This window comes from Zingiber officinale, chromosome 2B (assembly GCF_018446385.1).
Source record: "Zingiber officinale cultivar Zhangliang chromosome 2B, Zo_v1.1, whole genome shotgun sequence".
NCBI lineage: Eukaryota > Viridiplantae > Streptophyta > Magnoliopsida > Zingiberales > Zingiberaceae > Zingiber > Zingiber officinale.
This window is the reverse complement of record NC_055989.1, coordinates 21,752,730-21,824,818: the sequence shown is the minus strand read 5'-3', so window position 1 is coordinate 21,824,818 and position 72,089 is coordinate 21,752,730. Positions and strand designations below refer to the sequence as shown.

Sequence of the window (72,089 nt, the reverse complement as noted above, 5' to 3'; positions counted from 1 at the left end):
ACCAGATGCTTGCGGGAAGGCTTGGAGCAGGTCAAGGTGATCGGATGCTCGCAGGGAGACCCGAAGCGAGTTAAGGTGACAGAATGCTCGCGGGGATGACCCAGAGTGAGTCAGGGTGATCGGATGCTCGCGGGGAGGGTCCAGAGCATGTCAGGGTGACCAGATGCTCGTGAGGAGGCCCAGAACGGGTCAGGGTAACCGGATGCTCGCTGGGAGACCCGAAGTAGGTTAGGGTAACCAGATGCTCGTGGGGAGGCCTAAAGCAGGTCAAGAGTGTCTGGATGCTCACGGGGAGGTCTAGACCATGAGAGTAATGGTGGTCCTTCGTTTGAGGGAATCATTGTTGAGATTCAATCAAAGTACCACTAGAAATATTTGGAAAAGATCATGAGGTTAAAAGGATGTAGGATATTTCCATTGGCATGAAGTCTTTTGGGGAGAATCTAAAAGCAAATCCATGAGGACCTAGACCTAAAGTGGATAATATCATATCATTGTAGAAATATATGAACATTCTTTGGACACAACAAATATCTTTAAGGAAAACTTTAAGTGCTCACTAGGATTTTAAAAAGCTTGCTGGCATATACCCCCACTCCAAGCTACTCGATGTCACCAAACTCAAACCAACAAAAGAACCCCAACTCGCGTGAGGGCTCACATAGAACCCAAGGAGACCTCTTCATCTCCCCTCCTTATTATGGTAAGCTTACAATTTGATTAACATTGCTACAAGGTTAGTTGAAACTACTTCAATTCTCACTATTACATCAATTTTGATCAAAATTATTATAATGTTGTAGTAAAAATAGAACCCGTCATCCAATAGTCCCACACGATAACTTATGAGGAGGTAAATCATATATTTTTATCGACTTTACCAAGATTTAATCCTTTGATCATTATAACAATCTCTATCCCATCATAACCAACTCAATCATGTCCTAGGGCAAAATTACTATAATGTTGATACATTTTAGAATAGTTTTGATTAAAATTTCTTCCATATTATCAAAATTAAAAACAAAAATTGTTCTATCCAGATAATGAATAAGTTATTAAATAGTTTTATAAAATAAACTATTAAAATAATTCTATAGTTATCATATTATATTTTCATAAATAATTTTTAAATACTAAAAAAAATCATCTGAGCTCAATAAAGAATTCAAGTGTTGGTTGATATCAAAAGGGAATATATATAGCATTCAACTCAATTATCTAAAAGTTTCATATTTTCTACGAAAGGAATCGTCCTCTTAATCTCTTCTCTAGCCCCCTTAAAATTTACATTTTTATAGCCTTTTAACCTAAAAAGATATGATTAAGTTAGAAACAAAGCATTTATGCAATACAAAAGAGAGTGAAACAAAGACTAACTAGACTAATAAAGGAGATGCCAAGAAGATATGTTTGAAAGCCAAAAAAAAAAATTCCACTTTTTTTTATATTTAATATTTTTTCTTAAGTCTAGTTTTGAAGTGATGTATAAGTTATTGGAGTGAGAAGAAGAGATAAGAATAGATGTAGATGAATCAATGCAAAGTCGTTCATGTTGGAAAAAAAAAGAGGAAAAGAATCCACTCAAATGCTTTATTTTGGGCAGAAAGTGCATATTCTCTTTAAAAATGATTCTTCGCTTGTGGCACAAATGTATTGGAATAAAATTGCCAAATAATACAGTAAGTTTATTATTATTATTATTGTTGTTTTTTTTAAATCTCATTTGAAGGCAAATAATAATAATAATGTGACTCTCGGAGTAAAATGGGCATGAGTTTTAGTTGCATCAAGTTCTTTCAGATGAGCTAAGAAGAAAGTTGTCATTTTTTTCCTTTTTTGCCTTATCCCAATTCCTATGCCTTTTTGATTTGATCTAGCCTGACTCAATATTTAAAAGAGGTTTGCGTTTCCTCCTCTGTTTGAAATGGCATTGAGAAGTGGTTTGTTGAGTTCGAGCACTTCATTAATTACTAGCCAACTCTATATAGTTTAGGCTCTGTTAAGATTTATTATGTTGTGCCAAACTCCTTCAATAATTCTTATGCTCAATTACTTGTTGCATATTTTCCTTTCTAGCAAGGGCATTCACAAGCATGATTAATTCCAGAAAGTCTCACCATGATTGTCGGGCCACTTGACGTTTTCCGAATTTACCCTCATAGCTTATGAGAAACTTTCATAGATCAGATCAAATAACTGAATACTTGAATTATATAAAAAAAGAATAGCCATGTTATAGCCCCCGAAGCTATGGTGCGATGGTAAAAAATGAGATGAGTTTCTTAGGCAACAAGAGTTTAAATCTTACTCAGGATACATTATACTTGGGAAGTTTAAAAAACTTATGACGTGGGCCATCCGCCAAGATCTATCTGCGCTTTCTGAATTACTTTGGTAGTCGGTGAGAAACTTTTATAGAGTCGAGTCAGTCACCTCCAAAATTAGTGGGAGCACGAGAGTTGGATACTTGAATTATATATATATATATAATCCATATTATAATTTTATTTTCATTTTATGGAGAGTATTTCGATTTTGATTCTCAAGTTGAATATACCCTATGAACCATGTACCACCTTTGTTAGGACATTTTGGGAGATAGAGGGGGGGTGATTAGCTCCAATCACTTTATTGATGATTTATAACAGAAAACTTGAAGCAATATCTAATACTAGGATTTACTTGGTATTCACCTCTTGAGGTGACTAATTCAAAGATCCACACAGTATATACACTTCATTATGAAAAACACCCCTTCTCGGAGATAATCCTGAGGTAGAGAAACTTTGTACAAGTTCACATACAAGAATACAATGAAAAAAGATGTAAATACACAATACATATGAGAACCTTGCTTTCTTGATCTCCTGTTGCTTGAAATGCCTCTTGTAGACTCAAAAATGCAACAACACTTCTATTGGAATCTTCCAAAAACTGGTGGTGAAGAGTGGAGAAGAAAAAGTTTGAATCCTTCGAAGAAATGCCTTTTATCTCGTAGATCTGGACTTCTAATTGATTGGCCTTACTCCAAATCGATTACCATGTCATATTTGAACAAATCTAGCCGTTCAAATCTTACAACGACTCTTTTCTGATTCTTCTAATCGATTACCTAATCAATTATCTGACTTCAATCAATCACCTGATCAATTACGAAACCCACTATGCATTTGTGAACTCCTACTAGTCAATTATCTAATTGATTAAACTCCTCGTGAGGAAGCTACTGTGCTTTGTGAAAAAATTCTTCTTGATCGATCAGTTGATCGATCAAGCGTGCTCCTAATCGATTACCTAATCGATTAAGACACTTACTATTTCACAAAGAAAAGCTCCCAATTGATCACCTGATCAATTGCCCAATCGATCTAGAACCTTTCTATTTCATGAAGAAAGGTTTCCAATCGATCATTTGAGTGATTGTCTTTGGCCCAATCGATTGCTCAATCCTAACATGCTTAACCCAAGTCTAGGGTTTTCTTGCCCAACTTTTGGTCAACCGTGACTTATTGAGACTTCCCCACCGAGTGTCCGGTCAACCTTTGACCCACTTGGATTTGTCAACTTCTTGTTGGACTTCCAATCACCAAGTGTATTCCTCCTTGGTCCACTTGAATATTCCTCTTGCCTAATTGCAGTAAAGACTTTCCTCTTGCCAATGTGCAGTCTCCTTGACCCACTAGAACTTTCTTCGCCTAACCGTAGTTAGGACTTTCCTTTGCCCACATGTGGTCTTCCTTGATGCACTTGGACTTTTCTTTGCTTAACCCTCATGTTAGGACTTGCCTTGCCAACGTGCAATCCTCCTTGTTCCACTTGGACTTTCCTTTACCTAACCATAATTAGGACTTCCCTTTGCCAATATACAGTCCTTCTTTACCCACTTAGACTTTCGTTTTCCTAACCCTCAAATTAGGACTTGTCTTGCCAACATGCGGTCCTCTTTGATCCACTTGGACTTTCCTTTACCTAACCACAGTTAGGACCTCCCTTTACCAACTGCAGTCACAATATGCTCAAATTTCACCCACATGACCATGACTTGATAAGCCATGGGGAGTTTCATGGAAAAATCACACGACCAAAAAGGCACGACCTTGCCTTCAAGCACGGGAGTGCCATATTGCAGACTACTACGCGAATATAAAGAAAATGACCATAACTTTTCGCTCAGTTGGAGTTATGGGTCGTTCCAAGTATCAAAGTGAAGATAATTCAAGCTCTACAACTTTGCTTCAGACTTGAATGTGATTTTTCAGATGGGTGTGCCCCCCTAACCGTTCCTCAATGGCACGACCGTGTCCCAAGGTGTGTATCCAAGCAACAGCAAACAAGGGGTGGCCATGCCTAGAGTCACAACCGTGCCTCTTGTTCCAGCCAATTTTTGAAGAGGTCATGCCAAATGGCATGGCCAGGAGGCAACCCATGTAGATTTCCATAGCATAATTGAACTTAAGCCATGCCTTGAGGCATGACCATGCCTCCAAAAGTCAGAAAAGTACAGGTTTGAAGATCAGGTCGTGCCAAATAGCATAGCCCATAAGGCCTAAATAGAGCAAGCTCTACTTTGGCCATGCCAATTGGCACGACCATGAAGCCAGAGACAACTTTGGCCATGCCAAATGGCACAACCATGCTGTTTAGCCATGCTAAGAGGCACAACCACCCCGTACCCTTACCTCTGTAAAAGGGTCACTTCATCCCCTTGCTATGGGAGAAAGAACTAAGGCGAGAAGGGACGATCTAGTTCAAATCCTTACACCCAGAGGTGTCATCTGGGCGATCCGAGGTCGTCCTACTACTCCATTCTCATCGACACTCCAAGATCTTCATCCGAGGGCTTCACTCGACATCAAGGATAACTTTTTATTTCCCTACTTTAGGGTTCTTGAAATTCTTATAAATTTGAGTCGTTGGATTGTAGTTCTTTCAATTATGGAGTATATTTTTATTATTCTAGGATGTAGGAAGTAATTGTATTATGTGGATGTTGTAAACTCTATTGAATTACTAATTTCCTTTTTTGATGAAGCTTATATGGTACTTGTTCTATTTGATGAAATGCTAGCAAGTAGGTTTTCTTTGTGAACATGAATTTATCTATCTAGATTATATTTTTGTATGCGTAGATCTAATTTTTGACCTAGATACATTGCTATGTGTCTATATCTGGGCATAAATATGAATTTTCATTGAATAGATGCATGAATTGTTGCTTCTTTTGAGTGTACATTCTGATATAGCTCAGCATGGCCTTAGGATACTTGTTTAACGTTGAGTATCTAAGATAACTATCCTTCTATATGGAATGTAACCTCCTAAGGGAAAATAATTCTATGTATGAATAAGTCCATCACTTGACTTAATGGGCTTTTCCTAATTATATGCTACTCAAGTGACCTACGTAATCTAGAGATGTAAACCCAAGGGAGGCCTTGTGACAGGAGGTACTCTATTGAAAGTTCGGACTCTCTAAGTTACTTTTTCACTTGATGACATACTTGGTTATTGGCAGGGGAAGTACTCCGATACACCATCGCGGGATGGTATTCGGGAGTAATTAGACTGTCCTACGAACATACAAGTGGAGAACTAGGAATAAGCGAATTCATAGCACAACATTCACCATTCAATAAAACCAACGCCCTAGAACATCTTCTGAATTAAGGACTTCCTCTGTTATCTTTCTTTACTTTTATTTTCACATCTTAGTTGAAAATCTAAAACAAATAATTATCAATGCTGTCTAGCTAAATTCAACGTGTAAAACCAATTAGCATTTAATCCTCAGTCCTCATGGGATCGACTTATAAATTTTATTACTTGAAGGCGACCATGCCATCTCCTCCTCTGGTATGTGACACAACTATGTAGGATCCACACGACCAAGTCCTTATTCTTCGTTTGTTCTCCCAGTTATCTATAAGTGCCGTGTTTACTCTAGAAGTGCATCCTGTCAATGGAAAAAATACACAAAGAGTAGATCTCTGACAAAGAAGAGTAATAATGCTGAAAATATGATAAGAGGTGTAAAAAGCATAAATCAAGTGTAAATAAAGTACGTGAATGTGCATCAAAACATGCATAAAGGTGTATATAATCTAAACACATCACTTCTATTGAATTTCTAAAGCCATCAATTGACTGATCAAACACATCAGTCAATTGATACGATAGTAAATTAATGTTCATGAGTATTGTAGCAAAATATTGTAGCATAGTTTAGGGTTTACTATAACAACACTATTTTTGGCTTTTTACCTTCATTAGTCGATTGATACACTATATCAATCAACTAATACTCTTATTTCAGTCTTACCAAAGTCAAATTCTTTCCTTGTTTAGTATTCAGTTGATCTCTGTCTACTAGAACTTCCTTTGCTTGACATTCAATCAACCTTGACCTGCCAAAACTTTCTATTGCCTAGCATCCGATCAATCTTGATTTGTTGGGACTTCCGTGTTACTTAAGATTTGGTCAACTTTGATTTATTGGGACTTCCTTTTTACCTAGCATCTGGTCAACCATGATCTATTTGGACTTTCCTCTTATTAATTACCTGTTGAACTTCTGATCACAAAGTATCCAATCAATTGTGACCCACTTGGACTTTCCATCGAGTGCCAACTCCATGTTGAATTTCCAACCATCAAATGTCAGGTCAACAATGATTCACTTGGACTTTTCATATCTTGTCAAGTATCTGGTCAACCTTAACCTACTTCACTTTTCTCTCAACCAACTTAATATATTAATCGATTGTCAAGTATTTGGTCAACCTCAACCTATTTGATGTCTCACTCGACCGACTAACATATTGATCAAATATCAAAATCCTAACTCGAGCTTGGTCAACCTAGTCAATCTTGACCAGAAGGTCGATTGCACCAACAATCTCTCCATCTTTTAATGTTGGACAATATGTTTAAACTAGGCTAAATAATTAGCCCAATATCTTACTTCTCATGCCAATGATGGTTTCCTAACTTGAACCCTTCATTCTCTTCCTTTGGTATACATCAAAAACATCTTCTAAAAACCATTTTCTTCTTCCATTCCTGACTTCCAACATCACAATGGAGATTCTCTACCTTCCATTATCTTCAATGCTCAATCATGAGCATACAATCCTTAATTCATTCACTCACCCTCAAATTCTTATATTCTTCCCATTTATATCGAAATCATGCTTTTAAGGAGTACCTCTGCCTCAAAATATGCTCCATCTTCAATCATTACACCAACAATAATTTGAAGTTCCTAAACCTTTAGAAAATTTTTAACTCTAAGTCATGAGGTTAAAAATTAACATTGAAACTAAGCCTCCTCCTCAATTCCTTATTCTTCTCCTTTTAATTTCTCTTTCTCATTTTCACTAAGAAAATAACTTTTGAATGCTTACCCAATCATATCAGAGGATTATTAATAGTTAAAATGCATAGGAGTGAGTTTAAATGACTTAAACAAACATATTTTTAGTAAAATTATATAAATCAGTCGATTGATACTCAAAAGGCAGTATTTTTAATTTTTAGATTGAATTTTAGAAATGTATAAGTAATTCTATGATTTTAAAAAAATGACAAAAAATTATATAGACATTATTTATGTCAAATACTATTAGGAAAATAATTTTTTATAAAAATACATTTTATTTTTATAGAATGACATAAATTTTAAAACTATTGAAAACTTTAATATTTCATTCTAATTTTATATCAACCTAATCAATGGTGATTTCTATCAATAAATAAACTTCACTAAGGTTTTCTAAAATTATTTTGAAATGGTTTTCAAAGCCAATTTGGCAATTTCCAACCTTGATTTATGGACTAAATGCGCATGACTTGCATATTAGATTTTTCAATAATTGGTCAACACAAAATCCATTTGTTTGATGAAATTAAAGCTTATTTTGATACATCAAATTGCACTTTGAACTTAGTTTATCATCCTAATATCTCACTTGTGTTCAATGTATCTCAATACATACACAAGTCATCATATGGTCTTTGTTTGATGTGAAATTTTTTTTTTTTTCTAAAACTAAGGGATCATGTATCTCTATGTAAGCATTATACATTTGATTATCCTATCTAGGATGTCAACTAATATCATTGTCCTTAATTATAAGTAATTCAGATTTATGCATGTACATGAGTATGACATACATCAAATGCATACTTTCAAAAGAAAAATTATCATAACCTAATTATGCATGTATGACATGACATGTATCAAATATCATGACAAGATGTAATATTTATGTATATCATGATGTCATGACATGTGATACGACACAACTCATGTCAATTATGGCACACAAAAAATACCTAGATTTTCCATCGAAGTGTTATCAACTAATTATTAAGCCAAATACATGATTAGGTGGCCTATCTCCCTCAAATGTGTGAAAAACCCCAACTTGACATATTTTTGAATACTATCCTATCATGTAAATTTTGATCAATTTAAGAACTCAATTTTTAATGGCACACTATAGAAATCTTCCAAGATAAGATTTAAATTTTCATTCTCAAGATATCACAATACATTGAAAATGTTCTAAAATATCATCTTTACTATGGTTGAATTAACTATTCTTCCAATTTACGTTGACACACCCTATACCTATTTAGTGTGAAGAGATCACACTCTTAGGAATCTAATATCTATTTAAGCTCCTTGGGTGTACTAGGTATTCACTAGGGATAACTTTCCTAGATACCCTCCTAATGACTTTTTTTATACTTTTTAGAAGTCTTAGTCATTGTACTCTCAACAAGGGCAACTTTAGGGATGACCTCTCTTGTAACCTTGAATTTACTCTTAGACCTAGCATTAATTTCATAGTTATATGCTACTCTATAGTATGAAGCCATGCTTTCCTTGGACTTAGGTTTGTATCCCAAACCCTTAGTGTCCTTAGATGATTCTTGTTTACCTAAACCTAATTTTTCGTTCTTGGACCCTTTAACCTCATTTGTCATTTTTCTTAAGGGTATTTTCTAATTTCTCAAGTTTTGTCCTCAAAACATGATTTCGTTTCTTCAAATCCTCAAATTTTGATTTTTCATGATTGACTTGATCATTTCTTTTTCTAGGCATATATCTAGTTTTCTTGGGGTTCTTGCCTAGACTATTTCCCACCTTCCTATTGTTAGGTAGGGTAGGTCTATCATGAATAAATCTACAATTATCATTACATTTATCATTTTCTTATTCTCATGATAATTGGCACTAAAGTCATAAAATTTATTTCTAACATACTTGTTATCATGATATAATGAGATTGCATTATGAAATAAATATCTTAGATTTGCTTTTAGGAACTCCCTCTTGATTTGAGCTTCCTCCTTCATTTTATGCGACGACCTCTTCCTTGGACATTAATTTTAGAAGTGTCTATTTTGATTGCATAGGAAGCATAAAATACATTCTTTGCCTTTACGTATCAAAACTCTAATCTCCTTGGGGTTCTCCTTTATCCTTGGTGCCACTTGAGCCTTTTTTTATCATCAATTTGGAAACCTTGCTCTTATAGTGTCCTCTTTCTCTACACTCAAACACAAGATGCGATCTTTATTTTTAATAAATAATTTGTTATACATTCTTGAGTTGAGTTATCTCCACTCATAAAAGTGACTGATGTATGCATTTTATATCATTTTTTTATCATAGTTTGACACATATCTTATTCCATTTCATATACATATATCTTATATTTTCATCTATTCATGCATCATTTTGCTACTTTTCTAGTTTAGAGAACTACTTGTGTTTATTTTCTTTAATAGGGCATGAAAGGGAGTGAAAATGGAGCTAAATGAAGTATTTAAGGCATTTAGAATTTGCCACGGCCGTGGCCATGACAGTGGCCACCATTTGATAGCTCGCGCCTAACTCTAGCTTCTCACAGATTCTTCTATGGGCAAATTTCAACTGCCATGATTGTGGCCACGCGCGTGACGAATTCCAGCTCAGCTACAGAGGCCGCTAAGGGCTTCACCATGCTTTTGGCCATGCTTGTGGCAAGTTCCAACTCATCCATAGAGGCCTCCACAGGCTCCTCCACACCCGTGGCCATGCTGTTGGTACGGGAAGCATCCGACGATTGAACCTGAGTTTTGGTAATAACAAAAGATTCAAAGTTAAGGTTATCTGTGATCTAATGTGTTTGAATGAGTTTGCAAGAAAAGTCCTAAGGTATCTTAGGCAAAAGTCTAGCTGCGGTTAGGCAGGCAAAAAATCCTAGGGGGTGGTAACCCTAGGTCCTAGGGGTGGTAACCCTAGGCGGAAAGCCTTGGCGGGTCGAGATCTTTGGGCAAAAGTCCTAGAGTCGGAAACTCTAGGTGAAAATCTTGATGTCGCGGATCGGGTGGAAAGTCTGGGCGGGTCGTGGAGCGGACGTCCAGTAGAAAGACCTGAAGATTCGGGCGCTGAGCAAAAGTTCATTCGATCTAGAGGATCGAACTGACAATAGGTATACTCTCTTGAGTGGAGTAGGTGAGGACGCGTTCCCCGCTGAGGGAACAGTAGGTGTCAGTTCGACCTAGGATTTTCGGTCGAAAATTCGAAGTCAGAATCGGACAGTCTGATGACTGTCAGACATTTACATTTATGTTATTATTATGTGCTAACTTTGTGTTGCAGGGTATGCTTGGTAGTTTGGGACTAACATATCTTGTAGGGACAAAATAGCAAGTTTTGCCTCGGATGAACAGTACCCGAGGCACCCTCCATGGAGCTTGGAGGCGCCTCGGGTGCAAAGGCTGAGGAGTCTTCACGGGGGAGCTGGAGGCGCCCTCATGGAGTGTTGAGGCGCCTCGGACGGCCTTGGAGGCACCTTCAAGGGCATCGAAGGCGCCTTCAGGTGGATAGACTACGAAGGAGTCAAAGCTCATCCATGCTACGAATCCGACGGTGATGGAGGCACCCTCAAGGGCATTGAAGGCGCCCTCAATGACTTATATAAGCCTGTCTCAAGCAGAGGCTTAGTATAACACAATTTTGGCAATCCTTCTTCAGCGCACTGCTAACGAGACGATCCGGCTGAGCTACAACAAGACACCGACGACCAGAAGCTTCGAATTTACAATTCCTTTGTAGTCAGTATAATTTCTTTACAGTATTCTAAATTGTAATACTCATTTGTAAGATTTCCAAACTGATAGTAAATTGCCCAAAGTAAACACTCAATGAGTGTGGGCTTGGAGTAGGAATCGCTACAGGCTCCAAACCAAGTAAAACCAACCTGCGTACTTGGTGTGTTTTTCTTGTGTAGTTTTCTTTTATTCCACTGCGTTTATTCGATAAAGTTTTAAAACGAAAAGTGAAAGTGACGAGCCCTATTCACCCCCCCTCTAGCGCTTTTCGACACATGCTCGTGGCAAACTTCGATAGTAGCAGTTTGTTATGAACCGCAAGTGTACAATTTTGTCGTCAATAATAAAAGAATATTGAATCCATAGGGACTGGTTATAACCACTAAAGATGTCTCAAAATAAATTAGCTAAACAATCAACAAGAAATTTACACGTACTAAGAAGCAACTAGAAAATAGAAATAGAAAGATAAATGAAGAAACTAGGTTTTATGAAAGTTCTAGGAGATTTGGTTTCTTTGTGATACTTATCAATGTAATATGATCTTCCAATCCTATCCTCAATTGTCATGCATTTGTATGAAGTCGCCGGTTATCTCCTGCAGAAGACACCGACAAGAGATTTATATCTACACCTTAAACAATTAAATAGTCATGATCCCTATGAAGTCGGTTAGTTGGGCAGCCCTATCATGACGCCCCTCAGTCATACAACATAGAAACACATCACTAATCAATTCACATCAAGATATAGGGAACAATACATCTATCTATCCCACTTCTTTATAGATGATTGCTTCACCTTTCAAGGTGATCCCCAAGACATCCGTTATGGGGACAGCCCTGTCACGATGCCCCTCAGTCATACAATCTAGAGAATACCTCTATAAGATTCACAAGACATACAAATATCCAATCAAGAATGGTAATTAGATCCAAACACAACAATCCACTCAAGATTGAATAGGTATAAAACATAACAACATCATTGAAATAGGAAGTTGGAAAATCCTTGAGATCTTACATCAATTCACGTCACAAATACTTGCTCCATCCTAGAACAAGAAGATCTACCTCATGAAACAAAGGAAGAGATCTGAAGATAAGAAGATCGTAAATATTTTGATCCAAATCAAGAAGATATAAAAGAAATGCTTATCTAGAGACAATGAGTGATCTTCAGAACCAATCCTTTCTACCAGAGTCGAATCGTGGATGGAAACGTCTTTAGGTCGCCGGATCAAAACCCAAAAGATGGAGAAGAGCCTCAAGATTGGATCCACCCAAAGGGAGAGCCTCCTCCTCCTCAAAGGAGAAGAACTCTTTATATAGAGCAGGAGTTTGGGCGCCACACGGCTCGTGTCACGGCTGTTGATGTGCGTAGATTGTATACACTTGTTTAGCATATTTTGACGCACATTCACGTATTTCGAGCTAGCTTTATCTATGCATTTTCATACTTTCAGCTTTTTTTTCAACATATTTATTCTTTTTGTTTAGAGATTTACTTTTTGGGCATTTTCTGTGTGCATGAGTCGACTTTGGAGAAAATTTGACGCTTGAACGAAGAAGGAAGGCATAATCCTTGTGTGCCACAGGGCCATGACATGGGGTGTTGCCCAGGCCGTGTGGTGATCACCGCCCGTGTGGCTGCAGCAGAGAAGGAAGAAGCCATGGTCGTGTGAGCATCACACGACCGTGCCAGGTTTGAAGCCAAGAAGGTTCGTGGTCGTGTGCACCACACGACCCTACAAGCCATCTAGAACTGAAGCTGTACATGGCCATGTAGATCTACATGACCGTGCAGCATTTCCAGAGCCCAAGAATGCCTTGGCCATGTGCACCACACGGTCGTGCAAGAACTCCAGAGCTGGAGGCAGTATGGGCCATGTAGATCTAGATAGCCGTGCAAGGGGAGCAGTGGCAGATGCATGCTCGGCCGTGTACACCACACGGCCGTGTGAGATAGGCAGTGAGGGGAGTGAGCCAGGTCGTTTGAGCTTGACACAGCCGTGTCTCGGGGCCGTGTGGCGCCCAAACCCCCCTTCTATATAAGGTCTTCTTCAAGATTTGAAAGGAGATCTTCTCCCCTTTGGGAGAGAGCAAAATTTGGGTGATTCTTCTCCATCTTGGAAGGATTTTGCAGCGATTCGAGGGGATATCTTTAAGGCATCGACTCCAGGAATCGAGGATTGGATCCGAAGATGTTCTTCATCGTAGATAAGCTTTCTTTCTCTCTTTTCTTGGATTTGGGATCAAGAATGTTTGTAATCTTCTTCCCTTTGGATTTTTTACCTCATTTTATAGAGTAGATCTCTTGTTCTAGGATGGAGGGAGTATTTGTAATGGAGATTTGATGTAAAACTCTTATGGATTTGTCAAATTCCTATTTCTATTATTTTACCCTGTTTGTATCCATTTGATCTTGTGTGGATTGTTGTGTTTGGACCTAATTATCATGCTTGGTTGAATATTTGAATATCTTGTGGATCTTGTAGAGATTGTTTCTCATTCGATTTTTCGAGGAACGTTCGTGACAGGAACAAGCCCGTGTAAGGACGTTTGAGGGGTAATCTTGAAGGGGAAATTAGGTTATTCAAGAGGGTAGAATAGATTGTATGCATTAATCTTTATATCTAGATGAGGTTGAGAAGTGATGAATTCTTATGTTGATTATCTGAGGGATGCATGTGACAGGCAAGCCCGTGTAAGGACAACATAGGGTTCATTCCTAATTGATAAAATTATGATATATTTCAGTCCTAGGCCGGTTGTCTATTGCAAGAGAGAACCGGCAACCTTCTACAAATGACGGACAATTAAGAAATAAGATTTGGTAGATCATTTACATTGAATATCCTTACAAAGAAACCAAAGCTCCTAGAACATCCCTTTATCATTGCCCTTATTCTTGTTTTTTATTCTTTTGTTTCTATGTTTTACTTTTCATAGTTACACTTTGCCTTTGTGAATCAATTGATTAGTTGTTTGGTTAACTCATGTTGAGATATCTTTAGTGGTTATTCCAGTCCCTGTGGATACGATAATCTTTAAAATTCTATTTTTCTTGTATATCCTTTTATCTCTTGTCAATTCTTTTTGTTGCAATTCTAATTCTGCATTTTTTATTTCTAACATCCTAGTCTAACTTTTCTCTATTTTCTTTTGATCTAACTTTTCTCTTTCTTTCCTCTTTTCTTTTAAACATATCTTGCAAACTTGTTCTTGTGTATACGAAGATCTAACTTTGCAAGAGGGCTTCTTCCTCTAGATCTCGAGATAGATAGAACATTTCATAGAAGAAAAATTCTGCAAAGACAACAAATAGAACAAGAACATTTTAACATGGCGAATAGACCACTAAAGGATTATGCAGCACCTTATGCTAGAGGGATTAGATCTAGCATTTCAAGATCTTCAGTGGAAGCAAATAATTTTGAAATCAAACCAGCTATCATTTCTATGGTGCAGCAAAATCAGTTTGGTGGAGGACCGCATGAAGACCCGAATCAACACTTGGAGGTCTTCTATGAGATATGCGACACAATGAAGATGAATGGTGTTCCTTCTGAAGCGGTGCACTTATTATTATTTGGGTTTTCTTTGAGAAATAGAGCTAAGCAATGGTTAAATTCTTCAGCTCCAAATAGCATTACCACATGGGAACAATGTGAGCAATAATTTCTTGATAAATTCTATCCTCCCAGTAAAACAACTCATATGAGAAATCTTATTGCAAGTTTCAAACAAGCTGACTCAGAATCTCTATTTGAAGCTTGGGATAGATATAACAGTATGCTCAGACAATGCCCACACCATGGTTTGGAGAAATGGCTTGTGTTACACACATTCTATAATGACATCAATTATCACACTAAGGTGTCCCTTGAATAAGAGCTTGGATGAAGCAGAGGAAATCATTGAAAGTGTAGCATAAAACCATCATCAATGGGCGAATGAAAGAAGTGGTGGTTATTCCTGTGCAAACCTAACAAAAGCATCAGGGAAGTTTGATGTTGATGCAGTTACTCTATTGGCTGCAAAACTGGATGCTCTTACAAAGAAATTTGAAAACATGGGAGCTCCTTTAAATACGGTCAATGCCATGGTTTTATCTTGTGAAGTATGTGGAAGCTCTGAACATTCTAATGACTCATGTCCTTCGGGAGCTATTTCTGCACAAATCAATCAATTAGAGCAATGTGATGTCATCATGGGTTTTAATCAAAGGCAGAACAACTCATACTCAAATACATACAACCTTAGGTGGAAAAGTCATCCTAATTTTTCCTATAGAAATAATCAAGATCAAGGACCATCTATGGGGGCAAGACCTAATTTTCAGTCTGGGCAGCAGAATTTTCAGCAACAATCTTCTCAAGGCTTTCCTATGTCTAAAATCAAGAAGATGTTTGAAGAAATTATCTTTAATCAGAATGAAATGAAGAAGGGCATTTTGAAGCTTACTCAGAGAATGGATAATTCTGAAATACATCAAAAGATCAAGGATAGCCAGATTGCCCAATTAGCTTCCTTATATTCTAGAGCACCAGGACAACTACCTGGTAAACCTGATGTTAATCCTATGGAACATTGTAATAGAATTGAACTTAGGAGCGGACGGACCTTGGGAGATCCCCAAGTGATTGCTCCAAAAGGGATGCAAACTGAAGAAGAGCTCTCTCCTCCAACACCAAATCAGATTCAAGATGATGAGGAGAGTACCACTAAGGTTGAAGAGACTCTTCCTCTTAACCAACAAAGTAGAGTAGTCCCTTTTCCTCAAAGACTTGTAATGCTCAAGAAGGATGAAGAGTTTGGCAAATTCTTGGAGAAAGTTAAAGAGATATGTGTTGAAGTGCATCTTATTGATGCTATCTTACAAATGTCCAAGTTTACCAAATTCTTGAAGGACATCATGTTAAGCAGGAGAAGAAGAGGAGATATAGAGACCATAGCACTTACAGAGGAATGCAGTGCTCTTTTTGAAAAGAATACTTCCCCAAAGTTGAAGGATCCAAGAAGCTTCTATATTCCTTGCAATATAGGAACTGAATTTATTGAGAGAGCTTTTTTGTGATTTGGGGGCAAGTGTTAGCCTCATTCCTTATTCTATTTGTAATAAATTAGGTTTCAAAAACTTTAAACTTACTACTATGGTACTGTAACTTGCTGATCATTCCTGCAGGTATCCTATGGGTATCGTAGAAGATGTGCCAGTAGAAGTAGATGGGAGTATAATTCCCACAGACTTTATTGTGCTAGACATGGAGGAGGATCCAAAAATACCTATCATATTGGGAAGAGCATTCCTTGCTACAGCAGGAGCTATTATAGATGTTAAAAATCATAAATTTTCTTTGGTAATTGGTAAGGAACGGTTGGAATATGATTTATCTAATGCCTCTAACTATGTTTCTTCTCTTTTGAATGCTTGTAGCAGGGCAAGCATTTATAAACTTGAGGAATGGAACTTCCATCCTCATGGGAGGCCACCAAATGGAGAGAATATTGTGGTGGAAGATGTTGGGAGAAGGCCCCCCAACAAAAATGAAAAATATGTCTGCCCTCCAAGGGCAAAAAAAAAAAGAGAAGAGTGATCAAGATTGGTCGAGCTAAAGACCTTAAACAAGCGCTTCTTGGGAGGCAACCCAAGGGTTCTTTTAGTTAGTTCCATTTCATGTTTCTATTTTTCATTGTAGTGTTTTTAGTTGATTTTTTCTTTGTTTTCAGGTTAAATTTCACTTCCATGAGCTGGCCATGATTTCTTCATGGGCATGGAAGTGTTGGAGAAGTAAGAAAGGAGTTGAAGAATCATTTGGACTAAAACAGAGCCTGGCTATGTGCCATACACAGCCAGAAATATGTTGCAGATAGGGGGAGTGCTAGGGCCATGTCCACCAGACACGGCCGTGTAGGACATCCCGAGAGGAACGCATGCATGGTCGTGTCTCAAACACGGCCGTACGTTGATACCAGAGGAAGAAGAGTACTCGGCCGTGTCTTGGACACGACCGTGTGAAGGAACCGGTGAAGAAGAGTGCACTGATTGGGTTATTTAACACGACCGTATATAATTTCCAGAGGAGAAAGGTGTTTAGGCCATGACTTGGACACGACCGTGCAAACTCATCTGAGAGGGATAAGGGAGCGGCCGTGCCAATTGGCATGGCCGTGTGACTTCACCAGACAAGGAGAAGGATGGGGCTGTGTGGATCTGCACGGCTCGTGCCAGTTGACTTACCTAGGCCGTGTCCCATATACACGATCATGTTCAGGCCGTGTCCCCCACACACCCAAACCTTCTCAACACCCTCTTCTCTCCCAAACTCCCTTCCCATTCAACTTTTCTCTCAAATCTTCTCAGATCTAGATCTCAAATACTTTCTTCTTCACAAATTCTATCAAGATCTAGATTCTTCTCCTCTCTTGCATTCAAGATCCACAACTCCTTAGCCTTAAGACCTTGTTCTTCAAGATCTATTCTTTCAAGATCCACTTTCTCCAACCCTAAACAGTACCCTTCCCCACTCAAGCTTGAAAATATGTCCAATATTTTGAAGAGATTACGCAAGGGAAGTGGTGGATCTAGTGGAGGAAAGGAGCCATCCAAGGATAAAGGGAAACAATCGGAAAAGGGCAAAGGAAAGAGGATATCACACAACGAAGGTAATGCCAACGAATTCAATATTATTTTTAGAAATGAAGAGCATAAGACTATATTTGCAATTCTTGTCAATAGAAAGATGGTGTGTACAAGATATATGGACCCAACTGTTCTTGACATGCTAGGAATTAGAGATGATGTCGATTGGATGATAGGGTTCCTAGATTGGAGTGATATATTATACTCACATCTACCTACATATCCTCGTATCATATTGGAGTTTCTAAGCTCATTAGATGTCCACTTTGCCAATGAAGATGATTATGTTGGAAAAATAACATTTAGGTTAATGAACCAAGAATTTCAATGGACATTTAATGATTTCAATAGTTATTTTGGATTATCTACCGGTCATTCTTGTAGGTTTGATTCTAGGTTTAATTGGAATCATTTTTGGAATTCTATAACTGGATTAGATCAACCTTATGAGCCCTCTAGAGCTAAGGCTTCTCATATGCAAAACCCAATCTTTAGATACCTACATCGAGTAATGAGTAAGACTATTTTTGGTAGGGGGGAGTGATGGAGTTGTTAAGAAAGTAGAGCTTTATTCTTTATGGGCTATGTTATATAAAGTTGATTTTGATTCGGGTTTTCATTTTCTTCAAACCTTGGTGAGAGCTGGGAGGCATCTTCGGGATCAATTGTTTTTGGTGGTATGATTACTCAAATAGCTTGTAACTTGGAGCTTGATTTAGATGGGTTGGATGTCATTCATGGTAATGACATGATAGATATTGATGCATGTCTTTCCATGAAAATGCTTGTTCGGGATGAGAATGGTTTTGTATTTCCTAGGAGGAATGGTTTTCCTTTATCTCTTCCTTGTCCCGAACGAACTTCCATTCGCAACCTTGCTAATTGGGTAATCATTGATTCAGACCCCGAGAATGTTCCTTCCATATCCGGAGATACAGAATCACACATTGAGCCCTCGACATCTGGATACCCGCAGCCCTCCAGAACTTGCTAGGCATTCTTTTGCCTATGGTACGGGTCCCTCCAGATTTGACTTTTCAGATTTTTGTGCATCTCTAGAATCACTTCATGAGAAGAAAAATGTCCAACGAGCAATGTTTGAAGGTCGCTTCTCTTTATCAAATGACCAGTTTAGAGAAGTACACAATCACTTTCAGTTCACGAGGAATTTTTAAGGTCAAGTGGCTGAATTTGTCTAAGACTATGATACTAATCAAGTCAGAATTAGAGATTTTATGCAGAGCATGAATATCACTAGCCAACAGATTGATGCTTTGTTTGAGTATCATATAATCCTGAGCGAAACTCCAAGTTTTCCTAGTTTTCCCATTGGCCAACCTCGTAGGCCTAGGCCTCCTTTCCCTCGTCCATCTCCACCTCCTCCACCATTTTGATTTCATCGGGACGATGAAAGGTTTAAGTCTGGGGAGGGGTGTCAATAACCTGATTTTTCTTTTTCTCTATGCATTCTAGTTCTCATTTTTTCTTGTTTTCTGCATGTTTAGTTTTTCTTTGCGTTTATTCTTGCTTTAAGTGCTTGATTTTGATAGTCACTTGACTATCTTTTGAAAATTTTTGTGGCATACATCTTGAGAACATCAAAATTTCACTTATATACTTTCTTGTCTTCAAGTTAAAATGTTAGCACGTTCATTATCTAGATTCATGATGTTTTAAGTGATGATAGTAGTATGCTTAATAAATCTCTTTTCTCTATCTTAAGTAGCATGAAATAAGCTAAGCATCTTATGAAGATGAGTTTTAGTTTTGGCTTGACCTTAAGAATCTTATCTTCACTTCACTTCTACTTGATGCTTGAATGGTTGATATCATTAAAATAGTCATGATTCATCTTGTTTGTTTAGTACTTGGTTTCTATGGTAATTTCTCAAACTTCATTTTGGTTATTGGATGAGGCTCAAATCATGTAAGCTCATTTGGAAAAATCAAAATATCCCAACATTTGTGCTAAAAGTACATTTGTGAATAAGTTTTGCACAATGTAAATACTTATGAAAAAAAAATGAATGAGGGGTATAAAAAATAGTTGTCGTGAGTGGAATCTAGCAAGTCACCCCTTTGAAACCGAGTTAGGTACTGGAGAAATGACTGCTTAGCTTCTCTTGAGATTGAGCACGCCTTTAAGACCTTGGGTTGATTGAGAAATATGAACCAAGTATATGGTAAGTAAGTACCTATCACTGGTTACTTGTCTATTACTAGAAATATTAGGAATTCAAATTTGATGACAACTTGACTAGGACATAGATTGAAACTTGAAGAGTTTTGAGTTACCTTGCACTGTGCATAAGAGACTTATGCTTGAGCCATACTTAACTAATTTTCATGATCATGCTTGTTAAAGCACGAAATAATTTTAAAAAATTTTCGGTTTAAGGTTAGGAATACCTCTTCGGAACCTTCGGAAACGAGTACGGACTCGTGGCTCGATTTGGGTTCGGACCCGTCTTCCGATTCTTCTTCTGATTCTGCTTCGAGGGCCATCAGCGCGAGGTGGCTCTGGTGCATCTGATCTTCTGCTTCTGATTCCTCCGAGGAGGAGTCGCCCCATGTCGCTTTGAGGGCCTTCTTTTTGATTGGCTTCGGTTTGTCGATCTTCAATCTGGGCACTCGTTCTTGTAGTGGCTCTTCTTGTTGCATCCGAAGCACGTCACGCTCCTCGATTCGGTTGGAGAATTGTTCTTTTGAAGGTCCTTCTTGCTGAAGCTTCTTTTCCTCCTGGTGAACATCTTCCTTACCAGGTTCACCAGGTGTTCTTTATCTTCAGAGTTCTGGTCAGAATCTTCTTCCGGTTCAGACTTGTTCTTCTTTTCTTTTGAGGAACCTGCAAATAAAGCTACACCTTTCTCGACCCCGGCGTTAGTTTGCTCATGCAGTTCTAATTCACAGAAAAGCTCATCTAGTTTTAATTTTGATAAATTTTAGAGATCTTGTAGGCATCTACGATAGATGCCCACAAGCTGTTGGTGGAAAAACGTTTAAGGCATACCTTATTAAGTCCCGGTTCTTCATTTGGTGCCCTATTGCGTGGAGTCCGTTGAGAATGTCTTTTATTCTTACGTGAAGTTGGTTGGTCGTTTCTCCTTCCTGCATTTTTATGTTAAATATTCTATTTAGGAGCAGGTCTCATTTTGTTACCTTGGCGTCACTCGTTCCTTCGTGCAGCTCGATCAGTTTGTCCCACAGCTCTTTAGCATTTTTATGTGGTCCGACCCGGTTCAGTTCTTCTCTAGTTAATCCGCACTGTAAGGTGTTGATTGCCTTGTTCTCTTTCGAGGCCTTCTTCTTTAAGTCTGTTGTCCAATATTCAGGGTCCAGTAGATTCCCGGAGCTGTCTACTGGTATTTTATAGGCTCTTGTGACTCTCAACCACTGGTCGAAGTCTGTCTTTAGATATACTTCCATTCGCTTCTTCCAGTACGAAAAATCATCCCCGTTGAAGAGGAGAGGTCGCACTGTGCTGAAGCCCTCGATCTGCGACATTTTTAATCTGCACACAAAAAAATATAGAGAGGTTCCAAGACTTGGTCTTGGATTAGTAGTGCGGGAAGATTTAAATAAAAATAGCTAAATTGGTGTTGCACCAATTTAGATTTAATTACAACGGAAAGAAACTTCCAAAAAGGTAATAATACCAGTTTGGATCTTTACGAAAAACTGAAATCCGAAAAAAAGTTAAAAAGCAAATCACCCCCTTGTCTGATTGGTGGTTGCACCAAATCAGAGCGGTACCTGCTCTGATACCACTTGATGGATCGTAGACATTCGATAGAGGGGGGGGTGAATATCGAAAAATGTTCAAACAGTAGTAGGCGCAGCGGAAAAGTAAAACAATGCTAACACAATTCACTTTACTTGGTTCGGAGTCTGTGTCGACTCCTACTCCAAGGCCCGCGGTCGTTGACCGCTTTCGGTGGGCAATCACTATCAATTCGAATATTACAAAGTTTAAGTACAAGAATTAATAGAGAAAGAAAATACTGACAATAAAATGAAAAACAAAGCCAGCACTGAGTCAGAAAGCTTTTCGTGGCGTCGCGAGAGCACAGAGAAGCAGATCTTGGATTCTGATTTTTTTGTTGAAGCTCCACCCCTGCCCCTTCTTTTATATGAAGCTCGGGGCACCCCGGATCCCTTCCGGGCACCCTGGTGGGACGTGGCAGGTCCAACCAGTGAGCTCCACGTGGCGACAACGCGATGGGATGAAACTTGCCTCCCGGGCGCCCGGATCCCCTCCGGGCGCTCGGACCACCTTTCTCTAGAAAACTTCTTCTCTTGCAAGACAAGGTTAATCCGAGGCAAATATATAATTTATAACCTGCAAAATAGAGTGTTAGTTCAGTTTATAGTTTGACAAAAATAGTATGACTTAGATTCCGTCTTTCCGAGACCGGAATCTAGTCACGATCTCGACTTAGATATCCGAAATGGATCTAAGCCGGATCGACGCCTAATGTTCCCTTCCCGGGAACGCGTCCTCACAGTCACTCCCTTCCAGTGACTTACCTTTACTCACCTGCCAAACGTCCCGTCAGCCCTTCGACCCGTCTGGACTTCTTGCCAGCTATCCTGTCAGCCCGTCGACCTAGCTGGACTTCTCGCCAAGCGTTCGGTCAACCCGTCAACCCGTTTGGACTTCTCGCCAGCTATCCGATTATCCCGTCGACCTAACTGGACTTCTCGCCAAGCGTCCGGTCAGCCCGTCGACCCGCTTAGACTTCGTGCCAGACATCCGGTCAGCCCGTCGACCTGTCTGGACTTATCCTGCACACTCGGTCAGAGTGTTAGATCACGACAAGTCTAACTTAACCTGATTTGTCATTCATCAAAACCTGAGTTAGACCGTTAGTGCTAACCGCACCAACAGGTTACCACCCCCTAGAACATAGGGTTACCTCCCCCTAGAGTTTCCCACCTTCCTAGAATCCATTAGAACTTTTTACCTAAGAATACTTGCGACTTTCCTATAAGCTCAATCACATTTGTTAGACAACAAGTGACCTTAACTTTGAACCTTTTGCCATTATCAAAGCACAGGTTCGATCGTCTGATGCTCCCTGCACCAACAGTAGTAATGCTTAAATTGAATTTGATGATAAGTTTTTCTTGATTAATTAAACAATTAAATATGGTTAAGGAGTGGAATTAATTGAGTTAAGTATAGATTTATAAAACGGTTGGATTGTTAGTTCATGTCTTGTTTAAATAATTGAAGCATGTTAAGAAGGGTTAACTAATTGGGTTGGATTAATTTATAAGGAGATTAGCTGTTAAAGAAGTGTTGGATCATTAAATAGAATTAGAACATGGTTTCCTAATCAAATCAGGATCAGGTTTAGCTATTTGGTTTATGGTTGAACTTAACTATAATATATATATTTAGTGTTGCATGATACTGATTTGAGACAAGCATTACGTCGTGAAGACATTCAGTACGATCTACATATCAAGTGGGTAGTTCCTTCTTGCCTTTTTTAGCTTTTTGACCTTAGTGCATGATTCTATTAATTGCATTGCTTGTGTAGTAGCTATTTTTCCTTAATATCTACTCTATGTTACTTCTTGAGCTTGACCTTTTATTGCTTGATCTTGTATTTTGATCTATTTTGGTATCTATACAATATCCTTTATTGTCGTGCATGTATTCTATGAGTATATATGATATTACTAGACCCTAGTATACTTACCAACTGACACTCGTGCATTTAAATCACATTATAGTTATACACTTAGGTTTGTACCTATAAGTATACTCGTGTATACTTGCGTGAGTGTATATATGTCAACGAGACTATACTTACCTACATGTAATAAATATCATATCCTAGCGGAGGGGTAGAGTATTCCAGTGGGTTGTCTATTTTGGATTGACCCCCATGACTACTTGATTTTGAATGTGTTGGTTTATGGTATTCATGATGAAAGGGAGTTAGATAAGATATTATGACTAGATGATTATGATTCTCTTAATTGAGATTGTTACTATTGTATTTGTTATTGTGGTACTTAGACATATGTTATTAGACTTGTTACTTATTGCATGTCTATGCATTTGAATTACCCATTAGATAAGATAGTGATATTGAGCTATCGCATGTAGACCATAGCAGTTTTTTGGGCTTGTGATTATATGCTAGTGAGACCATACCATAGTGTAGCTAGCAGAGTTTATTCTTAGAGGTGATTGTTACTATTTACTTATCATTTTTTATTTACATACTTATACATCCTGTTTGCCCATGGGATCATCCGTGGTAGAGTGTTCTTTCACAAATAGTGATTGTTTACATACCCTAACTGCCCACGGGATCATTCGTCGTAGAACGTTTCCCCGTAGATAGTAACTATCTGCATACTCTATCTGCTCATGGGATCATCCGTGGTAGAGTATTTTCCTACAGTCAGTGGCTGAGGAGCTAGATAGCTACCTCATCTTGTCCGCCCATGGGATGATATATGGTAGAGGGTTCTCCCACGGACAGTGACTAGTTGTATATTCAGACTACCCATGAGATCCATTCGTGGTATCATGTTGTGCTAGCTAGGACTTGTTATATGTTTGTTATGCATTTCTTCGTGAAGGTTTAGATGTGCAATATGTACTCCTAATTTATTGGTTACATTTGGTTGAGCAGGTTAGTGGAGTAGTACATTGTTGATTATACTTTTGGTTAGCAGATGATTATAGTGGTACTCTTACTTTTATAGTAAGTATTTTCCTTAGACTATATTTCCTTTGATCTCCTTACACTATATTGATTATGCACTATTTGTCTTATACCTGTTGAGTATTTTATACTCACTTCCTCTTGCCTTTCTCATTATTTTCAGGTTAGCAGGTAGAGGATGTGTCATGTCATTCAGATGTCCTGACTGCCAGTCCCACATCACACTCAAGATTGTGTTCTCCACGTTTTGCCTTGTTGCTTTGTATTTGCATTTTGGTTTTGTTCATAGATTTTAGTCTTGTGGTGTATTTGTATTTATTGTATTAAGTCGTGACGGCACACAGTCACTTTTAGTTTTCATGTTGTGAGTGGATTGTGTAAATCCCTCTATCTTCTGCTGTGTTTATTTCTAGTCGTGTGAGTTGTAGTTATTATACTTGTACAACCTTATGACCATGTATCCAAGTTTCATATTTGTCATAAGGGGGGAGATATTGTCCGTTTTCGGGCAGGACTACCTCCAGGCTGTGACAATTTTATTGGTATCAGAGTCCAGACTGTGAAGCCTAATTTTTTATATTTCAAATTTTGTAATTGGTTTCTCGATGTGAATTTTGAGTTGTGGGACCAGGCATCAACAAGATATCTCCAATCTATAGAAAGTAATGTATGCCTCTAGTGTTGTTATACCTTTTGGGTTCACTACTATATTTAGTTTACTTTTAGACCAGTTGAATGCCTGTTGGATTCTCACTAACTTGGTTTAACATGATGATACTTGGTGAGTTAGTACACTCACAATCATGGTCGATGGCGACCATGGATACAGAGAATATAGATTTTTCTATAGCACCAATTGATACCCAATTGGAAAGTAGGGGCCCGACCTGTTAACAACATATTGGAGATCAAGAAGTATAGTCTCAAGAAATACCACTAACTATACCAACCCCTACTACTACTAGTTGGGTAAAGGATAGAGTCACAAACCATTATTGGCTCGATCAGTAAAGGATCGATTTACTCTTTTTCAAGGAGATTTTGAACCTTGGGTTGCTCATGCCTAGTTAGATAATGTAGAATGTACATTTGAGTACATGACTTGCACTGATAAAGAAAAGGCTGAACTAACTGTATACCATCCTAGTCAATAGAGGATCGATGTATTCTATTCCATTAGGACTTTGACTATGAACCACTTATATTTGGTTGGATAACCTAGAAGATATGTTCGGATAGAGGACATACACTGCAGTGGTAAAGTATAAGGCTAGCTGTTTACCATCTACGGGATCAGGCTGCTACTTGGTAGAAAAATATAGAAAATGATTTTCGAGAACAACACATCTCTTGGGCTATATTTGTTTGAAGTCCCTACCTTTATACTCGAATTAAATTTATGTAAACCCCAAGAATTAGATCCAGCCAAAGTTAGCTCTCCTGGAGCTGTTGCCAGCAATTGCTTTCCGTATGTAGCCTGAGATAGGTTATTGTTCAGTCCTGCTATTGAGGTATCATTACTTAATTCCTTTGTGTGAGGAAAATTCATGAAAAGAGAGAAGAGGAACTCAAGCCCCATTAAACCTTACCCAGTGCTGGAAAGAAGAAAACAAGGATGGAAGACAATAAAGAATGAAACCAACAACATAAAACTCATTGAATAGACAAGAGGCTGTAACTCTTAGTGTAATATACACTAAAGCTTAAAACAGGAACCAAACTTGAGCATAATTAGGCTACTTGAACTTAACCTTTTAGTGTTCTACCTTTAACCAAGCAATTCATGCCATATTTGTTTGTTTGAACTCTTTAATCGATGAAGGTAGATATTCGTGGTGCCCCGAACTCGAACTCCTAAGTAGTCTAGCTAGGCACCTTGATCTAATATTAGTGTAGCCTTCTTCCTAACCCTTTAAAGGTCTTTCGTTCTTATCCTCAACTTTTGTATCTTCATTCTCGCTTTCCTTAAGTCTTAGAATTGTTAGGTACATGTACGTTGTGAATGATGCATTCCTTACTTCTATGTGATCATCCATGGAAAATTAGTTAGTGCTCATTACCAAGAACTCCGAAAAAAATGTGTTAGCGAGTAGGTCACCTTCATTTATTATTATTATTTTTTGGCATGATAAACAATTCCTGGTTTCAGTGTGGCATTGGGGTATAGTGCCATTGAATCTCTTACCAAGCTTTATCTTGGAGTTTCCTTCCTTTGGTTAGTGAAACAATTGTTTTAGCGAGGTATAGATTTGATATGATACCTTAATCCTATATGAGTTTGAGTTTCTACCTATTCATTCATTGAATCAGAGCCAAAGTCCTCAAGTGAAACTCAAAGAAGATTGCTACAGGATTTCAACACCATTAAACGTAGGAATTTCCTAATTCTAGATCTGCTCCCATATTAGCACAATTGCTTCTTGGGACTCTACTTGGACTCAAAATAAACATAACTTAACGACCGGAGAGACACTTGTCACTTCTAGTAGTTTGCTTGAGTTTTTGTTGCCATAAAATTTCTGACACATGTCCTGGTTCTAGAAAGGATAGAGGGAAAAGAATATTTTGAGTCACTTGACTTGTGGGAGCAAAGCTAAAAGTTTATTCGTCTTAATAGCGAGATAGGCAACTAAAGAGATTCCCGATCTCAAATTCCTGAGAAACTGCCGCCGCAGCAGTGCATTCAAAGAAGGAAGGTGCTACTAATTATTAGAAAGGAATAAACTACTTCTTAATACAAAGAAAAGTAGGTAACACTCTTTTTATCCTCTTTAAGTGTGCTAAGCATTTATATCATTTGACCTTATTCAAAGAGGTGCACTTAAATTATCAACAAGAAAAAGTCAATATAGTAGCAGATGCTTTAAATAGAAAAGCTTGAGGGATTCTGACTAGTCACCGAATAACGATTATAGAGTTGGCACATAGATTCTAAAAATTGGGACTAGTAGGATGAGGGCATATCAGTATCTACGATTGCTCAGTCACATATAGTTGAGCTAATTAAGGTAGTACAAGATAGTGATCAACATCTTAAGTATTTATATAGCAGAGTGGTCTTAGAGTATTCACATCAGATACCCTATTAAAAGATTTTATTTTAAATTTTGGATAAGATAGCTACAAAATCTTTGCATCAGCTATCCTATCCATTCCCTAAATTATGCATTTATGAACAATACTTCTCTAAATTTAGGGAATAAATTCCATTCCCTAAACATTATAGAGGAGAGAGAAGAAATAGGGAAACTGATATATAATGTATTGAAAATTAGATATCCAAATTTAATAAAGTAATTTTTTTACCCTAAATTACGTATTTTGGATAGAGAAGCTGGTGTGGATGCTCTTAGGATAGCAGATAGACTTTTTATGCGATGAGAACAAAATCCTATATTTTCGGGGAAGATTATGTGTTCCCGAAACACACCCCGTCAAAGATAACTTACTTCAAAAAGTACATCGATCCAAATTTGTGATACATCTAGGTGGTACTCGAATGTATAGAGACTTGAAACACTCCTATTAGTGGAATGATATGAAGAAAGATTTTGTAGATTTCTCAGTTCGATATTTAGTATGTCAGCAAATGAAGGTTGAACATCAGAGACCAACAGGATTACTTCAGAAGATTAGGATACCATAATGGAAATGAGAACATATCATGATGGATTTTATTGTGGGATTACCCAGAACATGGAAGAGATATAATGTCATTTGGATTATTGTTTACCGATTGACCAAATCTGTTCACTTTCTACCGATCCATAGGATGAACCCATTGGATTGCATAGCAGAGTTATACTATAGAGAGATTACCAAGCATCATGCTATACCTCTAAAGATCATATCAGATATAGATTCACCATACACCTCACAATTCTGGTGGAGTCTCCAACAAGCTATGAGTACAGAGCTCTATTTTAGTACATCTTTTCATCTGTAGATAGATAGATAATCAAAGCGCGCTACATACTATTCAGACACTAGAGGATCTGTTGAGAGCATATGTTATGGATTTCAGAGGTAGTTGGAAAGATCATCTACACATGGTGGAATTTGTTAGATGGCGACATTTGAGGCTTTATATGGCAAAGCATGTCGATCCCCTCTAGACAGATGCAACCTATGAAGAGGTTCTCATGCAAATTCTGGGTCACAAGGAGTGCCAGTTGGAGAACAAAATAATTTGATTCGTCAAGGTCAGATGGCAGCATCACACTGATGAATAAACAACTTGGGAGCTTGAAGAAAAGATCCTCGTTCGGTACCCTGTCTTGTTTACTTAAGGTGCTTGCAGTTTCTTCAAACATGAACTGATTGAACATGCTATTACTTACTTATCGTACTTAAGTAGGAAATTTGAGTAATAAATTTTTATTAGTGGGGAAGAATGTGAGATACGATAATTAAATTCTTGGGGTTAATCAAGAAATCATCTTATAGAATATTTAAAAATTTTAAGGAATTTTTTTTGAATTTTAAAGGGTCTTTTTATATTTTATGGGATAAATGGGATAGAGAAAGACCTATTTTAGTTACCCTATTTAAATGAGAAAATCTTGATTTTTTGAAATTATTTTTATTTCCTTAACCTAAATTCTTTGTCTCCTTTAATATCTTTTTCTCTCCCTCTCGCGTCGCTCTGATTTCTCGTTGATTGCCTGACACCACCGTCCTCCTAATCGTCGATGTTGATCTACCCTCTCCGGCCATGAGTGAGAAGCCTCCCCTCTCCCTGTATCGATCCATCAGTGCTATGAGACCTCGCCCTTGTGCGCCACCGCCCCTCTCTTGATTCAGTTGTCATCGACCGTCGACCACCAACTTTGATGTTGTCATCGCCGATGTCGTCCCACGACCACCACTACCAGTCACAATAGAGGCCAACTTTGAGGTTACTAGGGCCAGCCCAGCAGTTCCTGTGGTCAGCCATGACACCGTTCTTCCTGCTGTTAGTTAGAGCCCTAGAGCCAATCATTTGATGATTGTTGTATGGATTCATTGTATCATATTCTTGTATATAAATAAAGGCATTTGTTTTGGTTATTATACTTACTTGTATTGGTACCAAATAATTAAGTATAATAGTGTCCTTGAGTAGAGCGTTCTTACCTATATCAATCGGTTAGTTGAACCGATAGTGAGATGATATAGGGAACACTACTCTTAATCATTCCTAGTCGAGTATTAACATTCAGGGACAATGTTAATGCGATGAGACTAGCATGTAGGTCAACTAGATAACTTGATCTCACAAGTTATGGATATGGAGATATCAGGTTGACACATGGGTATGCATTAGAGAATGTATACTGAATGACTCGCCATGAGAAAGTATCATGGATCGTTATCTGAGTGTCATATACTTTCTCATGTGGCTATTAGTATGACTACTAGTCCTTGGACCTAAAGTCACCATGGTTCCCTACATAAGGAGTTACGTACTTTGGCTTCGTCAAACGTTACCCGTAACTTGGTGGACTATAAAGGCGATTACTAGGTATTTAACAAATTATGCTGAGGGATGTGAGTGATGTAGATGTGATCTATCCCTCCTATATGACGGGAGAGACATCGATATTCTTGATAGAGTGAGACCACTAAGTGCATGGCCATGCCCAAATGAGTCAATATAAGATATTGAGCTCATTTGATCGAGTGAGTCTACTTGGAGTTCAAGATTTAGATTGATTAGAGGATGACACGGTCTATGCCTCATATTGATCAATCTAGATGTTTAGGATAGAAGGACACTTGTCATATATTGTGAGGAGTCACAATTAGTAGTCACAAGGTGATGTTGGATCTCAACATTATTGTAACTTGGGTAGTAATGATGTATTGCTAGATACTGCTGATTACTTATGCTTCTAAATGGGTTTAGGAGCATTGCCAACGTTACAAGAACCTATAGGGTCACACACAAAGGGCAATTAGATGGAGATTAGGTTCATTTGATGAACCTAAAGAATTAGGTTCATGTGATGAACTAAATTGGATTAAGAGTAATCCAAATTAGGCTAATTGAGTTGGACTCAATTTGGTTCATGTGTTAAGTGAGTCTAATTTGGACTTAGACTCATTTAATTAATTTAATTCAATGAATATAGATTCATTAAATTAAAATTGACTTGAACCAATGGTTAGATTAGATCAACCAAGGGAGAGAAGTGATCAAGTTTGACTTGACTTGAGAGGAAGATGAAGGGTCAAGTTTGACTTGACCATTTGCCACCTCATTGGTGAGTTGGCATTAAGTGGGTCAATGGTGATGCTCCACATCATCAAGGCTAGCACATGTGTGTGCCACCTCATGAGGGAGATCAAGAGTTTTTGACTCTTGAAATTCCATGGAGTATATAAACCTTTTTCAAAGGTGGTCGGCCACTTAAGTGGAGTTACAACCTTGAATTGATTTTTCATTCAAGTCATCTTCTTCCTCAAGCTCTTCTGTTCTCTCCCTCTCCTCCCTTGGCCGAACCCTAAAAGGTGCTAGCACACCTTTTGTTTGGTCTCTCCATCTCTTGCTTGTGTGGATACACATAGAGGAGTATCTACTTTGATACTCTCGAGATCCGACGACGAACCTTGGATGAGCGGGATTGTGAAGGGCTTTGCATCAAGGGTAAAACTCTTATCTTGTAGATCTAAAGTAGATTTAGGCTTTAGTGAACTCGTACATGAAATTTTGTTTATAAACTTCGCACGGCTCTGATACCACTGTTGGGATTTTCGGGCCGCAAAAACCCAACAGTGTCAGTCTTTCTCTTAAAGAAAGACTTTCTCTTAAAGACCCACTTACACCCTATGAGTTTTACGCCCTCAGGTGGATCAACCAAAGTCCATACTTGGTTAGTGTACATGGATTCCATCTCGGATCTCATGGCCTCTAGCCATTTCTCGGAATCTGGTCTCATCACAGCTTCTTGATAGGTGGTGGGTTCATCCTCTATGAGCACAATGTCATCATGGTCAGACAAGAGAAATGAGTATCTCTCAGGCTGACGACGTACCCTATCAGACCTGCGAAGAGGTATGTCTACTTGAACTGGTTGTTGTTCCTCAACTCCTTGTGGAACAACATCATCTACAACACTTTGTGGTTCCAGTTCAACTTCCATCGAGGTTTTAGTACTATTGTTCGCATCTTGAACTTCTTCAAGATCGAACGTACTCCCACAAATCTTTCTAGAAACAAAATTCCTTTCTAGAAAAACCCCAGTCTTAGCTACAACCACCTTTTGTTGACTGGGAACGTAGAAGTAATATCCCTTCGTTTCCTTGGGATATCCAATGAAATAGCACTTGTCAGATTTGGGTCCCAATTTGTCTGAGACTTGATGTCTAACGTAAGCCTCACAACCCCAAATCCTCATAAAAGACACCTGAGCATCTCTCCCAGTCCATATCCTATATGGTGTCTTTATCACAGCCTTGGATGGAACTCGGTTGAGAATGAAGGCTGTTGTGTCTAGAGCATAGCTCCAAAGGAATGTAGGAAGATCTGTGTGACTCATCATAGACCGTACCATATCTAATAAGGTACGATTCCTCCTTTCGGATACACCATTCCACTGTGATATTCCAGGAGGAGTGAGTTGGGATAGAATCCCACACTCAGCTAGATAGTCACGAAACTCATGGCTAAGGTATTCCCCACCTCGATCTGATCGAAGTATCTTAATACTCTTGCCAAGCTGGTTTTGTACTTCATTCTTGAATTCTTTGAACTTTTCAAAGGATTCAGACTTATGTGTCATCAAGTACACATAACCATATCTACTGAAGTCATCAGTAAATGTAATAAAGTACCTATAACCACCTCTAGCAGTGATATTGAAAGGGCCGCATACATCACTATGTATAAGACCTAACAAGTCAGTCGCTCTCTCACTGTGTCCACTAAAGGGAGTCTTGGTCATCTTGCCTAGTAGGCATGACTCGCATGTCTCATATGATTCAAAATCAAATGAGTCCAGGAAACCATCTTTATGAAGCTGGGATAAGCGCTTGTCATTTATATGACCTAAGTGACAGTGCCAGAGATAGGTTTGGTTCATGTCATTTGACTTGAACCTCTTGGTACTTATGTTATAGATAGGGCTCTCAAGGTCTAGAATATAGAGTCCGTTCATCAGAGGTGCACTACAATAGAATATTTCATTTAAATAAACTGAACAACATTTGTTCTTTATAATAAATGAAAAATCTTTCTTGTCCAAACATGAAACTGAAATTATGTTATTAGTTAAAGCAGACACATAACAACAATCATTCAACTCTAGTACAAGCCCAGAGGTCAGAGATAGAAAATAAGTCCCTACAGCAACAGTAGCAACCCGTGCTCCATTGCCTACTCGTCGGTCCACCTCGCCCTTCGTCAATGCCCTACTATTTCTCAACGCCTGCACATTAGTACAAATGTGAGAAGCACATCCGGTATCTAATACCCATAATGAAGAAATAGATAGATTGACTTCTATAACATATATATCTGAAGTGGAAGTTTCACTTCTCTTCTTCTTAAGATCTTCCAGGTAGACTTTGCAGTTCCTCTTCCAGTGCCCGGTCTGACCGCAATGGAAGCAGGTAGCATCCTTGGTGACCCCTCCTTTCGGCTTCAGTGCCTTGCCTTTGCCCTTGGCTTGGGACTTTCCCTTGCCCTTGTGTTTCTGAACCATCAGAATAGAGTTGGGCTTAACCTTCTTAAGGTTGAGCTCAGCAGTTCGTAACATAGTAAGCAGTTCGGGCAGTGACTTGTCAATTTCGTTCATGTTGTAGTTCATGAAAAATTGACTGTAGCTTTCTGGCAAAGACTGCAAGATCAGGTCAGTGGCCAGCTCTTGTCTAAGTGGGAATCCTAACCTCTGTAGATTCTCTATGTACCCAATCATCTTGAGTACATATGGACCTACGGGAGCCCTATCTGACATCTTGCATTGAAATAGTTCCCTTGAGATCTCAAATCTCTCGTGCCGTGCTTGTCCCTGATATAGTTGATGAAGATGTTCAACCATATCATATGCACCCATTAACTCATGTTGCTTCTGAAGCTCAGAGTTCATGGTCACGAGCATTAGACATGATACATCTAATGCGTCATCATGATGCTTCTTGTAAGCATCTTTGTTTACTCGCGTGGCATTGGCAGGAGGAGCCTCCGGAATGGGCTGCTCTAGAACGTACAGTTTACGTTCTTGGGTGAGAACTATTCTCAGATTCCTGTATCAGTCCAGGAAATTTGCTCCGTTGAGCTTGTCCTTGTCAAGGACAGAACGCAGAGAGAAGGTGTTCGTGTTTGACGTCATGGTTATCTACAACATAAAAATACAGAAAAATAAATAAATATCATATTCTATTAATCATTTAATTAGACCTTTAACTAAATGATGCTCCCACTGAATTCTATAATTCATGTGGGACAAGATCCACATCATACTATGACTTGAGTTAGCTTTGGCTAAATCGCCCAAGACTTAGTATGATCGATAGGTAACTAATTTACCAATTACATCTATATGCAACTCTTGTTTATAGGATCAAGATCCGCATTTATATTAAAACTCGAGTTAGCTTTGGCTAATACGCCCAAGAGTTAATATAAACGTGATTTTGTCCTATCTACCAACAATTGGAAAATGTCTATAGTTAAACTCGATCCAATTGAGTTAACTAGTTACTCAATCTAATTGAATTGTACTCACCCATGCGTTGATAGGCGGGACCAAAATTGTCCCTCCGTACCCTACCAAGATAGTATGCGTTGCTCTGCTTTGGCAGATTTAACAACAACATGCGATCGAGGTAGTGATAGGTATTACGGCATGGTAGACATTACGAGTTGGCGCGATTTAGATCTAATCTAATCGATGATGTGCGCGATTTAGATCTAATCTAATCGTTAAGGGTGCATCTTGTACACAATCTAGATCTAATCTAACCGTTAAGGCACTAATTAATTACTTAATCTAGCATGCATCACATATACACACACAAGCAATTAATTAAATATTTTATGATAGTCATGGCCCAAAAGACCCAATTTGATTAGAAATATTGTGTTGTAATTCATAATACGGTCTGCGTGCCATTTTATGTGTTTGCGCGTGTTGTACTTAATTCACGGCATGCACGTCGTGCCTTTCTCTATTAATTCTTGTTGTAAATTAGTTTAGACTCGAATGTAACTCGAGTTTCACCATTGTAATGTACAAAATTGGAGCGGTGGAAGGTCCACTCGAGACGGAGTTACGAGGAGGGCGCAAGCAACACAAGGTGGTCAAAGGAAGGAACTTGATGAAACCTTTTCTCCAGTAGCGATGTTTAAGTCCAATCGGATCATGCTTGCTATTGCAACATACCATGACTATGAGATATGGCAGATGGATGTCAAAACCGCGTTTCTGAATGGAAACCTGCTTGAGGATGTGTACATGACACAACCTGAGGATTTTGTAGATCCACAACATACTGGCAGAGTATGCAAGCTGTATAGGTCCATTTATGGACTAAAGCAAGCTTCTCGGAGCTGGAATCTTTGATTCGATGATATAATCAAACAGTTTGGTTTCATCAAGAACGAAGATGAACCTTGTGTCTACAAGAAGGTTGTTGAGAGCACAGTTGTCTTCCTTATATTGTATGTGAATGACATACTACTCATTGGGAAAGACATCCCTTTGCTACAATCTGTCAAGACTTGGCTAGGGACTTATTTCTCAATGAAGGACTTAGGTGAAGCATCCCGCATTCTAGGCATACATATCTATAGAGATAGATCTAAGAGGGTGCTTGGCCTAAGTCAGAGTACATATATTGACAAGGTACTCCTATGGTTTGCCATGCAGAACTCCAAGAAGGGATTTCTGCCGATGTCACATGGCGTGAGTCTTTCGAAGACTCAAGGTCCCTCTTCTAGAGAGGAGAGAGACCGCATGGATCAGATCCCTTATGCCTCAGCCATAGGATCTATCATGTACGCCATGCTATGTACTCATCCTGATGTCTCGTATGCTTTGAGCATGACGAGCAGATACTAGTCAGATTTAGTTGAAAGTCACTAGATAGCAGTCAAAAATATTCTTAAGTACTTAAGAAGGACTAAAGAATATTTCTTAATATATGGAGGCGATGATGAGCTAGCTGTAAAGGGTTACAGTGATGCCAGCTTCCAGACCGACCAGGATGATTATCGATCGCAGTCAGGGTTCGTGTTTTGCATAAATGCTGGTGCTGTGAGCTGGAAGAGTTCGAAGCAGGACACAGTCGCTGATTCTACGACAGAGGCCGAGTATATTGCTACATCAGAAGCAGCAAAGGAGGCAGTTTGGATCCGCAAGTTCATCACTGAACTTGGGGTGGTTCCTAGCATCGCTGACCCTATTGAGCTCTATTGTGACAACAATAGAGCAATTGCGTAGGCTAAGGAACCTCGCTCACACCAGCGGACAAACACATACTACGGCGCTTCCATCTCATTCGAGAAATTATCGAGAGAGGAGATGTGAAGATTTACAGAGTACCCACAGAGGCTAACATTACAGATCCCTTGACCAAGGCTTTGGCACAGAGAAAGCATGATGGTCACACTAGGTCATTAGGCCTTAGAGCCTACATTGATTGACACTAGTGCTAGTGGGAGATTGTTAGTTTGAGCCATAGAGCCAATCATTTGATGATTGTTGTATGGACTCATTGTATCATATTCTTGTATATAAATAAAGGTATTTGTTTTGGTTATTATACTTACTTGTATTGGTGCCAAATAATTAAGTATAATATCATCCTTGAGTAGAGCGTTCTTACCTATATCAATCGGTTAGTTGAACCGATAGTGAGATGATATAGGGAACACTACTCTTAATCATTCCTAGTCGAGTATTAACATTCAGGGACAATGTTAATGCGATGAGACTAGCATGTAGGTCAACTAGATAACTTGATCTCACAAGTTATGGATATGGAGATATCAGGTTGACACATGGGTATGCATTAGAGAATGTATACTGAATGACCCGCCATGAGAAAGTATCATGGATCATTATCTGAGTGTCATATACTTTCTCATGTGGCTATTAGTATGACTACTAGTCCTGACCTGAAGTCACCATGGTTCCCTACATAAGGAGTTACGTACTTTGGCTTCGTCAAACGTCACCCGTATCTGGGTGGACTATAATGACGATTACTGGGTATGTAACAAATTATACGGAGGGATGTGAGTGATGTAGATGGGATCTATCCCTCCTATATGACGGGAGAGACATCGATATTCTTGATAGAGTGAGACCACTAAGTGCATGACCATGCCCAAATGAGTCAATATAAGATATTGAGCTCATTTGATCGAGTGAGTCTACTTGGAGTTCAAGATTTAGATTGATTAGAGGATGACATGGTCTATGCCTCATATTAATCAATCTAGATGTCTAGGATAGAAGGACACTTGTCATATATTGTGAGGAGTCACAATTAGTAGTCACAAGGTGATATTGGATCTCAACATTATTGTAACTTGGGTAGTAATGATGTGTTGCTAGATACCGCTCATTACTTATGCTTCTAAATGGGTTTAGGATCATTGCCAATGTTACAAGAACCTATAGGGTCACACACAAAGGGTAATTAGATGGAGATTAGGTTCATTTGATGAACCTAAAGAATTAGGTTCATGTGATGAACCAAATTGGATTAAGAGTAATCCAAATTAGGCTAATTGAGTTGGACTCAATTTGGTTCATGTGTTACGTGAGTCTAATTTGGACTTAGACTCATTTGATTAATTTAATTCAATGAATAGAGATTCATTAAATTAAAATTAACTTGAACCAATGGTTAGATTAGATCAACCAAGGGAGAGAAGTGGTCAAGTTTGACTTGACTTGAGAGGAAGATAAAGGGTCAAGTTTGACTTGACCATTTGCCACCTCATTGGTGAGTTGGCATTAAGTGGGCCAATGGTGATGCTCCACATCATCAAGGCTAGCACATGTATGTGCCACCTCATGAGGGAGATCAAGAGTTTTTGACTCTTGAAATTCCATGGAGTATATAAACCTTTTTCAAAGGTGGCCGACCACTTAAGTGGAGTTACAACCTTGAATTGATTTTTCATTCAAGTCATCTTCTTCCTCAAGCTCTTCTGTTCTCTCCCTCTCCTCCCTTGGCCGAACCCTAAAAGGTGCTAGCAGACCTTTTGTTTGGTCTCTCCATCTCTTGCTTGTATGGATACACATAGAGGAGTATCTACTTTGATACTCTCGAGATCCGGCGACGAACCATGGACGAGCGGGATTGCGAAGGGCTTCGCATCAAGGGTAAAACTCTTATCTTGTAGATCTAAAGTAGATCTAGTCTTTAGTAAACTCGTACATGAAATTTTGTTTATAAACTTCGCACGGATCCGGTGGCATGGGAGATTTGGGGTTTCCGCAACGCAAAAAGGCGGTTTTTGCGGCCCGAAAATCCCAACACCTGCCCTACTGACTATTGCTTTGTTAGATGGGAGCCATTGCCGCCAGCCCATAACCACCTGCTGCATCCCATATCACTATCGAAGAAGCTAAAGGGTAACAAATTTGTCTTACCTAAGCTTTGTTTGAATTAATTAACCAATCTTGTTAACGAGTGCAATATGAAATTTAGTTGTTCGATTGTGTTGATTAAATTCGCTAATAATGTTGGTGAGGTTGACGGGTGAAATTTCATTCAATTACTTATCCATGCCAACAGTAACAGTAAGGTTTGAATTGAATCGATGGTAAGTTTTGCTTGATTAATTAAACAATTAAATATGGTTAAGGAGTAGACTTAATTAAGTATAGATTTATAGAATGGTTGGATTGTTAGTTTATGGCTTGTTTGGATAATTGAAGCATGTTAAGAAGGGTTAACTAATTGGATTAATTCATAAGGAGATTAACCATGAAAGAAGTATTGGATCATTAAATGAAATTAAAAAATGGTATACTAATCAGATTAGGATCAAGTTTAGCTATTTGCTTTATGATAGAGCTTAGCTATAATATATATATTCTATGTTGCAGGATACTAATTTGAGACAAGCCTTACGACGCAAAGACATTCAGCACGATCTACATATCAAGTGGGTAGCTCCTGCTTGCCTTCTTTAGATTTTTGATCTTAGTGCAGGATTTTGTTAATTGCATTACTTGTGTAGTAGCTAATTTTACCTTGATATTTACTCTATGTTACTTCTTGAGCTTGACCTTTTATTACTTGATCTTATATTTTGATCTATTTTGATATCTATGCAGTCTCCTTTATTTTCGTGTATGTATTATTTGGATATGTATGATATTACTAGACCCTAGCATAGTTACTGATTGACACTCATGCATTTACATGACATTCTAGTTATACAATTAGGCTTGTACCTATAAGTATACTTATGTATACATACGCGAGTGTATATATTTCAACGAAACTATACCTACCTATATGTAATAGATATCATATGCTAGTAGAGGGGTAGAGTATTCCAGTAGGTTATCTCCTTTGGACCAACCCACATGAATACTTGATTACAAAGGCATTGGTTTACTGTATTCATGATGAAAGGGAGTTAGTTGAGATATTATTACTAGATGACTAGGATTCCCTTGATTGAGATTGTTACTATTGTACTTACTATTATGGTACTTTGACACATGTTATTAGACTTGTTACTTATTGCATGTCTATGCATTGAATTGATCATTAGATCAGTTAGCGATATTGAGCTATCGCATGTAGACTGTAGTGGTTATTTGGGCTTGTGACTATATGCTAGTGAGACCATACTATAGTGTAACTAGCAGAGTTTACTCTTGGAGGCGATTGTCACTGCTTACTTATTATTTTTGATTTGTATACTTACACTTCTTGTCTGTCCAAGGTACCATCTGTGGTAGAGAGTTCTCCCACAAACAATGACTATTTACATACCCTGACTGTCCACAGGATCATCTGTGGTAGAGCATTCTCCCATATACAGTAACTATTTACATACTCTGACTATCCACGGGATCATCCGTTGTAGAGCATTTTCCCATAGTCAGTGGCTAAGGAGCTAGATAGCTACCATCTTCCTGTCCGCCTATAGGACTATCCATGGTAGAGCATTCTCCCGTGGGTAGTGGCTAATTGTATATCCTGACTACTCACGAGACTCATTCGTGGTACGATGTTGTGCTAGTCAAAACTTGTTATATGTTGGTTATGCATTTGTTCCTGCAAGTTTAGATGTACAGTATATACTCTCGATTTATTGGTTACACCTAGTTGAGCAAGTTAGTGGAGTAGTATATTGTTGGTTATGCTTTTTGTTAGCAGACAATTATAGTCACACTCTTACTTTTGTAGTAAGTATTTTCCTGATATTGTATTTCCTTTTATCTCCTTACACTATATTAATCATACACTATCTATCTTATATTCACTAAATATTTTGTACTCACTGCCCCTTGCCTTTCTTTTTATTTCCAGGTTAGTAAGTAGAGGATGTGTCGTGTCACTAAGAGGTCCTGACTGCCAATCTCACATCACACTTGAGATCATATTTTCCACGTTATGCTTTGTTGCTTTGTAGTTGTATTTTGGTTTTATTCATGGATTTTAGTCTTTTGGTATATTTGTATTTATTGTATTAAGCCATACCAACACATAGTCACTTTTAATTTTCATGTTGTGAGTAGATTGTGTAACTCCCTCTATCTTCCACTGTGTTTATTTTCAACCATGTGAGTTGTAATTATTATACTTACAACTTTGTGATAATGTATCTATGTTTAATATATTGTCATAAGGGAGGAGATGTTGTCTATTTGTTGGGCAGTCATACTTCCGAGGCATGACACCGCCACACCCGTGGCCATGCCCATGGCAGACTCCGACAATAGTAGTCTCCGCCCCAGGCCCCGCCACCCCCATGGCCATGCCTGTGTCTGGCACCCAGGAAACATGGTATAGAAGCTATTTTTAGATTGAAAATTGGGGATCTTGTTTGGGAGTCATCCAAGGGCTCCTCAAAGACCTCAGAGAATGGATTCAAGGAGATTCGATGCCCCACACTCAGATTGGAGATTGGAGCATCTAGAGTCAACTCTTCGCAACAAGACTATGCTTTCTTCTTCATATTTTTGAATTTATAAACTTTACTTTATTGTAACTGATTTCATGATGAATTTTGATTATAATCGCATGATTATAGAGTAGTCTTTTTGACTCTAAGATTAGGGAGTAATGTCTTGGTGTGTAGATACTATTTTATTTATTCTATTGAGTTTGTATGTTTATTATTGGATGAAATATGTGTTTATGATCCAAGCCTGCTATGTACACATGATCTCGATATGAAAAGTATAAGATTTGTGTTCCATGAGGATTTGGGGATGAATTGAAAGGAAACCCTAATCCTTCGATCCGTAGAAACCTGAGAAGTAGAGAGTCGACTACGAAATTAGATCGATATGTCACGAGGAGCAATAGACTATCATAGAACTTAATGGATTTGTACCAATTCATTGCAATAAAGTAGGAGTAGGTATCTCAGGGGTTCTGGGATCACGTAACTAGCATCTCCTTAGGAAAGCAATCCCCAAGCTCTATTGTTCTAAAAGTAGACGATGAATTTGAACGGATACGTTAGTGTAGTCCTAAAAGTTCACATTGGATACATAAGATAGTCTACCTACCTAAATTATCATTGAGGATAGGAAACTAAACAATAGATTAAGTGTTTATATTCATTGAGGTGAAACTGAAATCTTGGAATAGCTTCTTCAATCAATTTGACTAAGATGACTCTTTTTTCTTTTCTCCTTCTCACTCAATTCTCTGATTTATCTCTACAGATTTATAGTTTTCTCACAAACCAAACCAAAGTTTTATCTAGACAATTACATTTGAATAGTAAACTAGTACTTGACCATCAATTCCTGTGGATTCAATCTTTGTATTACTTGACGACACATATCATGCATTTGCGATTTAGACCACATTAGTGACACACTCTACTTCCTTATTGGCTATGTACGTAGAGAGTTCTTCTTGTTTCGATGTCACAGGTCTCTCTCCCTCAATCCTTGAGGTTGAAGTTCTTCATCATGCTCTTCAGATGTTGAGCACCTCTCAATCTCCAAGTTCTCTTATTCTTGAGACAATAATCCTTCCTCCTCAGACTCATCTTCATTTTATGTCAAGGTTGGTGTTGTCTATTTATAAGTGTACAGAATAGTCGTTAAGTAATAAAATTATTGATCTTCAGGGACTAGTGGAAAGCACTAGGGATGTTTCAAAGAGAATTGTCTAGACTAATGAAAAACCATGGTTCAGAAACTAGAAGAAGAGTGGAAGCTAGAGAGAGCTAGAAAGAGAGAGGTCTGGTGGAAGAATTACTTAAGGAAGTTTGCCTTGGGAAGGAAGTTCTAGGATGTTGACTTCGTTATAATGCTCCTTAATATAATATAGATAGCCAAGTCCTTGTCCTCTAAGTTTATACCTCATAGGAAACCTAACTATTTATCAATACTACCCTATGATAGTCTCATCGGAGTATTTTTCCTATTTATATCCAATGCTATTAAGTGAGAAGGATAACATAGAAAGTCCAATTTAATGGTTATCCTATTGTTACCTAGGGACCCCGATCATACAATCTAAATTACACCAATCACTTCTTAGCACGAATTGGGGACCCTTTAACTACAAATTAGAGTCTTCCTTATATGGATTCGAACTTCATTTCATGGTAATCCACGAGATGCCTAGTTTAACGGTTACCCTCTGTATACGACTAATTTTACTCTTTCGGTCGTCCAATCACATGAGGTGGTGGAGACAACGACAAGATCAAAATATTTAGTGATCGAATTTATGATGACAAAGAGGAGAAAGACCCTAAAGAAGAGGATGAGAATGAAAGAGATGCTACTACTATCTTGGAGGAAGAAGAAGAATCTTCTCTTATCTCTAATGCTTTCCACTTGGTGGGGAGCGCATCCATTGAAGTCCCCATTTCCACTCCAAGTTACATATGGGAGGATCGACTGATCCCAATTGAGCTGATTGACTCTATGATGAAGATCATGATTGTGTTGGTTTTTAACTCAATGAAGTGAAGCAAACTGCAGGGCCTAATAATGTTAAAAGCAATATTGAGAGGGAATTAAATTCTTCTAAGGTACAAAGAACTAAACAATCAACTATGTCCTTAGATATATAATTGCAAAGTAGTCCAAAGGAGGATAGAATATTAATATCATTTGCAAAAATGGATGAAGGTATTGAAGATAATGAATATTCTATCACTCAAGGCTATTCTCTCTTCCGGTTCTTTCCCTACTATGGTTCCTTCTTCTCTTCTCGATGGTACGGGCTACAGTATCTACTTCATCAGCTTGCTCAAGTCCTATTCTTGGATGTTTCTTCTACTGCTAGCCGTTTAGTCAAACACTAAAGCAGCCTTCCAACTTGCTATAACACTCTCCTCCCCACCTTCACAACTGCCAAGGGTGGCGCCTACACTTGCGATGTCATCCGCTTTTTTTCTTGCATGTGCTACCTCGGCTCCAATGCCAATGGCTTCACCCTCTCCTCTATCATCTCATATGTCATCAATGTCATCGAGCAGTTCCACTCCCTCACCATCGCCTTAGGTCTGGACTCCTATGTCTCCATTAACAATGCCCTCATTAGTAGCTATAATAAAGCTGACTTTTTGGTCAAAGTCGAGCTAGTTTTTGATGAGATATTCTACAAAAGGGATGTTGTTTCTTGGAATTGCATGATCATTGTGTTTGGACAACACCAGTAGGGACTAAAAGTCCTTAACTTGTTTTAGGTAATGGTGAGAAAGGCTTCAAGATTGACATGTTCATGCTCGCCAACATGCTCATAATATTCATGGTCACGAAGGATTCAGCCGGCGATGCATAGTTCCATGTGTATATGACCAAGAATGATTTTGCAAGAAAATCTCAAGTTGATAATGGCTTGATTGACCTGTACTCAAAGGTTGGCTGGATAGTCAATGCGATAAAGGTCTTCAAGGAGGTTGATGATCCTGATTTGGTCATGTGGAACATGATTATTCAGGATACTTGCTCAATGATGAGTTCTCATAGGAAGGCCTTGAATGTTTCTGCGATACACAACGAGCTAGGGTTAAATTAGACAATTGCATCTTTCTATACACCATCATTGCATGCTTGAATTTTTCATCCCCATCCCAAGGGAAGCAAATGCATGGAAAAACCATTAAGATTGAGTCTCCAAGAAATCAAATCCCTGTTGATAATGCACTAGTTTCCATGTACGCGAAGTGTGGAAATCTCAAGGATGCGAATATGCTTTTTGAGATGATGCACCAACGCAACATGGTCTCATTCAATACTATGATCACCCCTTATGCTCAGCATGGATTTGGTTTGGAAGAATTGGAGCTATTTAAAGTGATTCTTGATATAGAAAATGAGCCCACAAACATCATGTTCATCTTGGTGTTGTCTACACGTTCTCGCACTAGGAAGGTTGATGAAGGATGGAAGTATTTTGATTCTATGAGGCAAAAGTATGATATTGAACTCGAAGAAGAACATTATTCATGCATGATTTATCTCTTGGCTTACAACGTGAAGTTTAAGAAGAGAGCTGAGACCATAGTTTGTAGAATCGTGATCCTATACAAAATCAATTTAGGGTCAGGATCGGATCGGTTGGGATCGAATTGTCGAATCATACAAACCTACCAAAAATCCTTTAAATCTTATCATACATGATTAATAATTATAAAAAAAATACCTAAAAAATTTATTTACATACAAATAGATAACTAATTTTGCATATATATGTAATCATTTGCACTCAACACCTCATATTACATTACTACATGTACAAATTTAAATTAACTAGTAATTTAACTACCATTCTCACACACAATAATAATAACACATTCAACCTCAAAAATATTTCCTTGATTTATAAGATGATCCAATTTAAAGGCCAACAAAGCACCTAACGTACATAACAGAAGCTATTGAATCCTTTGATTTAAATATGAATGCTGGAAATAATCTTCTAAATGCTGATTGATGACACACAATACTAGACAATAGGCATCCAAAAATTCATCATTTTAGGAAAAAGAAATGACAGAATAATATTGATTTAAAATTAACTCAAAAATAATTAAACATATGTTTAAATAATTTAAAACCCTAACAAGACAAAAAAAAAGATAATAAAAAACTTTAAAAGTTATTAAAGATTTCTAAACGAGCTTTGATTTGATATATTATAGGCCCCGTAGTTCAATCCGAGTCAAAAGTTATGACCTCTCAAAACTTCCACCGATCCTGCTCTAATTCTACTCTGATCCTGTTATGATCCTACCGATTCTGTTCAGATCATACAAATCCTGCAACGATCCTACTACAAAATCGATTCTGCATGATCCTGGATCGATTTATGCTTCTGGATTGTAGGATTGTACAATCCTACGATCCAAGATCGCAGGATCATACAATCCTACAATCCAAGATCACAATTTTACAAACATGGGTTGTGACCATCTTACTCCTTATCAAGCACCGATTTGGAAGACAAAAATCAAATAAAGCAACTCTAACACACATCTATCGTCAACAAATAAATATTGTCGATTTAGTGCTAGAGGATCTTCCTCTTGGGCTACCACCTGATACTATTTTAAACTCGAGGATGAGTTTTTTCAACCTGGGACATCTGATGCAGGAGCATCCAATATTAGATCAATTTATGTTCTCCGATAAGGCTACGATGTAAGAGTGGATCTAAAGTATTCAGATTTACATCTTTTGAATTTTTTTAATTAGTTATCTGTTAATTAAGTTTAGTTTATTTTTTCTTAATTATATTTAATTTTTGTCCTAAATCTTAGAGAACTAAGTCATGTTAGTTAATTTATCCTAAATTATAGGGAATAAGTCTAGTTGATTATTTTTTATGTTTAGATTTTTTTTAGGATTTTGAGAGCTATATAAATCTATACTTAGATGATGTTTAGGACAAGTTATTTTGATATTGAATCAATTGGTTTCACTCAAGACATGTTACGGTTACATCTCTTTTTCTTTGCACTTTTGCTTTCATAATAAGTTTAAGCCTGATTTAGGCTATTCCTTTTTTTGTGTTACTTATCTCTTATTTTCTTATTAATCCCTTTGTAACTTCATGCCCTAGAATAATATATATATTATGCTCGGTGTCAGTTTTCTATTGCATCCTCGAGAAAAAGCATTTTATCATTTGGTCAAATTAGGTCCACCTTCTCCACAAAAACTCTATCCAATCATACTTTCCAACAAGATCCACCAAGAGGAATGTGAAACGAGAGAGGGAGGAGGTGAATCTCATATTTTAAAACTTTTCTTTTCTCTTCATAAGTCAAATCATAGTTGTAGTGAAATTAATAAAGACAAAAACACACAAAGACACAATCATTGTTTACTTAGTTCACAGTCTAGCGACTACTACTCCAAGGTCCGCCATCTTTGATCGCTTTATGAATGAGCAATCCACTAAAGTTTTCATCTCCAAAAACTTTTAGAGAAAGAGGAAAACTCATACAAAATATGAAGAGAGTAGTAACACAATACCACCTCTTTAATTTGAATGCATGTAAATAAAGAAGTTACCAACTACTTAATGGAATTGATACTATAACAAATTTGACTTTTTGCAAGGTACAATTATTCTAAACTGCAAGTTATTGAAAATCATAAGACATCACCAGTACATGCCAACAAGCTATGGTTAACTCAATTTACAGTGTGTGGTTGCACGCTGTGGTTAACAACATCAGTAGCTCGTGGTTCGTACTACGGTTAACAACATCTACAACTCACTGTGCGCACTACGTTAACAACATATGTAGCTTGCAGTGCACACTACAGTTAACTGCATCTGTAGCTCATTATGTGTGTTGCGATTAACATTTTTCATAGCTCATAGTGCGTGCTATAGTTAACAATATCTACAGCTCACGGTGGGCATTACGATTAACAATATCCCTAGCTCGCGGTACACGATGCAATTAGAATGTAATGTCAACCACATACAATTATCAGCACCACACAATTATAATATCATATATAGATATCACACATTTATAATACCACATACAGATATCTACACAATCATAATACTACATACATTACTGCACATAATTATAATATTAGATACACAATTGTAAAATCAAAACTCAAACAATTACAATACCATATATAATCATCAACATCGTACTTAAACAAAACAATAAGTCTCCTAATAAGAAAAAACAATCCAAACTACTAACATGATTTTTTTCATACAAAAAGTATATGATTTTAAAATTAGTAGAATCTATATCAGTCACACAAAACTATAAACTTTGATAACCAAGTGATTGTGCTTTTATTGCATCCTCAAGACAAAATATTTCATCATTTGATCGAATTAGGTCCATCTTATCCACTAAAACTCTATCAATCCATACTTTCCAACAATATTCACCAAGAAGAATGTGATACATTTTTCCTTTTGGATCTGTGGATGTAATTCGACCTTCTACAACTTCATTAACATACCAATGAACAACTTACATTTAGTATAATCACTAATATCTCTATGACTCACATTCTTTAATTTTGACTCTATGACAATAAAAAATTATTAATTCTACCATGAATATTTTTATTACAAATATATAATTTAGAAAACACACAATTTCAAGGTAGTTACCTGAGTTGTAACTAGATGTTAGTTAACATTACCAACATTGCCATTTTTTTACCAATAATATCACTATTGCCAGATACGATAATTAAGTAATAAGTGTTATTTAAGAAATAAACTTAGAATATTTTATGAAAATTTTTTTAGAATTTAAACGAAGTTTATATAACACATTTTAAGGGGATGAATTTATTGGATTAGGAAAAAATTTGTTTGGAATATCACCCAAAAAGGAGTTGATCATTTTGATTAACATAATGTTGGAATTATTTAACCTAAGTTATTATATATAAAACCTAAACTCTCCTCTCTTCATTCCCGGATTTTCCCTCTTCCTCGAATCTGCCTCCCCTCTTGCCCTTAGAGTTGGCTGCGCCCACTTCTCCTACAGTTTCTGTTCCAGATGGAGGAATAGGGTTGGCTGCGGAGGATCATCTCTGAAGAGCTCATATTTAGCCGGAGAACTAACCTACTACACTCCCTCACACTCAGCCATCGTCGGACTCCGCATAACACTGTTGTCCTTTTTCCTCGCGGCCACGGTTGGCCGGTTGGTTCGCCGATAGCCCAAAGGCCGGAACCTACAGCTGACTCTCTCCAGTGGCTGCCACTTCCTTCACCCATGACTGGATGCTACCATGAGCCATTGCCGGAATAGCCAAGTGCCACCAGATTTAGGTAACAAACCTTTCCAAAACAGATTATCAATTTGATAAATCTAAGCTCAGTTGGTAAAATTCTGATTGGTTAGGATTACATGAATCATCTTGGAAAAATCTTTGTTAATCAAGGTTATAATTAAGTAGATATGAAGAAGGGAAAAAGGATAGCAGTGAGTTGAATTGGGGTTAATTAATTGAATTGATGATTTGAATCAATTAGGGTTTTCCTAATAGTGAAGGATTTGGCTTAGCTATTTCGTCCATGATAGAACTTAGCTATGATTTGTATTCTATGATAAATGTTACTGATATGAGACGAGCACTCTGATGCGAGGATAGTTTCAGCAACTATCTATATTTAAGGTGGGTATTTTCTTCCCTTGCTTTCATAGTTCATTAACCTTAGTGCATGACTTGTTATTCTTGTTGATAATTATATTTACCTTGACTCTATTCGCTTTTGCTTCTTGAGCTTGAACTTGTATATTGATCTTATTTGATATCCATGCAGTCTCATTGTTATCCATGCTATTTATGACCATTTATGGTCATGTTATTATGCTAGCAACACTATACCGTAGCATAGCCGTAGAATATTGAATTACGTTATCAGCTTGATATTTATTCATGCTTGTGTAACCATACCGTATTGTAGGATATCGAATACCCTACTAGGCTTTGATTGTTATTTAGGCTCATTCCTAAATGCTAGTGAGGTTAGACTTACATTGATATATCTTGTCGACCATTGTCTCCCATTCGTGTTTGAGAGAGTCATTAGTGATCATGATACATATGACTTGCCCATGAGCCATTTGCGATAGCGAGTTTGCGTGTAGTATGTAACTAGATAGCTACGTGTATACCTAGTCTACCCATGAGATCATTCCTGGTAGCGAGTTCACCCATAGATAGTGACTATTTGCTTACCCTATCTGCCATAGGACCATCCATGGTAGAGCATTCTCCTGGAGTAAGTACTTGTTATATATTGGTCATGTATTTATTCATGCTGGTGGGGATGTATTATAGGTACTCCCGATTTATTGGTTAGATTTAATTGAGCAGGTTAGTGGGTGTTATGTTATTGATTATGTTGTTGATTACCAAATTATTATTTTGGTGCTCCTACCTTTGAAGTAAGTATTTTAACTGAGATTGTATTCTTTAATCTCCTTATAGTAGTATTATACACTATCTGTCTTATACCCACTGAGTTATTTTTTAGTCACTACCCCTTGCTTTCCCTTTATTTCTAGGTTAGCAAGTAGAGGGTGTGTCATGTCGCTCAGAGGTCCTGGCTGCCAGCCCCACATCACATTCGAGATTATGTTTTCTATGTTATGTTTTGCTGTTTTGTATTTACATTTGGTTTGGTTCTGGTTCGTGGATTTTAGTCTTGTGGTGTATCTGTATTTGGTTGTGATATTCGTTGTGTTAAGCTATGTAGACACGCAGTCCATTTATGTTTTCTATGTTATGTGGGATTGTGTAAATCCTTCTATTGCATAGTTAGTTATCTTTATCTTCTGTTGTATTTATTTCTAGCTTTGTGGGCTATATCATGTTGTATCGTATATTGTCACTAGAGGGTATCGTCCGTTCTGTTAGACAAGTATACCTCCGGGCGTGACAATTTTATTGGTATCAGAGTCATAGTTTGTGAAGCCTATTTTTATGTTTTAGATTTCTTGATTTGCTTTCTCGATGTGACTTTTGAGTTTTGAGACTCAGCAGCGATAGGACATTTCCGAGCTATAGGAAGTAAGGTATATCTCTAGTATTGTTATATCTTTTGGATTCACTACTTTGTTTATTTTATGGAAGCGACCTGTTAACCCTGCGGGACCTGACCCTAATATAGAGAATGCAGATTCTTCTAAGCACTAATTGATACCAAGTCAGAAAGCAAGGACCTACACAGTCAACCATTATTGGAGGTCACATATTACAGTCTCATGGAAATACCACCAACCGTACCAACTCCTATTACTAGTAGTTGGTTAAAGGATAGAGCCCGCATATTATTGTTGGCTCAGTTAGTAAAGGATCGATTTACTCTGTTTCATAGAAATTCCGATCCTTGGGTTGCTTGTACCTGGTTAGATAACCTGCCGGGTATATTTGAGTACAAGACTTGCACGGATATAGAGTTTGCTAAATTAGCTGCATATCATCTACGGGATCAGACGAGCATCACTTGTTGATGATTTCAAGATGCGTTAGAGGGATAGTACTTCTCTACCTCCTGTTCTATAACTCATTGTTAGAGGTTCCTGATATAGGTCCTGGTGAGGCCGGCTAGAGGGGGGTGAATAGCTTGAAATGAAAATAATCCCTTTCTCATTCTTTCAACTTAGATTAGTAACATAATTATAATAAATTAATTAAAAAATTAATAAAATAAAAGAGATAGAAGAATTACTTGGTTACAACCTAGGTGGTTGTTAATCCAAGGCAGATGAAAGCATTTAAAAATCTCCTTCATTGAAGGTGGAGAAGTCTCTTACACTCTTTGAACGCTCAGAAATAAACTAAGAATTGATTACAGAAGTTGTTGATTAATTCCTACCTCCAGGAGTCTTTTTATAGCTCTTGGAAAATCCTATCTGTGGGTAGAAGGCGCCTTCAAGAGGACTCAAGGCGCCTTCGAGTGGAAAACTTTATCCGCCGAAGATAAGGTTTTATCTTCGGCTAACGGTTAGGGAAGGCGCCTTCAACTGATTGGAAGGCGCCTTCAGCACTGTTCATGGAAGACGCCTTTTAAGCCATTGAAGGCGCCTTCCCTACAGCAGATCAACTCCTTAGCTGATCTTTATCCTCGAGCAATCTTCCTCTCCGGCTTCTCGTCCCTTGGAAACGTCGCACGCTTCCTTCTCGTCCGCCAGCATACTCTTCCACAGCACCTCCGAGCCAGTTGACTTTTTCCCGTGTCATCCTTCTCGCTAGCTGCGTCTTTCGCTCAAATTCTCGTGCTCCTAAGTTCCTGCACACTTAGACACAAGGATCAAATACAACATGACTTAACTTGACTTGGTTGATCACATCAAAATTACTACAGGGTAGTTATACTTGAACCTTAAATAGAGCAACTATAGTGTAATGGTTTGTAAAGCGATAGTTAGTTGACTTGTGTATGGTTTGCAACAGCTTTGTGGTTGCTGTTGTTGTCATGTTCCTTTTGGTGCCTGCGTTTGCTTTTCTTGTTTTGATTGAGATCGGCGTTTGCAATAACAGGGGAGGAGAATGAGAAATAGGGGAATAATATGGTGATGATTAGTGAACTGAGATGATGTGTTCGTTTGGTGGTGGAAGAGTTTGTATGGTATTGGTTTCTATACTAGTAGAGGAGTGGTGACCAGTGGGAGAAATATATGGATAGACACTTTATGTAAGAAAGTTGACCCATGTTTAATTTGATCAATAATGGTCGATTTAATGATTCAGAGTGGAGAACAGAAAGAAATATAATGATATTGAGCTTTGATAATTTTTTAAAATGATATATTTCGACTATTTTACCTAATATGGTACAAGATCTAAAACCTACTCGGCATTGACACCATGCATTGAAACATCGGTACAATACCGAATCATTATGGTTCTAGTCAAATATCGGAACTTTGGCACAACTCGAGATTTTTAACCTTGAAGTGACAAAACATGATTCTATAATATATCATTAATCATGGTATATCCATTTGTGCAATGCCAATGCTTGAAATATTATGAAAAAGATCAAAAAGTAATTCAATTTTATAGATGTAATCAAGTTCCAAGCAAGAACTTAGATATTAAAATTTTTAATTTGCTTTTCTCGCAATATACTTCATGAAGAAACTAGTATTGCAAGAAGAAATTTTGATAGGTATTAGGTTCTAATTAAACTAAAAAACCACGCTTCTAGATTCTACTAACAATAGAATTAATCCGAGAACAAATAAGCTCCAACATCAATAGTAATTGTTTGTTTGCACTCTTGAGTGACTATGCGGTAATTATGCTTTCTCTTCAACACTTCCAGGCCATGTTTTAATTAAAGTAAAGCAATCAATTTTTTGTATCTGTTCCATAATTAAAGCAATTTGAAAACTCTAGATGGCAAACAAACTTAGAGCGCAATTTAGAAACTTACGTTCTGTTTAATGTTTCCAATTTTTATTTGTTAATTATCAATTGTTTATTGCTGATCTTGTGCTATTTTGAAGATATGACACTAACAAACAAATCAAAGATAATTGATGTCATATGGGAACATTGCAAGAAAGTTCTAATGCAATGAGCTTGGAGTCCAAGTCTATGGAATTTAATATTGGTCTGTGTTATCAAAATGAAAAATTATCATGTCGGAACAAGAAATAAAGTTGCAGCTTGTCAAATTTCAGATATCAGAAGTTAATTTTTGAAGATTCTCCATGATGTATATATATATTATGATGTTGTGAGGGAATGATTGAATGAACAAGAAAAGTCTTTATCTCAAATATATGCTGGGTATCTGTGGTTATGCTTTACCATTCAATTTGATAAAGAACATGTTGTTTATGGAAATGTAGAAATTAGTGGGAGAATACAGTCATGGTTGGTTTGGAGCTTCCTTTGTACGAAGCACAAGTTACTTTTTAGAGAAATAGAAAGATCTTGTTCTTTAAAAGAAGAATACAGAAAGGCATGATATGCTATAAGTATGACAGATGAATCCGTAATAGAGGTTGTTCTTTTGCATTTTTTTTATTGCAAATAGTTCAAGTGTTATTTTTTTTTTCTTTTTTTGTGATCTATAGATGCATCAGATGCAATCAAAGATGTAAAGTAGATTTTTCAATTACTTCATAAATTGATTGAAAGATTGGTGAAAAAATCATTGTTCAGATTGTGTCAGAAGGTGCATCTTATCCTGTAGCTGTTTGAAAGACTTTGAAAAAGAAAAAAAAATGTTGGCCAGTGTATTATACTACACATTGCTTACAGATATTTAGTTATCTTCTTTTCTTTTATGATATCATTTTGAAGGCCAAGTGAATTTCTGTGTTTATTTATCTTATACATTGGTCCTCAATTTGTATTAAGAGATTTTATTAGGGTGATAAGGTAACAAGATCTGTTATGATTACATTTGCCACATCATTCCATACATTGAATGACATATAAAAAAAAAAACACTCTTAGGTTAAGGCTTGTAGATCAAACATTGGTTAAATTTTCTCTTGCAAACCCACTTGAAGAAAAGAGTGCAAGATATTGTCTTGAGTGATTTGATTTGAAATCAATGAAGTTCTATTTGTGTTGCCCACTTATAAAATGCTTCAACTTTTGGACGATGATACTCAATTAACTATGGTGTTTATCTATATGGTAAAGGGTGATTCGTTTGTCTCTAGTATCTTTGTTAATTCATTTTTAGATCAATATGGAGGAGGTAAATCATCGATAGCTACTAACTATTAAGGCAAATGGTCAATATATAAAAGAATATATATTCAAACTATGATATTTATCTATGAAGCAATAGATAGAGATAAAAAAAAGTAAATTAAATAAAAGTTCAAAGGCATTGAGGTTTGATATTGATGTATTTGGGAGATTAAGAATACACGTGGATGATGCGGACTGAGGTGATCCATTCTCAAGTTGCTTCCCACTGAAATAATAAAATCATATAAACAAAATATCAAATGAATAGAATGGAAATACAACGAAATAAAATCCAAACCAAGAATTAGCATGCTGTGGATATCTGAGCAACTCATGTACGAGTTGAAAGCCGAAACTAGCTGCAATAACATGAAAGTGTATATGGCTTGCTACAGAGCTTGGGCTATTTGCTCTTTATTAGGCTAATTCACTAATGTACCAGTATGAACCAGTTGGGGTGAAATGGTAACAGTTAAGATGAAATGGATTGAGTGGCAGTTTAGATGAAACATAAGCAGTTTGCATGAAATGACAATTTAGATATTAAATCTGAAAGATTCTCCAAATAATAAGCGATTAAAAGTATCATAGAGTTGGTGCTTGAATGAATGGGAATTAATGAGAAGGAAGCCTTTTGTGAGCTTAAACTATTTGTTTTTTTAAAATGTTGTTAATCAGACTAGCATAGGCAAGTTGAGGCCAAAGGAATTCTAGATGTGATGAATGGTAGTACTTTGTTTCTTTCAAATTGGGCTAATTTTGTTGGAACGAGTGAACCGACTAGAGGGGGGTGAATAGGTAATCTGAAAATCAAGTTAGAAATTCTCTTGCCTCTATCCTAGTAAGGGCACATTATTAAATGAAATAAAAGAAATTCATAAAATAATAAGGGACTAAGAAAGAGACACAGAAGCTATACTTAGTTATAACTTAGGTGATTGTCAATCAAGACAGTTGAATCTCACTAGCAAAAACTCCTTCGACTAAATTGAAGGCGGAGAAGGCCCTTATAGTCGTTAAGAGTTTAAGAAAAGAATGTAGAAAATGAGTACAAAGTGTGTTGTTGAACTCCTAACTCCAGGGTACTATTTATAGTGTTATGGGAAAAGTTACCGTTGCAACATAGCATTGGAGGTGCCTCCAAAGCCATCTAGGGTGCCTCCAAGTGGATAAAACGTTATCCTCGTCACAATGGTAGCCTAACGACTACTGATTATTGGAGGCGCTCCGGCTAATGTTCATTTGAGGCGCCTTCAGTCTATCGAAGGTGCCTCTAGTCCTTGTTGTGGCAGAACTTGTTGGTGTTGGATCATGATAGACAAGAGAGGGTGTTGATAGACGAGAGGGGAGGGGGGGGGGGGGTGAATTTCATTCGTTAAAATTTTTTTCTTTATCGTTAACATAAAATTAAATCAGATTAAGAATTGCAGCGGAGATAAAAAGAAAGTAAAACTAAAGACTAGGTTATTTTTACTTGGTTTGAAGATCAGTTGACTCCTACTACAAGGTCCGCGATCCTTAACTTTTTCCATTGGGCAATACTAATATTAGTTCTTCCAAAGAAGTAAGATCATGCAAGTATGATATGATGATAGTAACAGTCCTACTATCTTTAAAGAATAAGTACATGATAAAATTAAAGTTATCAACAACAATTAAGTAGAGATGTAGCACACTTGTTGGAGAACTTCTCAGAGCAGAGTTGTTCTCGAGGGCTTCTTTTATTGGTAGCATTCGGTGGATTGAAAAATCGTTCGTTTGACTGATTCTTTTATTGGTCGACTAAACCCCATGTCTTCCTTTGTGTTGATTCGAATCGGCTGATCCCGTGATTTTTGCTGTTCGATCAACTGATCAAGACTATCGGTCGATCGAACCCTTGAATTACCATTCCAGCGAAAATTCGATATGATTATATGTAACTTCCATCTTGGGTTGAGTTGACTAATCCCCATTATCTGTCGACTGATCCACATGTTTACCAAGTTCGCGAGTTTTGTCATTTCTGCTTGATCGGTCGATCAATCTGCATGTTTGCCAAGTTTGTAAATTTTTCCATTTCTATTTGATTGGTCAACCGATCTTATGGTTCGGTCGATCGAACCTTGATCAACCTGAAATTCAGTTTTATCTATAAAATGGAGTTAGCACAAATATAATAATAATCCTACAAAATAGAGTTAGACAAATATGCATGAATCAAATAGTACGGACTGTCCTGATCTCAACTTAGAAACCTCCGTCAGGTTCTCTAGTTGGATCAATGCCTAAGGTTTATCCCTACCTGGGCACTACCTCACCACACTCCCTCTAAGAGTTTACCTCAACTTACCTGCCAAATATCTGGTCCTACAGAGCTGTTTAAACTTTCTTTGATCAATTTTTGATCGCCTGATCCATTAAAACTTTTCCTGCAATAATAAATTAGTACAACAGTAAATAATAGTAATACAAAATAGTGTTGGTAAAACTATACTTAGGTTTACTAAAATCTGCTAGTTCGGTCGATCGTGTATGGTCGATCGGAAACTATTTGGTCACATATGTTTAGAGTTCACTCCTCCAAGGCTTCTCACTATCTAGGATTACCTTTCCCTAGGATTCCATTGCTTGACTTCACTCATTAGGGCTTTCACCACCTAGCTTCACTTAGTAGAACTTTTAATTAGAGTTCACTTCTCCAAGACCTAGGGTTACCTACTCCTAGGTACATAGGGTTACCTCCTCCTAGAGTTTTCCTCTTGCCAAGCATCATGCTATTTTGATCTGCTTGAACTTGCTAGTCACTTGGTAGATTACTCACCACTTGCAGACACTTGGTAGACTACTCACCACTTGCAATCACTCGGTAGACTACTCTCCACTTTCCAGTCATTTGGTCAATCTTGACCTGACTAGATTTCTCACTTAACTAGGTTAAACTTAACCAAACTCCATTAAACATATTTGTTAAACAATAAAACCCTGAAGGTAGATTGCATGAATAGAACTCAATTGAACGTCTGAGGCACCTCTAGTCCATTAGAGGTGCTTCCAGTACTGTTCATCTGAATGGTCAATTTCATCATTGAGCATTTTTTTCCTCGCGCTCGCTTGGGTGATGCTTCAATCATCCAAAGTTAAGCTCATCCGAACTCAACTCCAGCCTTCTCCTCGATCATACTTCCTCCTTGGTTTCTCGTCCCTCAAATGTGTCGTACGCATTCTTCTCGCTCCACCGGTGTACTCTTTCGCAGCTCCTCGTCCTTCGGATATACCAAGTCCATCGAATCACTTCTCGTGTCATCCTTCTCACTTACTATGTCTTCTGCTCAACTTCTTGTGTTTCTAAGTCCTTGAACACTCAGACATAAGGTATCAAATAGATAGGATCTACCTTAACTTGACTGATCACATCAAAACTAATTTAGGGTGCTTACAATCTCCCTCTTTTTGATGTGAATTAACTCAAGTTAAAGTTAGGGTAAATAAAAAATAATTTATAAAAAAAACAATCATAACATTCAACATTAAATATTGTAATTAAGTACCAATATCAAATTTTGTAACTAAGTAAAAAAAAAAAGAAGGAAATTGCAAACTCCTCTTAACTTAACCCCTATAAATTTTCCTTTGATTACATCAAAAATAAGGGAAAATAAGATAGAAAATCTTTAAAAAAATTTTAGGGGTTGTAAACAAATTATTCAAGATTGTGTCTTTTTATCGAAATTACTCTGAAACGAAAATAATTTTTAAGAAATAAATCTTATTTTTAGTAAAAATAATCTGAAAATTATTTTTAAGTTTTGAAAATTTATTAAAATTATTTTTCTTTCAATGCAGTTAATAATTCAATAAAAATAAATTCAAGTATGCATATAAAATTTATTTCTAGCAATTTAAATTATTAAAAAAATCTAATGAGTCAAAATATATTTAGGTACCCAAAATAAATTCTTATCTACTGAATTTATCAAATATTTTTGAGGAATATAATTTTTTGATATTTTTATAATTTAGCCCCTATAGTTTCTAATATACTAATTAAGTTCTCCATAATATCTAAAATTTCTTTTTGGAGCGTATGAATTTAAACAAATAAAATCATTTCCTAATTTCAATGTTTCTATTTGTTCATTTAATTTTACATTTTCAACCTTTATTTTATCAAAATCTTCTTATAGGGCATGTATAATTTTTCTTTGCATTTGTATATTTGATCCTAGTTTTACATAAAGTTCTGCTTAACATTTTAATCGTATCATACAATTGGTCAGAAGATAAGAGTTGTATCTTACTTACCGTGTCAGACTCATAGGTAGGTGCTCTCCCTTCATCGTTGCTTTCTTTCGAGGTGGCTTCATCGTCTTCTTCTCGGTGGCTAGCCATTAGTGCTAGTCCGACGTATTATTCCATCTTAGTCTTAGATGACAATGACTTGCTCCACGTCACTTGTAGATTCTTTTGTTTTGACTTTCTTGACCCTTATTTCTTTTCTTTTCCTTTGCTTTTTAATCTTGGGCATTTGTCTTTTATATGTCCTTCTTCTTGGCAGTTGTAGCATCGAATCTTCCTTTTCCTTTGAAGTAGCTTTGTTGTCTTTTTCTTATCGAAGTTGTTAGTTTTCAAAAACTTTCTTACTATAAAAGTTTCTATGTCTTTATCAGGAGATGACTCCAATTCTAGTTCATTCTTTTTGGCTTGTAGTGCTATGTTGTTATTTGATTTTTATGAATCTTTAAACCCTACACATCGAGATTTGTGTAAATTCTAAAGTCGAAAACAACTCTTCTAAAGTACTTACCTCTAAGTCCTTTGAGAAGTAATAAGAATCTACTATTGATGTCCACTCTTGGGTTCTTGGAAAGACATTGAGTGCATGTTAGAGAGAATCCCGATTTGACACTAATTCTTCGAGGTTGGTCATTCCACAATCAGTTCTTTGATCTTTGCATACAGTTGAGCCACTTTTTCTCCCTTTTCCATCCGAAGGTTCGTCATTTGATTTTGGAGTAGATTCCATCTTACTAGTTTAGCCTCCGAGGTCCCTTCGTACAACCCCAAGAACTTCTCCCAAAGTTCTTTGGCTGAGTTGTAGGCGCTAATTCAGTTGATTTCTTGAGCTGGTAGTACACTCATAAGATGAAACTCTGCTTTGTTGTTGGCTACAGAGTTGGTCTGCTGCTTCTTGTTCCATTGGAGTTCTTTTTTTTCTTCTCCGTTCTCATCCCTGGGTACTTCAAAACCATATTCGATTGTAAGGAAAATATCGAAATTAGTTTGAAAGAATAACTATATACGACACTTCCATAGCTTGAATTCTCCCTCAAACTTCTTGGAAGAATGCTCGATCTAGCCATCTTCTTGTTGCTTTAGTTGACGATTAGCCCATATAAAGTGTTTGGGCTATGATACCACTTGTTGGAATGGGTGGATCGGCTAGAGGGGTGAATTGATGATCTGGAAATCAAGTTAGAAATTATCTTGCTTCTATCTTAGCAAGGACACACTATTAAATGAAATAAAATAAATGCATAAAATAATAAGGGACTAAGTAAGAGACACAAAAATTTTACTTGGTTAAAACCTATGTCGTTGTCAATCTAAGACAGTTGAAGCCCACTAGCAAAAACTCTTTCTTCGACTAAGTCGAAGGTAGAGAGGCCCTTTACAGTAGTTAAGAGTTCAAGAAAAGAATGTAGAAAATAAGTACAGAGTGTGTTGTTGAACTCCTAGCTCTAGGAGCCTCCAAAGCCATATAGGGTGTATACAAGTGGATATAACATTATCCTCATTACAACGGTAGTCTAATATCTACTATTTATTTGAGGCACCTCCGATCATCTGGAGCCACCTTCGATCATCTGGAGTCGCCTCCGATCATCTAGAGGTGCATCGACTACTACTCATCGAAGGCACCTTCAGTCTATCGGAGGCGCCTCCCATCCTTTTTATGGTAAAACTTAGTAGAACATCCAAGGCACCTCTAGTCCATCCGAGGCGCCTCGAGCACTGTTCATCTGAATGGTCAATTTCAAAATTGACCATTCTTTTCCTCTCACTCGCTTAGGTGATGCTTTGGTCATCTAAAGTTGAGCTCACCCAAACCCAACTCAGACCTTCTCTTCGAACAGACTTCCTCCTCGGCTTCTCATCCCTCGGATGCGTCGTACGTGTCCTTCTCGCTCCACTAGTGTACTCTTCCGTAGCTCCTTATCCTTCGAATGCATCGAGCCTGTCAACTCGCTTCCTTGTGTCATTCTTCTTGCTCGCTACTTCTTCCGCTGGACTTCTTGTATTCCGAAGTCCCTGCACACTTAAATACAAGACATCAAATACAGATGGCGTACCTTAATCTGATTGATTATATCAAAACTAACCTGTGATACTTACAAACTTCATTTACATTGCCATCATCCAATTTAGATCAGGTAATGCTTCATCTCTAGATTTGGATTTGGATTTGATTTTGGATATTAGGGCTATTTGACTTATGTTTCTGATTGAGTTTGAACTCTTAAATATGGATCTCCTAAAACTTGTTCAATTGGATGGATTGAATTTGTTCTTAATGTTCTTGTGTTAAGTTCTTCTTCTTGTTCATTTCATCCTTCTTCTTCTTGTTCATTGAACGACCTTTGAACTTTCTAAAATTTGTCTGATTTTATTGATTATTTAAACATCAGTAGACTGATATCAATTATGACATTAGTCAACTGATATCAACTATTAGTTTATTGATGTCATCAGTCGAGTCAAACGGTTGAATTGACTTACTTCTATTTCATTTATGAAGCTATCAGTCAATTGATTGAACACATTAGTCGATTGATGTTGGAGCATATTACTATTCACACATATTGTAACAAAGCATTGTAGCAATACTGTAGCACTATTGTACTACAATTTATGGTTTACTATAGCAATCCTATTTTTACCGTTTTATGTCCATTAGTCAATTGATACTCCTTATTAATTGACTAATACTCATATTTTAGCTTTACCAAAGTTGAATTCTCTCCTTTATTCGGCATTTAGTTGTGCTTAAATTACTAGAACTTTTTTCAATTGACATCTGGTCAATGTTGACCCACCGAGACTTTCTATTGCCTAGCATATGATCAAACTTGACATGCTAGGGCTTCTTCGTTGACCAGTATCTGGTCAACCTTGACCTGATGAGATTTTATCATTGCTTATCATCTGGTCAAACGTGACCTACTTTAACTTTCCTTCTGTCAAGTACTTGTTGGATTTCTGATCACCAAGTATTTGGTCAATCATGATTCACTTGGACTTTCCATCTCCTGCAAACTCCATGTTGGACTTCCGATTATCAAGTGTCTGGTTAACCATAACCCACTTAGACTTTTCATATCTTATTAAGTATAAGGTTAACCTTGACCTGCTTGACTTTTTTCTTAACCAACTTAATATATTTATCGACTCTTAAGTATTCGATCAACCTTAACATATTCGACATCTCATTTGAGCAACTAATATATTGATCAAATATCAAAATCCCAACTCAAGTCAACTCAAACTTGATTAACCTGATCAATCTTAACCAACATTAAAATCATAAACAAACTCAATGACCTTCCATAGTAGATCTATCTATTTAGATCTTCCATAGTAGATCTATCTATTTAGATTTAAAATTTAAGAGAAAAAAATGATCACGTAGACATTTTTAATATAGGATTATTTTTAAGTGGCTTGGTCATTTTAAATACATGAACGGACTCTAATGTCCTTTTAATTGTATTTATTTATATCCAATATTTATGAAGAAAATAATCATATAATAATTTTGAATAAAATTATTATATTACTATTTTAAGGTTGTTTATTCACTTTCAAACATGGGGCACTTCAACGATCTCATATAGTGCATCTATTTATTCATGTTCAAAAATAAATAAATAAAAAACTTGAAGATGATCGTATAACTATTTTACCAAAATTATTACGTGATAATTTTTGATGACTTTGAAAGTATAAATGGATATCCTAAAGTGTATATCAATTTATATTTAAAATTTGAAGAGAAAAATAACCACATAATAATTTTAATCAAAACTAATAAGTAACTATTATTGATTCTAATCAATTTAAAAACAGAACTCTAATATATAACCTCTAATAATATATATATATATATATATATATATATATATATATATATATATATAGATTTGATATGCTGAGCGATATTTTGTGCGTGACCATGAGTGATGCACAGATGTGGCGTTGCCAGCTCGATTTCATAAAAAAATATATGTCATTCCAATTCTATTAAATTAGAATTAATCTATGCTACGAGAAGAGTTTAAGAGAAAAATAATAATACCAATTGGAGACACTACTCCAAAATCATTTCTAAAATATTCTCATCTTTGATCCATTTCTAAAATGAGCATTTAAGTGCTCATACTTTGTAAGTATACAACAATTAAAATCGAACAAAGTTCACAAAAAGTGAAATCATCGAGCAGTATCACCCAAATAAGTTCAGGGACTTAGAGATTATGGTTATCTTTGGCTTTGAGCTTTTGGCTTGATGTAGAGTATGGAGTGGTTAGCAGAGGGTTTGCTTACTCTTGTTGTGGTCCTACGATACGGAGAGATGGAAGTCTTACGACAGATGACAATGAGTGCGGAGAGGCAGAGTGGAGACGTCCGGCCAGCGATGGTCAGTGCGGAGAGGCAGAGAGGAGTCCTACGACTAGTGGCGATGAGTGCAGAGAGGTACAGAGGAGTCTGACGATGATAGTGAAGAGAGGCAGAGAGCTATTGCGGAGAGGCAAAGTTATTGTGACGATAACTTCGAGCGACTTCAACTTGTTATTTTAACCTATAATATGTGCATTCTTTAATTTTAATAGTATTTTTTTAGTTACTTCTTACATTTTTTGTTTTACTTAGTTTAATTTTTCTTACTTGATTTTTTTTATCCAACGATTAAGTTTTGTTTTAATCATGTGTTTTTTTATTTAACTTTTTAACATAATTTTGTTTTATTATTATTATTATTTTATTTTTTCAAACTCATCGCAACATGTTGCATGTTGTTGATAATAAATAAAAGTATTCACAGCATATCTACATCGTTATTGTTATTAAATATTTATAGTATTAATGATATGCTTTTAATGTGTATCGTTAATATTTAGATGTAATATTTTTTTTTCTTCAAGTTTATATTATTAACAGCACATATCAACATGTATGTCATTAATAATTTTATTAATAGTGTACTTTTAATATGTGCTATTGTAGTGTAAGATTGATTAGCTAACTATACTTGTCCTAAACACTTGAGATAAAGGGATTAATTTATAAGTTTTTAATGCAAACATTCATCATGTATGTGGGAGTGGTATACTTGATTGAATTGGTCCCGACCTCCCAACACATGAATTGATTATATTTATTTATAATTAATTTTTTGATAGAAGTGGTATTTAAAGCTATAATCACTGTTAAAGTTTGTGGGCGATTGTTAGGGTGTTTTGTGTAAATATGTAAGGTGTAACGTGTTTCTTGTAATATTCCATATTCATCACATGGTACAAAGGTCGTTTCACTTTTGTTTCCTCTTGTCATTGTTACGACGTAATTGAGTTTATTTGGCGAACTTTCTCTTGTGCGAGTCTATTCTTATGAGCGTCCTCTCACGATTGTACGGTAATTAAAACATAGGATATTATTATATAAAATTTTGAAATCAAAATTTAGCATGTCTGAGTATTTCTCTGTACTAATAATTAATAATCATTCATGATTTATATTTTTCATGTTACTCTAAAGAATGAAACGTTGGACGAATAAATCACCTTTTACCTAAGGGTTGTCTCAAGCAATAATGAAGTTGAGGAATGAGAAGGATCTCAAAAGTAGTTGCATGCATCTGTTAAAAATTAAACTTGATTTTTGATAGAGATGAAATTATTGGGTGATGAAGTGGTAAGCAGTGGATGGATAATGTGTTTGTGATGATAGTATATGTATTAATGGAGTTAGTGGGTGATAGGTGGTAAGTAGTGGATGTATGATGGGTTAGTGGTAATAGTATATGCGTTAATGGAGTTAGTAGGGTGATAAATATGGAGTTAGTGATGTTATTTGAGTTATGCAATAGATCTATTGATCCTGTTCGAAAATTGAGGAGGTGGATGTTGGAGACGTGACGTTCCTGTTGATCTCCGAGGGACTTCGCTCCTGCCTGCAACACAAATAGCATCATTGTCGAGCCAGGGAAGGGGTCCCCGGTGATGACCCTTCGACGCTCAAGTCAGTCTCCGGCGAAGCAAGAAGCAAAGGGAACTATAACGCAACTGTAGAGGTCGCGAGAAAAGCGTACCTCCGTCGATGACTGGACCCCCCTTTATATAGGGCTCTTGTACCGTGTGTGCACGCTTCTTAAAGAGGGCACGTTATCCCAAACTTTTCCTGAAGGGACATGTCAATAAAGTGTCCCTAACACAATACCTTAACAAGCCGAGCATATCTCTGAAATGACAGTGGAAGCTTCTATCGTACGATCCTCTGTCTGACCATACCGCTCGTCGACGACACTAACTCCCAAAAGGATGTCGAAGGATATCATGCTATATCTGTTGCTTAGTCGAACAGAATGGTAACTCGGCTGAGAGTCCCATGTAGCATCGTCCGTTGTGGGTCAAGCGAGATGACCACTCGACTGAGAGCCCACTGTCACACTGAGCGGGAGAGCCGCTCGGCCGATTGGCCTTGATCCATATCGTTCGCCGTTGCGCCGAGCGGAAGAGCTGCTTGGGTCAGCTTCTGCGAGTCGATTGAGCGTCGGTTTGACTACTCCATGCCAGGGACGGCGGGTCGGCGCTTAACTCCCGGTTGGGCTATGTCTCACCTGACCGGCCAAGACCCTCCGCCCGTCGACTGTCTTGACTCTGACCTTCGTTGACCTCCACCGTGGAAGTAGGACGGGACCCTTCCTTATCACTGCATCACAAGCCTCCCTTTCAAGTCTAGTCGAAGGAGGTTGTAGTCCGACTGAGTGGACCATTGTGTGCGCAGATTCTCTCCCGATCGGCCTTCACCACTGTATGGGCTCCGATCCGGCTGCGCCCGATCCTCGCCGATTGACCTCTTGAAGCTTGTCGCTCGACCCTAGACACACTCCCTCGATCCGATCGGGCGGACAAAGGTTTGCACTTGTAGAATTTTTTCCTCGGGCGAGAGCGGGCTAGGCTGATGTCACCCCGATTTCTTGGGAAACGTGTAAATCCCTTCTCATTAAGGCAGAACAGGTTCCCATGCTTGCCTTAATTGCCGACCCGTGGTATCCTGCCACATGTCGCTCCCACCGTTGTCGCACGCCTTACGTGCCAGGCATTGATGGCGACGTTTGGCGATTTAAATTCGACAGTCAGATCTGAGCCTAGGTTTCCGAGCCCTAGATCGGACGACTCCGGTCGTCCGAACCAAGGGTATATGAGACCCCTGCGTCGCCGCCTTCTCCACTTTTGTTGTTGTGCCCTCCAATGACCTCGTGCTTCTGCTGTGCCCTCCGGCGACTCATTGCGTCTTGCCCTTTTGCGATCCTTCGTTCCCTTTCTCCGGCGACCACCTCTCCTTTCTAGTAAGCTCTCCCCGTCCTTTTTTCTGTCGGGTCTTCTACTTTCCGCTGTTCAGACGTCCTTCTGGTGAACCTTTCGCATCTTTCTCGATCGTCTTTCTTTTGCGTCCGTTTTTAGCAATGGCCAGCTCCTCCTAGTCGTCAACCTCCATCCCTGGACCCTGGTATACCACCATGGAGTCTAGGTTTAACGAGGGTGATGCAGAAGGCCTTAGGAATGCCTTCGAACTTTCATCTGACCACAAAATTATTTTGCCTTCCTCGTCCGATTAGCCAAATACCCCGTCGACCGGATGCATTTGTCTGTTTAGGGATCATTTCGCCGCTGGACTGCTGTTCCCTTTCCATCCCTTCATTATCGTAGTATGCAAATACTTCCGTATCTCCCTCCCTCAACTCGTGTCGAACTCCTTATGCTTTCTGTGTGGCATGACCGTCTTATTCCGGCTGCACGACATTCCTCTTGTCTCTCGAATCTTCCACTGTTTCTATTACCCAAAGCTGTCAGAGCCGGGGACCTTCCTTTTCCATTCTAGAGTTGTTCTAGTGTTTTTTTGATAAAATGACCTCCTCTAATAAACATTGGAGGGAGTACTTCTTTTTCCTGCATCTCCCCGAGTGGTGGGAATTCTCGACGCGTTGGTAGCTCGAAGTGGCACCTCAACCCCCACTGAAAAGCTACAAGAGCCGATCGGACTACTTGGACGCTGCGGCGATGCTGGCCGGCCAGAAGTACGACATCCATAAGATGCTACTTGAGGGTGTCCTGTTAGTTAGAGCCCTAGAGCCAATCATTTGATGATTGTTGTATGAACTCGTTGTATCATATTCTTATGTATATAAAGACATTTGTTTATGATTATTATGCTTACTTGTATTGGTGTCAAATAACTAAGTATAATAGCGTCCTTGAATAGAAGATTCTTACCTATATTAATCGATTGATTGAATCGATAGTGAGATGATATAGGGAATGCTACTCTTAATCATTCCTAGTCAAATATTAACATTCAGGGACAATGTTAATCGACGAAACTAGCATGTAGGTCAACTCGATGACTTGATCTCACAAGTCATGGATATAGAGATATCAAGTTTACACATGGGTATGCATTGGAGAATGTATATTGAATGACCCGCCATGAGAAAGTATCATGGATCGTTATATGAGTGTCATATACTTTCTCATGTGACTATTAGTATGACTATTAGTCCTTGGACCTGAAGTCACCATGGTTCCCTACATAATGAGTTACATACTTTGGCTTCGTCAAACGTCACCCGTAACTGGGTGGATTATAAAGGTGATTACTGGGTATGTAACAAATTATGCGGAGGGATGTGAGTGATGTAGAGGGGATCTATCCCTCTTCTATGACGGGAGTGACATCATTATTCTTGATAGAATGAGACCAATAAGTGCATGACCATGCCCAAATGAGTCAATATGAGATGTTGAGCTCATTTGATTGAGTGAGTCTACTTGGAGTTCAAGATTTAGATTGATTAGAGGATGACACGGTCTATGTCTCACATTGATCAATCTAGATGTCTAGGATAGAAGGACTTTGTCACATATTGTGAAGAGTCACAATTAGTAGTCACAAGGTGATGTTGGATCTCAACATTCTTGTAACTTGGGTAGTAATGATGTGTTGCTAGATACCGCTCATTACTTATGCTTCTAAATGGGTTTAGGAGCATTGTCAACGTTACAAGAACCTATAGGGTCACACACAAAGGGCAATTAGATGGAGATTAGGTTCATTTGATTAACCAAGAGGATTAGGTTCATATGATGAACCAAATTGGATTAAGAGTAATCCAAAGTAAACTAATTGAGTTGGACCCAATTTGGTTCATGTGTTAAATGAGTCTAATTTGGACTTAGACTCATTGAGCCAATTTAATTCAATGAATAGAGATTCATTAAATTAAAATTGACTTGAACCAATGGTTAGATTTGATCAACCATGGGAGAGAAGTAGTCAAGTTTGACTTGACCATTGCCACCTCATTTGTGAGTTGACATTAAGTGGACTAATGATGATGTGCCACATCATCAAGGCTAACACATGTGTGTGCCACCTCATGAGGGAGATCAAGAGTTGTGACTCTTGAAATCCCATGGAGGTTTATAAGCCTCAAAAGGTGGCCGACCACTAAATTCATAAGTGTGAGTTTCATTTGGTTTTGGTAACCTCCTTCTTCTTCCTCTCTACCTTTCTTCTCTCTCTCTCCTTCACCATTGCTGATCCTCTAAGGTTTCTAGCACATCTTTAGAGGTTCTCTCCATCAATTTGTTCGTGTGGATACACATAGAGGGTTGTACACTTGACAATCTTGATATCCGGCGAACCTTGGACGAGTAGGATTTGCGAAGGGCTTCGCATCAAGGGTAATCTCTTTTTCTTTGTAGATCTAATGTAGATCTAGGTTACAGAAACTTATACACGTAGAAAATTTTGTTTTTTTAACTTCACACAGATCCGGTGGCATGAGATTCGGGGTTTCCGCAACGCAAAAAGCGGTTTTTGCGGTCCGAAATACCCAACAGTGGTATCAGAGCCACGTGCGAAGCGTGTATGAGTTTCTTTTGTATTTTTATGAAAAATATCAGTTCTGTAACTTTCTGTAAATTTATGATTTTTATGTATTTTATGGGTATTTTTCTCGTAGAAGCGAAGTAACAAGTGTTTGAACACTTGTAGGCTTCGACTACTGAGAAATACCTTCCGAATCGACAAAGTCTCGCCCAAAATGATTTGGGACAGCGGGCTAAGGCACTGTAGGATCACTTAGGAACACTCGCAATGGTTATATCGCAAGTAGGGGTGCTGCCCCTAACCCCACAAGGGGCTTTGTTCCGCGATTGTGCCCGAAAATCGCTAATCGGGACCGCCGGGAAGTAGCGACTCATAAAATCGTATAAATATTAGAAAAATTATAGAAATTTATGGAAATCACATAATTTAGAATTATGTATCATTTTGTGATGGTCATGGCCCAAAGAACCCAATTTGATTGGAAATATGTGTTGTAATTCATAATATGGCCTATGCGCCATTTTATGTGTTTGTGCGTGTTGTACTTGATTCGCGACCTGCGCGTCGTGCCCTTCTATTTATATTCTTGTTGTAAAATAGTTTTTAGACTCGAATGTAACTCTAGTTTCACCTTTTGTAATGTACAAAATTGGAGCGGTGAAAGGTCCACTCGAGACGGAGTTACGAGGAGGGTGCGAACAACACATGACGGTCAAAGAGAGGAGCTTGAGGAAGCTATTGACCCTAGGTCGACCATCCGATCTTCTCATTGGCTTGAGAAGATCGTAGTAGGGCCATGACTAATCACAAAATTTAATTAATTACTTGCGTGTGTGTATGTGATGCATGCTAGATTAGTAATTAATTAGTGCCTTAACGATTAGATTCGATCTAAATCGCGTACTTGATACACATCGTCGATTAGATTAGATCTCAATCACATCAACTCAAAATGCCTACCATGCCGTGATACCCATCACTAGATCACATGTTGTTGTTGAATCTGCCAAAGCATAGCAACGCATATTATCTTGGTAGGGTGCGGAGGGACAATCTTGGTCCCGCCTATCAACGCATGGGTGAGTACAACTCAATTAGATTGAGTAACTAGTTAACTCAATTGGATCGAGTTTAACTATAGGTATTTTCCAATGGTTGGTAGATAGGTCAAAATCACATTTATATTAACTCTTGGGCGATTTAGCCAAAGCTAACTCAAGTTTTAATATACATGCGGATTTTGATCCTATAAACAATAGTTGCATAGAGATGTAATTGGTAATTAGTTACCTACCGATCATACTAAGTCTTGGGCGATTTAGCCAAAGCTAACTCAAGGCGTAGTATGATGTGGATCTTGTCCCGCACAAATTATAGTTGGTTAGAATTATAGTTGTGTGGTTTGACCACATCCATGACTTGATTCTACAAAAGTTCTATAATTCAGTGGGAGCATCATTTAGTTAAAGGCCTAATTAAATGATTAGTGGAATATGATTATTTATTTTCTACATTTTTCTATTGTAGATTACCATGTCATCAAACACGAACTCCTTCTCCCTGCGTTCTGTCCTCGATAAGGACAAGCTCAATGGAGCTAACTTCCTGGACTGGTACAGAAATCTGAGAATAGTTCTCACTCAAGAAAGAAAATTGTACGTCCTGGAGCAGCCAATTCCCGAGGCACCTCCTGCCACTGCCACGCGAGCTGATCGTGATGCTTACAAGAAGCATCAAGATGACGCATTAGATGTGTTATGTCTTATACTCGCGACCATGAACTCTGAGCTTCAGAAGCAACACGAGTTAATGGGCGCTTATGATATGGTTGAACATTTTCGTCAACTATATCAAGAACAAGAGAGGCACGAGAGATTCGAGATCTCTAAGGCACTATTTTAGTGCAAGATGCAAGATGGGACTCCCGTAGGCCCATATGTACTCAAAATGATTGGGTACATAGAAAACCTACAGAGGTTGGGATTCCCACTTGGCCAAGAGCTGGCCACTGACCTGATCTTGCAATCCTTGCCAGATAGCTATAGTCAATTCGTTCTAAATTATAACATGAACGAAATTGACAAGCCACTGCCCGAACTACTTAGCATATTAAGAACTGCTGAGCTCAACCTTAAGAAGGTTAAGCCCAATTCCATTCTGATGGTGCAAAAGCATAAGGGCAAGCCTAAAGGTAAGGGAAAGTCCCAAGCCAAGGGCAAAGGCAAGGCACTGAAACCCAAAGGAGGAGTTGCCAAGGATGCTACTTGCTTCTACTGCGGTCAGACCGGGCATTGGAAGAGGAACTGCAAAGTGTACCTGGAAGATCTTAAGAAGAAGAGAAGTGAGACTTCCACTTCAGATATATATATTATAGAATTCTATCTATCTATTTCTTCATCATGGGTATTAGATACCGGATGTGCTTCTCACATTTGTACTAATGTGCAGGCGCTGAGAAATAGTAGGGCATTGACGAAGGGTGAGGTGGACCTACGCGTAGGCAATGGAGCACAGGTTGCTGCTGTTGCTGTAGGAACTTATTCTCTATCTCTGCCCTCTGGGCTTGTACTAGAATTTGATGATTATTGTTATGTGCCTGCTATGACTAAGAACATTATATCAGTTTCTTGTTTAGACAAGAAAGACTTTTCATTTATAATAAAGAACAAATGTTGTTCAGTTTATTTAAATGATATGTTCTATTGTAGTGCACCTCTGATGAACGGACTCTATATTCTAGACCTTGAGAACCCTATCTATAACATAAGTATCAAGAGGTTCAAGTCAAATGACATGAACCAAACCTATATCTGGCACTGTCACTTAGGTCATATAAATGACAAACGCTTATCCCAGCTCCATAAAGATGGTTTGCTGGACTCATTTGATTTGAATCTTATGAGACATGCGAGTCATGCCTACTGGGCAAGATGACCAAGACTCCCTTTAGCGGATACAGCGAGAGAGCGACTGACTTGTTAGGACTTATACATAGTGATGTATGTGGCCCTTTCAATGTCGCTGCCAGGGGTGGTTATAGGTACTTCATTACATTTACTGATGACTTCAGTAGATATGGTTATGTGTATCTGATGACACATAAGTCAGAATCCTTTGAAAAGTTCAAAGCATTCAAGAATGAAGTACAAACTCAGCTTGTCAAGAGTATTAAGATACTTCAATCAGATCGAGGTGGTGAATACCTTAGCCATGAGTTTCGTGACTATCTAGCTGAGTGTGGGATTCTATCTCAACTCACTTCTCCTGGAACACCACAATGGAATGGTGTATCCGAAAGGAAGAATCGTACCTTATTAGATATGGTACGGTCTATGATGAGTCACACAGATCTTCCCATGTATCTTAGGGGCTATGCTCTAGACACAGCAGCCTTCATTCTCAACCTAGTTCCATCTAAAGCTGTGATAAAGACACCATATAGGATATGGACTGGGAGAGATGCCTAGGTGTCTTTTATGAGGATTTGGGGTTGTGAGGCTTACGTTCGACGTCAAGTCTCAGAAAAACTGGGACCCAAATCTGATAAGTGCTATTTTATTGGATATCCGAAGGAAATGAAGGGATATTACTTCTACATTCCCAGTCAACACAAGATAGTTGTGGCAAAGCCTGAGGTATTTCTAGAAAGGAACTTTGTTTCTAGAAAGACTAGTGGGAGTATGTTCGACCTTGAAGAAGTTCAAGATGCGGACCATAGCACTGAAGCCTTGATGGATGTTGAACTGGAACCACAAAGTGTTGTGGATGATGTTTTTCCACAAAGAGTTGAGGAACAACAACCAGTTCAGGTAGACCTACCTCTTCGCAGGTCTGATAGGGTACATCGTTAGCCTGAGAGATACTCATTTCTCCTGTCTGACCATGATGACGTTGTGCTCATTGAGGATGAGCCTACCTCCTATCAGGAAGCTGTGATGAGACCAGATTCCGAGAAATGGCTAGAGGCTATGAGATCCGAGATGAAATCCATGTACACTAACCAAGTATGGACTTTGGTTGATCCACCTGAAGGTGTCAAATCCATTGGGTGTAAGTGGGTCTTTAAGAGAAAGACTGACATGGATGGACTTATTTATAAGGGTCGCTTGGTAGCTAAAGGTTTCAAGCAAATTCATGGTATTGACTATGATGAAACCTTTTCTCCAGTAGCGATGTTTAAGTCCATTCGGATCATGCTTACTATTGCAGTGTACCATGATTATGAGATCTGGCAGATGGATGTCAAAACCACATTTCTAATTGGAAACCTGCTCGAGGATGTGTACATGACACAACCTGAGGGTTTTGTAGATCCACTGCATACTGCAGAGTATGCAAGCTGCATAGGTCCATTTATGGACTAAAGCAAGCTTCTCAGAGCTGGAATCTTCGATTTGATGATGTGATCAAACAGTTTGGTTTCATCAAGAATGAAGATGAACATTGTGTCTACAAGAAGGTTGTATGGAACATAGTTGTTTTCCTTATATTGTATGTAGATGACATACTACTCATTGGGAAAGACATCCCTTTGCTGCAGTCTGTCAAGACTTGGCTAGGGACTTGTTTCTCAATGAAGGACTTAGGTGAAGCATCCCGCATTCTAGGCATACAAATCTATAGAGATAGATCTGCGAGATTGCTTGGCCTAAGTCAGAGTACA

At 37.9% G+C, this 72,089-nt stretch overlaps 1 protein-coding gene and 1 long non-coding RNA gene across 2 annotated transcripts; both read left to right on the top strand.

The window, feature by feature from the left end:
- The first annotated feature begins 43,394 nt into the window (after positions 1-43,394).
- On the top strand, positions 43,395-44,898 carry LOC122048197 (pentatricopeptide repeat-containing protein At3g49710-like). The gene is made up of 3 exons (XM_042609792.1): positions 43,395-43,517; positions 43,571-44,107; positions 44,851-44,898. Exons 1-3 carry the CDS (start codon positions 43,395-43,397, stop codon positions 44,896-44,898), a joined length of 708 nt encoding a protein of 235 aa, XP_042465726.1.
- Positions 44,899-47,518: 2,620 nt separating this feature from the next.
- Positions 47,519-52,344, top strand: LOC122045480. The gene is made up of 2 exons (XR_006129995.1): positions 47,519-47,876; positions 52,069-52,344. It is a non-coding gene; the product is annotated as an uncharacterized LOC122045480 (long non-coding RNA).
- Positions 52,345-72,089: the final 19,745 nt, after the last annotated feature.

Coding starts and splice junctions, on each gene's coding strand:
- LOC122048197 (XM_042609792.1), top strand. CDS start 43,395: ATGACCAAGAATGATTTTGCAAGAAAATCTCAAGTTGATAATGGCTTG. Junction 43,518..43,570: donor AGGTTGATGATCCTGATTTG/GTCATGTGGAAC, acceptor GAGTTCTCATAG/GAAGGCCTTGAATGTTTCTG. Junction 44,108..44,850: donor AGAAGAGAGCTGAGACCATA/GTTTGTAGAATC, acceptor GATTCTGTTCAG/ATCATACAAATCCTGCAACG.